This window comes from Pezoporus flaviventris, unplaced genomic scaffold (genome assembly GCF_033815535.1).
Source record: "Pezoporus flaviventris isolate CSIRO_AGI_PZ_B2104156 unplaced genomic scaffold, CSIRO_AGI_Pfla_v1 ptg000035l, whole genome shotgun sequence".
Lineage (NCBI taxonomy): Eukaryota > Metazoa > Chordata > Aves > Psittaciformes > Psittacidae > Pezoporus > Pezoporus flaviventris.
In genome coordinates this window covers 8,172,097-8,244,185 of record NW_026892583.1, presented here as the reverse complement: position 1 = coordinate 8,244,185, position 72,089 = coordinate 8,172,097, and positions in this window count along the sequence as shown.

Genomic DNA, 72,089 nt, shown 5'->3' with positions numbered 1-72,089 from the left:
CCAAGAAGGAGAAACATGACTGCTACTGCTGAACCCAGGACAGAAGAGTACAGGGATGTTGACCGAGAAGCTAGGGACCAGGTTAGGAAAGCTAAGGCCCAGTTAGAATTAAACTTATCTAGAGGTATTAAAGATAACAGGAAGGGATTCTACAGGTACATAGCAAATAAAAAACAGACTAGGGAGAATGTAGGCCCCCTCAGGAAGCTCTCAGGAGAACTGGCTACACAGGATTTGGAGAAGGCTGAGGTTCTGAATGACTTCTTTGCCTCGGTCTTCACTGGCAAAGGCTCTGACCAAACCACCCAAGTCTTGGAAGGCAGATGCAGGGACTGTGAGAATGAAACTTTGTGCCCACTGTAGGAGAGGATCTGGTTTGAGACCATCTTAAAAATCCGAACATGCACAACTCCATGGGTCCTGATGAAATCCATCCGCGGGTCCTGAAGGAGCTGGTGAATGAAGTTGCGAAGCCACTGGCCATCATATTTGAGAAATCATGGCAGTCAGGTGAAGTTCCCAATGACTGGAAAAAGGGAAATATAACCCCCATTTTCAAGAAGGGGAAAATGGATGACCCGGGGAATTACAGAGCAGTCAGTCTCACCTCTGTGCCTGGCAAAATCCTGGAGCAGATTCTCCTGGATAGCATGCTAAGGCACATGAAAATCAACAAGGTGCTTGTTGGCAGCCAGCATGGCTTCACTAAAGGGAAATCCTGCCTGACCAATTTGGTGGCCTTCTATGATGGGGCTACAGAACTGATGGACAGGGGTAGAGCAGCTGATGTCATCTACCTGGACTTGTGCAAAGCGTTTGACACTGTCCCACATGGCATCCTTGTCTCTAAATTGGAGAGACATCAATTTGATGGATGGACCACTCGGTGGATAAAGAACTGGCTGGATGGTTGCACACAAAGAGTTGTGGTCAATGGCTCAATGTCCGGCTGGAGACCAGTAACGAGTGGTGTCCCTCAGGGATCAGTGTTGGGACCGGTCTTGTTCAACATCTTTGCCCCTGACATGGACAGTGGGATTGAGGGCACCCTCAGCAAGTTTGCCGATGACACCAAGCTGTGTGGTTCGGTTGATACGCTGGAGGGAAAGAATGCCATCCAGAGGGACCTTGACACACTTGTGAGGTGGGCTGATGCCAACCTCATGAAGTTTAACCATGCCAAGTGCAAGGTCCTCCACCTGGGTGGGAGCAATCCCAGGCACAGCTACAGGTTGGGCAGAGAAGAGATTCAGAGCAGCTGTGCGGAGAAGGACTTGAGGGTGTTGGTTGATGAGAAAATGAACATGAGCCATCAGTGTGTGCTTGCAGCCCAGAAAGCCAACCATATCCTGGGCTGCATCAAAAGGAGCATGACCAGCAGGTTGAAGGAGGTGATCCTGCCCCTCTACTCTGCTCTTGTGAGACCTCACCTGGAGTATTGTGTGCAGTTCTGGTGTCCTCAACATAAAAAGGACATGGAACTGTTGGAACAAGTCCAGAGGAAGGCCACGAGGATGATCAGGGGACTGGAGCACCTCCCGTATGAAGACAAGCTGAGAAAGTTGGGGGTGTTGAGCCTGGAGAAGAGAAGGCTGCGTGGAGACCTCATAGCAGCCTTCCTGTATCTGAAGGGGGCCTATAGGGATGCTGGAGAGGGACTCTTCATTAGGGACTGTAGTGACAGGACAAGGGGTAACGGGTTAAAACTTAACCAGGGGAAGTTTAGATTGGATATAAGGAGGAAATTCTTTCCTGTTAGGGTGGTGAGGCACTGGAATAGGTTTCCCAGGGAGGTTGTGAATGCTCCATCCCTGGCAGTGTTCAAGGCCAGGTGGGACGAGGCCTTGGGTGATATGATTTAGTGTGAGGTGTCCCTGCCCACGTCAGGGGGGTTGGAACTTGATGATGTTAAGGTCCTTTCCAATCCTAACAATTCTATGATTCTATAAATTTCTGGTGGTATCAGCTGCGTTCCACCTGGCTTACTCCCCTGTGGAGTTTGGGCAGCTGCTTTTGCTGCCACTTTCCCCAGTGACATTCACAAGCTGAACCAGAGGATGCCAAGGGATGGAGATGGTGTAGGGGCCTGGACCTGGGTAAGAGGCACCAGAGCAGGGTAGTACCCAGCTCTTGAGGGAGTGGTTAGTGCCAGCCCATGTTCCTCTCAGTGCCTGGCCAACTTGTCGGAGTCTGGCCTAGTGCGTGGGAACAGTAGCAAAGCTTTCCTCCAGGGGTTAATAGTCTTCACCAATAAAAACTAAACCTGAGTTGCCTCTTGAAACTTCCCATTTCCCTGTTCTACCTTGCTCTCTTGGATTGAAGAACAGTTAATCCCCAGGGTTTTCGGTTATGCGCATTCTGCCTTCTTACATTTACAGCACTTTCTCTAGCAAAATCTTTTGCAGCTATTTTCTGTACCTTCTGCACATTGCCCTCATCCCTTTGCAATGAGGGCACTGGGGAGATAAATGCTATGTGTAGTGCCCCGTGGTGAATAAAATTGCCTTTTTCATGTTTGTTGCTTCTCCCTGCTTATTGTGCCTTTGTTTTGACAGCCCCATGGAGGTATGTTGTCTTAATTTTGGGAAAGAACTTGGTCCACAAAATGAAAGGCCTTCACAGTAGAGGCCAGCATCCCCATGTACAAGGACAGAGAGCTACTTATGGTTTCAGGCTTCAACTACAAACTCTGAGTGATTAATTCTATGGGGAAGATTAAGAAAAACCTTTATTAAATACAGTTGAAACATTGGAAATGCAAAGAGTTAAATAAAGCTTTCCTTCTAAAATCCCATATTCCATTTCTTTGTAGATGGAGAAAGTGTCAAAAAGGAATATCTCTGCCTTTTGAAGAAGAAAGCAACTGAACAGAGATGGGCTGCAGCCTGACCTCTGTGCTTGGTGTTGAAGTCTGCATCTTTTTCCTAAGGCTGAACTGAGACTGTCAAAGGTGATGGCTGGCAAAGTCAGACTCCATTTTCCCCTGAAATAGCTGTATCTTTATTTTTCAAGTGCTAGTCAGCTGCTATGGCTTCATCCTGAAGCAGGATGGTTGAAATAAGTGATCGTACTAACCATTCAGAATTAGAAGGTATATTTCACATTTGCTCTACAAACACCTGTCTGCTTTTGGTGCCACAGATTTGTGGGAATGAATAAACATTTCATTGCTTTACAGAAAAAGCTTTGCAAATATGAAAAGAAAAATAGTGCAAAAAAAAAAAGAGAGTCAGGAAAAGAAATATAAAGGGGAGTGTGAAAACAGACAGTGCAGCATATCATACTGGCAGCACTGAAGGCAGTGACACCATGGGATAGGCGATGTCCCTGGAGCATCTCCTCCTCAGTTTGATGAAGACCGAATTAATGTTGTGTTAGGTTTTGGGATTTCAAACTGTAATAAGAAAAGCATCTATGATGCTAAAACAAATTATCTTCAGCCATCTTTCTCCTGGTGTTAGTATCTGCTAATAACTGCGAGAGCTTGGATAGAGTGGTGCATCATAGAATTATAGAATCATAGAATCATAAAAATGGTTAGCCTTGGAAAGGACCTTAAGATCATCTAGTTCCGATGCCCCTGCCGTGGGCAGGGACACCTCACACTAAACCATATCACCAAAGGCCTCATCCAACCTGGTCTTGAACACAGCCAGGGATGGAGCATTCACAACCTCCCTGGGCAATGCATTCCAGTGCCTCACCACCCTAACAGGAAAGAATTTCCTCCTTATATCCAATCTAAACTTCCCCTGTTTAAGTTTGAACCCATTACCCCTTGTCCTATCACTACAGTCCCTAATGAAGAGTCCCTCCGCAGCATCCCCATAAGCCCCCTTCAGTTACTGCTGCTATGAGGTCTCCACTCAGCCTTCTCTTCTCCAGGCTCAACAGCTCCAACTTCCTCAGCCTGTCTTCATACGGGAGGTGCTCCAGTCCCCTGATCATCCTCGTGGCCCTTCTCTGGACTTGTTCCAACAGTTCCATGTCCTTTTTATGTTGAGGACACCAGAACTGCACACAATACTCCAGGTGAGGTCTCACAAGAGCAGAGTAGAGGGTCAGGATCACCTCCTTCGACCTGCTGGTCACGGTCCTTTTGATGCAGCACAGGATACGGTTGGCTTTCTGGGCTGCAAGCGCACACTGAAGCCGGCCCATGTTCATTTTCTCATCAACCAACACCCCCAAGTCCTTCTCCGCAGGGCTGATCTGAATCTCTTCTCTGCCCAACCTGTAGCTGTGCCTGGGATTGCTCCGACCCAGGTGTAGGACCTTGCACTTGGCATGGTTAAACTTCACGATGTTGGCATCAGCCCACCTCACAAGTGTGTCAAGGTCCCTCTGGATGGCATTCCTTCCCTCCAGGGTATCAACCGAACCACACAGCTTGGTGTCATCGGCAAACTTGCTGAGGGTGCCCTCAATCCCACTGTCCATGTCAGCGACGAAGATGTTGAACAAGATCGGTCCCAACACCGATCCCTGAGGGACACCACTCATCCTGTGGCTTTTTAATTTCATTTCTAGAGGAAAATTTTTTGACATCTTGGCTCTGAGGAGTTATTTGGTTGCACACTCTTTGTTTACTGCGCATCACTGCCGCACAGCTCAGGCACTGTGGTTTTTTGAAACTTTCCATTTGACATGCAATTTTACTTATATTTACAAGAGTAGATGGTGCCCAAGGATGGCACTAGTACAATTTACTCCCAGGTAGGTTCCAGTTTGACACAAGAGGAAAGTTTTTCAAAGTGAAAATAATCAGTCATTGGAATAACCTCCCTGCAGAAGTAGTGGGTTCTCCAAAGTTGAATACTTTCAATTTGAATTTTAGTTTGAATAATTTTAACTCACTCAGCTCTTTAAGGGTGCTAAGCTGTCTTGTTTAGACTGTGCCTTTTCCAAGAAAGGTTGGACCAGATGATCCTTGAGGTCCCTTCCAATCTGGTATTCTGTGATACCGCAGGTTGCAGGCCGTGTGTGCTTGCTCATTGTGTTCTTCAGGAAGGTGGCTGTCAGCAGCTCTGCCCTCATCCAGTGCTGTCAGGCACCATGCTCCTGCACAGGGAGAGGGGTGCTAGGAGAGGACAGATCCCCAGTGCTCTCTCCATGGATCAATGCTGCTGAGATAAGCAGGGGTGCTGCAGCTGCCAGCACTGAGATGACACAGAGCTGGTTTGGTGTCTTCAAAAGCTTGAACTGCTCAAAAGGAGCCTTGGTTCCTGATGCCTCACTATGAGGAGAAAGCACCTAACATTTCCTTTTACTAGGTTGGGACGGCAGATAATCTGATTTATCCAAATGTGCTCTCAAGTTTTCCAACAAAACCCTTGCTGAGCGGTAACCCTCCTTCTCTTGGAGCTGCCTCTTGGTCTCTGTTTGATTGTGTTTGTAGGCTGGAGAGCTGCCACAGCTGCTGAAATCAGAGATTTGGTAAGTGCAACAGAAAAACTGAGTTTGAATGTTTGAGAAGGAAGCAGATGTGTCTCCTTCATTATGGAAAGAAGTGATTCAAAGGTGGGTAATGCTTTTAAATAACAGTTGAGAGGAAACAACTGCTAAATCAATGAGAAATCTTTTGGTAAAATAATACATGGAAAAGTGGTATTTCCTGTCTGAAAGTACAAAGCTGGGTAAGTAGTCAGGGCTGGGTGCTGCAGAGATATTTAGAGCACTAGCTAGTTTTATTAACCCCATTCAAATAATTTTTAATATAGATTTTTTCAGTTCTGTATTGTTCCCTTGAACTTAACAATAACGTAGAACTTCTTTTTTTCCTGCATAATATGTGTTGGTCTTTCACTCATTAAACACAAGATCACAGCACATAATTTAAATTTTTATTCAGAAATTATTACCTCTCTGCTAAAGCCCTTGCTGAATGTCCACTATGTAGATCACAAATTCAATTACCTCTCCCTAGCAGCTGGGAGATGAAAGCTGGAGAGAGCCAGTGGAATCATTTTGTTCAAATTTATTGTGGAACTAAATCAATCTCCATATGAAAGGACTTATATCTTTGTTGATGTAGGTGGCTTTCAGCCAAGACATCAATAAATTGTAGGTCAGTAAATGGCAAGCACTGAGGAGTTTTTGGTGAAGCTTTAAATTCCTAGAGGTCTCCCTTTCTACTTTTCAGCTCCATCATTGTGTAGGTTCATATTTTCCTTCCTGTCTGGAAACATCTCAACTGTTCCATGGAAACTGATCATTACCCTTGTTACTGGTCTCCTCATTTGCACTGCTGGGTTGAATTTGGAATGGAAGGCTACATAAGTGAGTGATGAAGCAAGACCCAGTCAATCTGGGTAAGTTCAAAAATGGCTGGTATGCCATTTGTAAAGATTATCCAGAGCATGTTGACATACCAAGGTGCTGTCAGTGCTGAAGAACATCTGCAGTTCTCCCATCTTCCCATTGGCAGTACTGAAGTTCAAGCCCTTACCACATGAAGATACAAGGGAACTGCCTTAAATTCTTGCAAGGGCAGTGTCTACAGAAAAGACCAAGAATGAGCCATTTCCTGGACATTTTATTTTCCTCCAAAACCACAGCAATGGCATGGAGGATGGCAGGCCTTTCTCATCCATCCTCTGGATACTTCCTACACTGTGGGACCCAAAGCACCAAGGGGAACCTGACTGAGGGTTCTGGGACCAGAGAGAATATTTCAGGCTGGAAGAAGACTGCTCTTGTATCCTCCTTGCACTTACAGAAAAACTAAGGCAGGTTCAGGCATGCTGACATCCATTTCTCTAATAATCCTGTGCTATATAATGGTAACCCCACCTGGCTTCAAATCCACTAGGAGAAAAACTGCTTATTAATGCAGATAAATGAACATTCTTCCTTCTTGTTTTTCCCTGTGAAACTTTAAGTATTTGGAAACTTGATCAGTCAGCTGTCTAGGAAGAGACTGATTTGCATTCTCCATCCTAAGAAGGAGGTGGATTGGCTCTTCTACTGAACACAGCCTGAGTGTAAAACCTTGTAGAAGATGGAAGATTTTAGTCCTTTCCTGATAACTTGAATTAGAGAAGCAGTTTAATAAATTAAACAGTGATTTCATGGGAATGCATTTAATATTTGATACATGTGAAATTATGCATACAAATCAGATTAATGAAGTGAATAGTTTATAATCAAGCTTGGGGCTGGGGTATTCCTCCCCCCCCTCCCAGGATAGATGACTACCCTAGCCTTGGGTCCACCTCTGCCCATATCCTGCTGCTGATGTTGCTGAGGGAAGGGACACACTCTTTCCAAAGCTGGGTTTCTGCTTTGCGAAGTTATTGTATAAAACTTAGTGTGGAGCTCAGTGTAGGCACATCTCACCAGTGTCATTAATTTAAATAACTGCTGGTATTGCAAAAGAAGCCCTGAAAATGTGGGGTTTAAAAGAGCATCATAGATGTTTACTAGTCATTGTCAGCGTTGTGAGAGCAGACAGAAGAAGTCCAGGTAAATGGGAAGGCTGCACACATTGGGATGTGGGGTGAGAGAAAAGTCTTGAAGCCTGTAGATGAAATCAGTACCAAAAGTGGTGGGAGTGGGTTTCTGGTTCTGTTTCTTTCTGAGGCAGATGCAGAAGATGGCAGTGCTGGAAGCTGGCTGCCAGCAGCAAGATGCTTAAGAAGCTGCTGTTATTAATGATATAACCCTCTGGTAAAATAAAGATGGCTGTATCAGATACTGTAAGATCACAAGTAGAGTACAAATTCCAGCTCTTCTGTATGCAGGGGTGTTTCTCAAAATTGAGGCCCCTAGCAGGATTGTGATCTCCAGTTCTCTTTGCAGGGCTCCTGAATCACATCTCATTTAACCTGAAATCAGTCCAAAGGAATGCCCTTGTTGCCGGGTATGGGACTCCATTCATTAGGAGTCTTGGTCTGCAACTGCTTTTAGGATGTTTCCTGCTCTGCCAGGGTTTTCATTAAGCTGGCAGTGCTGCTCTGAGGGCTTCACAGCTCTCCCTATGCCTGCTGCATACCCGGAGCTGCATGTGCTGGTCCCTGACCACTAGATTTCTATACCCACACCACTAAGGCATTCACAAAGTACATCACTGGCTGGTTTCCGGGGATTAACCAAATACTTTTCTGTGGCTTAAACAAATACCTGTGATGCATGTGCTAAAATTCAAGGCCTTTAAATGTGGGCTAAGTGCTAAAGGCATGAGAAAGGAAGTGATAGAGTCGCAGGATATTAAAGAGGTTTACTTTTAGAATTGTGTTATAAATTCTACTTTTAAATGAAAACCTGTGTGTGGTGCCAAAGGGCAAAGATAGAGCAACCATGCTGTGTGCATTCAGAAAATGAAGAATGGGTTAGTCTGGAAATTACTGTCTGCATTAAGTCTCAGACAACTGCTAAATAAATTAAACAGGTTGGAGAATAACGTAAATTATGTATGGGAAAATAAATATCCCTGCATGCACACTAAGCCACAAAAGCTGCATCAGTCCTAAGTGGATTTTTAAGAACTTTATTCTAACAATACAAGTTAGAGAAAACCTGTTAGGGCCATTTGTATTATTTTTGTGCATCTGGAGAGCAGATCCAACAAGTGCTGTTGGCTGCCAGATATGTCATGTCTCTGTGACACAGCTGGCTTGTCCCACCTCAAATCATAGGCTGCTGAGGTTCTTGCTAGCTGAGGTAAGAGCCAGTTGGCTGGGATGATGGCGGGACGGAAAATGACCATGCAGAAGGAGCAATGGTGCCTTGTTGCAGGAAATCTTAAATATTTTAATGTACTAATCTTTAATGCATTTATCCATGCAGTCAGTCTCACCTCTGGTCCTGGCAAAATCTTGGAGCAGATTCTCCTAGAAGACATTCTAAGGCACATGAAAATCAACAAGGTGTATGGTGACAGCCAGCATGGCTTCACTAAGGGGAAATCCTGCCTAACCAATTTGATGGCCTTCTATGATGGGGCTACAGAACTGATGGACAGGGGTAGAGCAGCTGATGTCATCTACCTGGACTTGTGCAAAGCATTCGACACTGTCCCACACGACTTCCTTGTCCCTAAATTGGAGAGACATCAACTTGATGGATGGACCACTCGGTGGATAAAGAACTGGCTGGATGGCCACACACAAAGAGTTGTGCTCAATGGCTCAATGTCCGGCTGGAGACCAGTAACGAGTGGTGTCCCTCAGGGATCAGTGTTGGGACCGGTCTTGTTCAACATCTTTGTCGCTGACATGGACAGTGGGATTGAGTGCGCCCTCAGCAAGTTTGCTGATGATACCAAGCTGTGTGGTTTGGTTGATACGCTGGAGAGAAGGAATGCCATCCAGAGGGACCTTGACATGCTTGTGAGGTGGGCTGATGCCAACCTCATGAAGTTTAACCATGCCAAGTGCAAGGTCCTCCACCTGGGTGGGAGCAATCCCAGGCACAGCTACAGGTTGGGCAGAGAAGAGATTCAGAGCAGCCCTGCAGAGAAGGACTTGGGGGTGTTGGTTGATGAGAAAATGAACATGAGCCGGCTTCAGTGTGTGCTTGCAGCCCAGAAAGCCAACCACATCCTGTGCTGCATCAAAAGGAGCATGACCAGCAGGTCAAAGGAGGTGATCCTGCCCCTCTACTCTGCTCTTGTGAGACCTCACCTGGAGTATTGTGTGCAGTTCTGGTGTCCTCAACATAAAAGGGTCATGGAACTGTTGGAACAAGTCCAGAAGAGGGCCACGAGGATGATCAGGGGACTGGAGCACCTCCTGTATGAAGACAGGCTGAAGAAGTTGGGGGTGTTGAGCCTGGAGAAGAGAAGGCTGCATGGAGACCTCATAGCAGCCTTCCAGTATCTGAAGGGGGCCTATAGGGATGCTGGAGAGGGACTCTTCATTAGGGACTGTAGTGACAGGACAAGGGGTAACGGGTTAAAACTTAAACAGGGGAAGTTTAGATTGGAGATAAGGAGGAAGTTCTTTCCTGTAAGGGTGGTGAGGCACTGGAATGGGTTTCCCAGGGAGGTTGTGAATGCTCCATCCCTGGCCGTGTTCAAGACCAGGTTGGACGAGGCCTTTGGTGATATGGTTTAGCGTGAGGTGTCCCTGCCCACGGCAGGGGGGTTGGAACTAGATGATCTTAAGGTCCTTTCCAACCCTAACTGTTCTCTGATTCTGTGATTTCCCCTATGTGAATTTGGCACACAGTTTTCATATATCTCTTTTGCCAAATAATATTCCTTGTCCTGAAAGATCAAGCAAATGCTTAAAAATAGTAGCTGAAAAAGAGCTGAAGGAAGTAGTGGGTTTTGTTATTACAGATAAGTCTGGATAAACCTGTTCAATGAGAGGCTCAATCTCTAATTATTTGCCAGACCTTGAGGAGGTGAAACACGGAGTTGAATTTGGGTGATGGCTTTGATATGGAGACTTGGGCAACTTGTTTGAAGAGTGAGTTTCTGAAGTCCCACTTATCATGCCAACATAAATAGTTTCTTCTTTACCTGGACTTCAAGTCCTTCATTTTTCTTTGAAAATTGTAAATCATAAAATCATAGAATAGTTATGGTTGGAAAGGACCTTGTGATCAATCATGGGGACTCCTGTCTCGTCTTGCTCAGGTAATTCTGATGAGCAGGGATGTGGTACCCTGTGTCACATCACCCCTTGTGGGTGTTCTCATGTTGGCCAGTGCTGCCCTATCTGTCAGTGTGCAAGTTAGCATCCAGAATAACTATCTTGTATATGCTCTGGACATCTTCCATGTGCTGTGAGGGGCACAAGCTGCTGTGGGAAATGCTTGCTGAAGCTTAGAAGACCATGCTAGGTGCACATGACATTAAGCATTCTGCCCTGATAATTAACACGATGCCGGTAAGTTAAAAATGTAAAGGTGATATTGTGCATACGTCTCTGCTAGTACAAAAAGACAAGCAGCTTGTAATATATGAAATATATGAAATGGGTGCTATTTTATTTCAATTTAGAGAACTGAAACTTAATTCTGGATAGAAAAAAAGGGTGAATCATTCCTGATGCATTCATCATAGCCATTTTTGTTCTAAACCTTACTTTCTACCCTATAACTGCTTCAGGTCTCATGAGGAATGTAAGGGTTTTAAACACCATTTTTTTCAAAGCCATTTGTTTTGTTATTTTAAATATAGCCTTAGATGTACTTACTATTTTTATGCAGGCACCTGAAAATTGCAAATTCTGTGACTGGTTATAGAGGCTCTGATGTGATAATAAAAGGTGATTATGTGCCATTGCAGCAGCAGGGATTTCTGGAATGTGGCAATGCATGAAGAAGGGCTCTTGCTTCCTGTTACTGAGCAAACACAACAAGAGTAGGTCTGGCAGTTGCATCCCTGATTTCTGTCTATCCTCTCGAATCGATAATTTTATTGACTGAGCTTGGCAAATTTACGTTCCTTATTTTGCCTGTCCTCAGAGCAATAAACCTCAAGAAAATTATTTATGTTGGCCTTCCTGAGCCTACTACCTCCTCTCGTGTAGCACAGCCACTTCCATGTTGACAAAGGTCTCTGATGCAGCATTTCCTAAATGACAACATTTCCTAAATGACAGCATTCTTTTGCTGTTGGAGGGTAGGCCATTAGTAAAATCTTTCAAACAGAAGTTAGCTGCTAATTTTGTCACTTACAGCAATGATGATGAATCTCTGTTGCTTTAGTTTAAGGCAGATCTGCATGTCTGCTGGGGTCTCTCTCCGGACTGGCCGGAGGGCATCTGAGGACAGGTGCTGAAGATCTGAAATGGGATAAATGATACAAAGGAGTATGAGGTGTAGGAAACATCACCTGTGGATCCTGGGAGGAAAGTGAGACCCAGGAGATGTTGAGTCAAACCTCTGACTTCTGTAGTGGGTTGTGTAGAATGGAGGAGTAATTCAAGAGGCATATAAAGTAAAAGACTTGGAAAATCTGATTAACAGATGTCTTTTTATGAAATAACTTCTTTCTGGTTTCAAAAGTACAATGGATTAAATAGAGCTGTTTTTCACTGAATTGTTTCAAATGCATTAAATGTACAATTTGTGGGGAGGGTGGGAATTAATGAAAGGAAGGAAAAGCAGGTTGTACTCACAGGATGATGATGCTGGGGCATCCAGGATGCTGTGGAGAGTTGCTGTTTGGAGGCTGGCATGATGGGGTGCCTGGGCTGTCCTGGCACCTTTCCTGCAGTCCCACAAAAATCTGTTAAACAGAGATTAAATAGTTCTGTTATTAAATAGATCTGTTAAATAGGGACCCCTGCATTGTCTGCCCCGCGTTTCCCCTGCAGAGTGTTTCCCCTGCAGAGGTATAGGTGACATCTGGAAAGCTTCAGTCAAACTGACAAAAACTGAATAGAATCAGTGACTTTTAAATCTGTTTTGTTTCCTTGTGCCTGTCCCCAATACTTGCAACCTGGTTTTAAATAATGTTTCTCTTTAGTTTTGTTGTGCTGTGATGGGGTAGCATCTGGTTGCCAAAAGAACAGATATTGTAATATGAACTTGAGGTGTAGTAAGGGGCTTTTAGCTGACAAACCTTTTCACTTCAAAACCCAGAGTCAGTTGGGCTTTCTCTGACTGGCCTCACTTCACCAGGTGTTTTTTGCCATTTATTACTGTCTTTTTAAAATATATATTCTGAAATTCCAATGTGTATATAATGGGGATGATATGCAGTTGTGCTTCAGACTGAATGTGAGCCATCTGTCAAAAACAAAAGCTAAATCCTGTGTAATAAAAGCCACAAAAAGATTGATATTTCACATTAAAGGGAGAGCTGAAAAAAGCAATTTTGTTTATGGGCAAACCTGTGTTTGCCACATTTTTCATGTCATATAAAGATGGAAATCTCACCTTATGGCTATAGATTACTGTTATATTTCAGTCTTTGTAATTGTGGACAGATATACATGTGCTTCTACGTTGAGAGATAATTCCCTGTGTATTGTTGATATCAATGAGTCCATTAGAACATATGTTCCTGCTGCTTCCCAGAGGTGCAGTATTTCCCATTTGCTGCCCTTAGTCTATTTGGTGAAGCGCATTCTTCTAGTAACTTGATTGATACGTGAAACTGTTTTGGTGCTTTCAGCTTATTTCAAACCCGTTATGGAGGGTGATGGAGGTTGAGAAGAGTGGCTTGGCTGGGCAGGGACACGGAGGCAGCAGATTGTGAATCCTTACCTTATATCAGAGCAAGTGATGTACCAAAGAAACAGCTCTTAGCACAGCACCTCAGAATCGTGTAAACCCTTTAATTACTGACTGCAGTGTTCCAATAAACATTTTTTACTGGAAATCACTGTCTGAGTTGCATTGCCTTTGGAACAGGTACACACGTGTTTGGTAAGTGCAGCCTCAGGCTGACTTCTGCACTTACACCACTGCAGTCCTGGCAGTCCCGGCAGTCCCTGCTACATATAACAGAGCAAGACAGACTTTTTTGCATATTTATGGACTTCCTCTTAAAGGGTAGTTGTGTTCTGACCCTACAGGTCTTGTGTGTAAGTCACAAGTTGTTGCTTGAGTACCTCTGGGCAGGCAATAGGATGGAGTTACCAACCCAGGCTGGCAGGTTTCCTCATTTGTAGTGCAGGATTAGCATATTCACCAGAAAACTGGAAAGGCAGATATTATTCTGTCTGCCCCCAAGTAATTCGTGCAGTCCATGTAGGCTTGGGTGATGCCTCTCTGAGACGTCATGCAGTGCAGCTGCTGTACTGTGAGTCCTGTAGGAGAAGCTGCAGTTACAGCATCCTGTTCCCCTAATGGTCTTACCGGGGGTGATGAGCTCTGATTAATGCCTAATCCTGCAAAGCAGGTCCCCTCCTGCTACCAGGTGTGCAGTGAGCTCCTCTCCTTGCTTGCTGTTGCTCTGCCTGGCAAGGAACAGGCTGAGCTGCATGTTCCTGGTGGCAGCCTGGACCTGAGCCGTTCTCGGTGGTCTTCCTCTTTTGCATCCATACAAAACCTCCTGCTGAAATGATTCTGCCTGGGCGGCTGCCACAGCAATAGATTACTCATTTCTTCACAGATACTTGTGCAGTGTAATCTTGCTGCATCTGGCAGTCAGGGCATATATGTGCCATATGAATCAAATTCTTATTAAACATACTTCTTTCGATGAGTAATAATAGGTATGCTTACTACCTATTTTTTTCTCTGTTTACTATAAAGTACATTTATAAGACAATGTTCTACATTCTTTTTTTTTGCCTCTGTTTCTTGAGGTTGCACTGAAGGTTTCGTAATTGGGGACTGTCCTGCAGGTCCTGCTGTGGTTGGCTTATGTCTATGGGGTTATGCTACATGTGGATGAGGGACCCTGACATTTCTTTCTGTAATTCCCCCTTTACGCACTCGTTATTCCCAATTAATGGCAAGTATTCTGGGATATTCTTAGCACGTCTGTGATGATTTCCTCACACTTAATCCCTCTCAGAAAGCCAAGCCAGGTTTTTAAATCCTGCTGTCATGCCCTTTCCAGATGTTCAAGGGGTGTGGAGAGACAGAGCAGGTGTGTGCAATGTCCTGTCAATGCCCTGAGCTGGTGGCAGGTAGAGTGTTTTCTACCTCAATAAAAATCAGCTTCAGGAGTGACTACAAAGACAGTGAGAACCAGTACCAATAGTTTAGAGCAGGATGAGACAGTGACAGTGACTCTTATCTTGAGATATGAGGCAAATCTTTCCAGTGGTTGTAGACTTGGGAACTCCTTTCCTCCAGTGGATATGTGACACAGGCAAAACCATCTCAGCTTCACAGACTTCAGTTTCCTCATAGTTAAAAATAGGATGGATGATTCTGAGTGACCATCTTCGAGAAGAATTTTAATATTGACTACTGACTCAGAAGGTGGCTGAGCTGCGGGATGCTGTTAATAGACTGTGAGATGTCAGGGAAGCTGAGAGGAAGCAGGAGTGCTTGCTCCCGGCCCAAACTGTGCAGGGACCTTGAGCTTCACCTCTAGCTCATGAAGGAAAGAAGGAGGCCGTTAACATGGGAAGCTGGGAAATAGTGACAAAAAAACAACAAAAAAAGAAGGAAAAGGACAACCAAAAGCAAGGGGTTTCCCCCTAAATCCCCTGTCCCCACCCAGAACCGCTTTGCTGTCCTGCAGGGGGCTAATGAGGAAACGCACTCACACCAGAAACAGCCGGCTGATGCACTGCTAAAGAAGATCTCTACTGGTGCTGCTAAGAAAAAGCGGCGGGTCGTAGTAGTAGGGGACTCTACACTGAAAGGGACAGAAGCACTTGTCTGTCGGCCTGACCCCATCTCAAGGGAGATGTGTTGCCTACCGGGGGCACGGATCAGGAATGTGGCAGAGAGGCTGCCTGCTCTAGTAAGTCCCACGGACTATTACCCACTCCTGGTGATACATGTGGGTGCTAGGGATATAGATAGCAGTAGCCTGGAGAACATAAAGACGGACTACAGAGCCCTGGGGGAGGTGGTTAGGGGCTCTGGAGCTCAGATTGTCTTTTCATCAATTCTCCAGGGTACAGGGGAGGACCTAAAAAAAGCTAGGAGGATTGGCCAGGTTAATAAATGGTTAAAAGGGTGGTGTCATAGTCAGCGGTTTGGGTGTCTTGAACACAGGACCCAAGCTTGTAGGCCAGGTCTAGTGGGGGCTGGTGGAGCTGGTCTGATAAAGAAGGGAAAGAGCAGTTTTGGTAGGAGGCTTGCCAGACTGGTCAAGGATGCTTTAAACTAGGTGTGCTGGGGGAGAGGGGGCATCATTCCATCCCAACACACCCGGTCAGTTGCCAGCACCTATAATAAATGCCTGGAGCAATGTAGAGATATCCCAGCCACTCCAGCCAATGAGCCAGCTTCATTTGGAGCTCAGCTCAGATGCCTCTATACAAATGCCCATAGCATGGGGAACAAACAAGAGGAATTAGAGATGTGTGCACATCTACGGGGGTATGATATAACAGGCATCACAGAAACATGGTGGGATGGCTCTTGTGACTGGAGTGTTGGAATGGAAGGTTACAGGCTCTTTAGGAAGGACAGTCCCGGCAGGTGGGGAGAGGAAGTTGCCCTTTATGTTAGGGATAGGCTGGAGAGTATGGAACTCTGTGTGGGGACAGGTGAGCAGTCAACAGAGAGTTTGTGGGGCAGGGTTAAAGGGAATGTAGCAATGGGAGACATCACTGTGGGGTTCTGTTACAGACTGCCTGATCGAGGAGAACCTGCGGATGAAGCACTCCATAGACAGATAGGAACAGCCTCACGCTCACAGGCCCTTGTTCTCATGGGTGACTTCAACCACCCTGATATCTGTTGGAAGGACGGTACGACCCAGCCCAAGCAATCCAGGAGGTTCCTTGATTGTGTGGGAGACAACTTCCTTCTGCAAGTAATAGAGGAGCCAACAAGGAGAGGTGCCATGCTTGACCTCATGCTCACCAACAGGGAAGGGCTCGTTGGAAATGTGACTCTCCAGGGGAGCCTTGGATGCAGCGATCACGAGATGGTCGAATTTGAGATCCTCAGGACAGTGAGAAGAGCGTGCAGCAAGCTCACTGCCCTGGACTTCAAAAGAGCAGACTTTGGCCTCTTCAGGAGCCTGCTTAGTAAGGTTCCATGGGATACAGCCCTAGAGGGCAGGGGGGCCCAAGACTGTTGGTTGATATTCAAGGACCACCTGCTACAAGCTCAGGAGTGTTGCATCCCAACCAGAAGGAAGTGCAGCAGGAGGGCCAGGAGACCTCCTTGGATGGATAAGGAGCTCCTGAGTAAAATTCAATTGAAAAAAGAGGCTTATAATAAGTGGAAGCAAGGACAGGTGGCATGGGAAGAGTACAGGGTTGTTGTCCGAGAAGCTAGGGACCAGGTTGGGAAAGCTAAGGGAAGTTAGAATTAAACTTAGCTAGAGGTATTGAAGATAACAGGAAGGGATTCTACAGGTACATAGCAAATAAAAAAACAGACTAGGGAGAATGTAAGCCCCCTCAGGAAGCTCTCAGGAGAACTGGCTACACAGGATTTGAAGAAGGCTGAGGTTCTGAATGACGTCTTTGCCTCGGTCTTCACTGGCAAAGGCTCTGACCAAACCACCCAAGTTTTGGAAAGCAGATGCAGGAACTGTGAGAATGAAGACCTTGGGCCCACTGTAGGAGAGGATCTGGTTTGAGACCATCTTAAAAATCCGAACGTGCACAACTCCATGGGTCCTGATGAAATCCATCCGTGGGTCCTGAAGGAGCTGGTGAATGAAGTTGCTAAGCCACTGGCCATCATATTTGAGAAATCATGGCAGTCAGGTGAAGTTCCCAATGACTGGAAAAAGGGAAATATAATCCCCATTTTCAAGAAGGGGAAAATGGATGACCCGGGGAATTACAGACCAGTCAGTTTCACCTCTGTGCCTGGCAAAATCTTGGAGCAGATTCTCCTGGAAGGCATGCTGAGGCACATGAAAAACAACAAGGTGCTTGGTGACAGCCAGCATGGCTTCACTAAGGGGAAATCCTGCCTGACCAATTTGGTGGCCTTCTATGATGGGGCTATGGAACTGATGGACAGGGGTAGAGCAGCTGATGTCATCTACCTGGACTTGTGTAAAGCGCTCGACACTGTCCCACATGACATCCTTGTCTCTAAATTGGAGAGACATCAATTTGATGGATGGACCACTCGGTGGATAAAGAACTGGCTGGATGGCCACACACAAAGAGTTGTGCTCAATGGCTCAATGTCCGGCTAGAGACCAGTAACGAGTGGTGTCCCTCAGGGATTGGTGTTGGGACCGGTCTTGTTCAACATCTTTGTCGCTGACATGGACAGTGGGATTGAGTGAACCCTTAGCAAGTTTGGTGATAACACCAAGCTGTGTGGTTCAGTTGATATGCTGGAGAGAAGGAATGCCATCCAGAGGGACCTTGACACACTTGTGAGGTGGGCTGATGCCAACCTCATGGAGTTTAACCATGCCAAGTGCAAGGTCCTCCACCTGGGTGGGAGCAATCCCAGGCACAGCTACAGGTTGGGCAGAGAAGAGACTCAGAGCAGCCCTGCGGAGAAGGACTTGGGGGTGCTGGTTGATGAGAAAATGAGCATGAACCGGCTTCAGTGTGTGCTTGCAGCCCAGAAAGCCAACCGTATCCTGGGCTGCATCAAAAGGAGCATGACCAGCAGGTCAAAGGAGGTGATCCTGCCCCTCTACTCTGCTCTTGTGAGACCTCACCTGGAGTATTGTGTGCAGTTCTGGTGTCCTCAACATAAAAAGGACATGGAACTGTTGGAACAAGTCCAGAGAAGGGCCACGATTATGATCAGGAGACTGGAGCACCTCCTGTATGAAGACAGTTTGAGAGAGTTGGGGCTGTTCAGCGTGGAGAAGAGAAGGCTGCGTGGAGACCTCATAGCAGCCTTCCAGTATCTGAAGGGGGCCTATAGGGATGCTGGAGAGGGACTCTTCATTAGAGACTGCAGTGACAGGACAAGGGGTAACGGGTTAAAACTTAACCAGGGGAAGTTTAGATTGGATATAAGGAGGAAATTCTTTCCTGTTAGGGTGGTGAGGCCCTGGAATAGGTTGCCCAGGGAGGTTGTGAATGCTCCATCCCTGGCAGTGTTCAAGACCAGGTTGGACGAGGCCTTTGGTGATATGATTTAGCGTAAAGTGTCCCTGCCCACGACAGGGGGGTTGGAACTAGATGATCTTAAGGTCCTTTCCAACCCTAATGATTCTACGATTCTATGAAATGAAGCATGTAAAAGTTACTTATTTGTTGTGGTTCAGTTTGCTATATGTACAAGAGTAAAATCAGCATGTATGATTTGCCATGTCTGATGTGCAGCGCTGGTTTTGTGCATAGGATGCTGGGGCTTTCTCTGAGACTTGGAGCTGTGAATGGCAGTGAGGGACTCAGTTAATTTTGCTGAGTTGCTGTCTTCATTTCCAAAGCACTTTTCTCCTCTAGATGATGATACCTGCTGACAATGTCATTATTTTAAGGACATCTGCTAGGAAGCTGTTCCTAAAGCTGGCAGTTCTGCTGTCTTTGGTAAGTTGCTGTTCTCAGCCTCATCTCAAGGCACTTCTGGATGCAGGTGAGTAAGAGAAAGCTGGCTGCACTGCAAGGCCATTTTTATAACAAGCGGCCACATGATGCAGAGCTTTTACTTAATGGAAGTTGTTTTACAGGAGGCTTTATATTTTTTTTATGCAGCACACTCTCTGCCTGGCTAGGTCCTGTTTGGCTCTTCAAATGCCACATTGCTGTAGAGAGTGTGGGGCAGCACAACAGTGATGTCTCCTGGGAACATTTCATGGGCAGCACAGTAGGATGAATCCTGCTCCCCCTCAACTACCTTCCTCCTGGAGCAGTCTCTGTACTTGTGGATGAAATGCTGACCTAGTTCAGGCTGTCAATCTCTTACATAAGCAAAAAGGTAATGCAAATTGCATGGCTGTGCCTTTCTGAGTCTTTTGCTCCCGGAATGATAAATACAGATTTGATTTGGCTCACTTGATCACACAGGAAACTTCCAAGGGAGAATAAAAACCACTGGAGCAGTCAGGGGACTATGACTTGCAAAGTAAATACCCACAGTTTTAAATCTGAAAGAAAAAGCCTGATCTGCAAGAAGGACGGTTTCAAAATAGTGGTTTTGTGAGCTCTCACTGGATCTGGGGAGAGGCGGCGAGAAGTCTGCAGGCTGCCACATGCTTTGCATTTTAATCACAATTGGTCCTTAGTCCTCAAAGCATCCCAGCTGTGGACACGTCTGCCTGCTGAGCTTGGTGCAAGCAGCCTCTCTGTCCAACTGCTGTATATAACTGGTCACAACATCTGCTGCATTCATAGAAAATAATCTCTTTCAGGAAAGCAAAGTTCTCTGCTCCCTGAAGATGTAAAGCCCAAACCCATGAAGCAGTCTCTGGAGTCCTGTAGACACCTTTCTGTCTTCCCTGTTTTTCTCTCTTGTAATGGGGACATATATGTGCTCAATCAATCAAACCAGGACCTGCAAAGACATCATGTTTCTGTTGTAGGAAGTCCCCACAGCTGCTGGTGTCCCTGTAGCTCTGGTACTGGCAAACCATGATGCTGCATGTGCAAGGGGCTGCTCCCGCAAAAAAAAAACAAACCCAATTTTTCACCATTGTACCCAAGTTTGCTGAGCAGAATGGTGAACTGCTGCTGCTGCTTTGTTCATGCACTAGTGACAATATCTTCCAGTGCATATGTGCCTTCAACCTGATATGGCCATACTTTGTGGTTGCATTTAAGATGGGCCTTCTTCCCTTTCAGGTGACTTGCCACCACATGAATTTTCAGCCTTAGTTCACCAATTTACTGGTTTTCTTGAAGTATTTCAGTTTTGAGCTGAAGAAATGGAAATTTAATAGTTTTCATTCAATTAAAAAATGGAAAATAGACTCAGTGAGGAGAGATACTGTAGGCAAAATAGTCTAATGTTAATATTTCAGTAACAGCTGCTCATTGTTAGTGAAATGTGTGGAAATAAGTCAAGATGAGATGATTTTTTTTGTAGCTTGAAAATAGATGACTATGGGCAATAGGTTGTGCAGTGCTAAATGCTACCATGGCAAAATTGCGTGTGATTAAATACTCATCAAACACAACCGTGGAGGATAATTAACTGTACATGCTGCTAATAACTCCTTGTGGGAAGTGAGTGAATTAAGTACTTAAAAATGATCAGTTCTAAGGGGCAATCTGACTGAGTTAGCAATGGGTAGTCCATACAGGTGCCAGTCCCCTTCTTGAAGGTATGGGTGAGTTACTGCCCAACCCCTGGAGCAGGGTCCTTCCTCAATGCCAAGCACAGGAGAGCAATTAGCTCAGATGGTCTGAGGAGCTCATACCATAGAATCACAGAATGGTTTGGGTTGGAAGGTACTTTTAAAGGCTGTCTAGTCCACTTCTGTTGCAACCAGCAGGGACACTTTCCACTAGACCAGGTTGCTCAGAGCCCTGTCCAACCTGACCTTGAGGGTTTCCAGGGATGGGGCAGCTACTTTAATAGGAGATGGACCTGAGGTGGGCACAGGGTGCTGCTAGGGTCCCTGGAGGGGTGCCTCATGATGACAAATGTTATGTGCCTTCATGTGTCTGTACCCTTATTCAAAGAAAAATAACAGCCTGGGAACCAAGACCTTATTTTGGGCCACGGGAAACCTGAGGCCATTTCTTATGGCAGTCCTGTGTATCCCTGGGTGAGAGTCTCACTCTCTGCCTCCTTTCTCCATCTGTAAAGTTGGCCCTGCTCAGCCTCCCATAAGCATACTGTCACGAGGAACCCAACTGTGGTGTGGAAATGGAGATTAACATTTCAGTTATGAACAAATGCTGTTCTTCCAGTGGGCTACAATGTGTTTCTCATGCTTTTCTGGCTTGTATCAGATACAGCTGAGGTTGGACCATATTTTCTCTTATGCTTGTGAGAGCTTCCTGTCACATGTAGGAAGGTCTGCCAAATATTTCTATTTTCCTTGCCCAGGAAAACCAGGCCTTGGATGCATGGGATGATTTCTATAATAAAAGATGCAGCTTTAACACTGGGAATATTTGTTGTGGAGTAATGAAGCAAGAGAAAAATGGCTTTTGGGCTTGCTGAGGACAGCATGATCCTGCTGGGCATGGCAATGGAGCATGCTCCAGCTGAGGACTGTCCCCAGCCACTGCTCCTACCAGCAGCTTGTTGCTGCCATTTTGGAGTAATACTCGTTATCTGCATGGGTTAACTTAATGGCTTAATTGTCTGGTATGTAGCAGCGAGCACTGCTTCTAATCAAAACAGAGTCTGGCCCATAAATATTTTAACAGAAAATTGTCGGACCAAGCTTAGCAAATGATGCTGGAAATCTGTGAACTTTAAATAAGTTCCAGATGTGACTACAGGCCCTGTTTATTAACAGAAAAAAAGCAATTAATATTTTTGGTCAACACATCTAATTGAGTCTCATACATCCCATCTGTCACCGAGTCACTCTGAGACAGTTAAATGCACAAACAGTGACATTTCATACATTTTAAATGTAATTTGTGGAAAATATTTGCAAATTGGAACTGCAGACATAATAAAAGGAGGTAAGACAATGCCCTCTGGGCCCTGCTCATTTACCTTGCAGGTACAAAGGACGGTGGCATGATGCCTGGGCAGACAAAGGAGGTGGGGGAGGTGGAGGACCCTCAGCCTCTGCTCCCCTGGGCTAGCCCAAAGCTCAGAATTGCCCATCATTGGATGGTCTCCTGACCATAGGAAGAAAACCCTGACACTGATGCACAATTTGCAAGTGCCCATAGGCTCCCAAAACTCTAACACATTAAATGCCAATAGAGGTCCGGTTAGAGTAGCTCTGCATTCTGAAGAGGACAGTGCTCAAGAGACTCATGCTTCTAGGCACGCAGGTCTGGGGTGGGTTTTGATTTGCTTTGCTTTGGTTTACTTTGTTTTGGTTTTTAACTTTTTGCCATGCATTTGCATTATCTGTCTGACCCTTTTCCTGTGTCTTTTCTCTGTAGTTTCCAATCTGCTGGTCAACAGAAGCAAGGAGAAACAGCTCATGGTGTCCTACCTTTTAAGCATTCCCAAAATGCTATGCCAGGCTGGAAAGCGCTGTTGTTGGTACCTTTCTTGGGGGAGGCCTGTGATGCCCATGTACTCTTCTGCTGTCCATCACCCCCAGGAGCCATGGATCTGTACCTGGTGTTCCCTGCCCACAGCTCAAAGGGAGACAGATGGGAACTGTGGTATCCAAACGGTTTCAAAACCAGTAGTGCTGCCCATGGAGGAGCATCACAGCAGAAGGTGGGAGTCTGGATCTGGTGGGGCTGGTTGGGGATGGAGAAGCCCAATGGCATGGGGAACTGTTGATGCATACAGCAACTCAGCACTCTCCCTGTAGTTATCTGGTAACAACCACCTGGTTTAACACCATCTGACAGTAATGTTTAGAAAATTTGGTACCTACAGCTCAGAAGTTGGCATTAGTTATGAATATTGTGTCAGCTGCTCAAATAGTAGAGGAATTACCTCAGAAAGCCCCTACTGAATAAGTTGCATTTCACAAAGATTTGGGTAGAAGTGTGGAGGTGATAGCTCAGGTTATTTTTGTTGCTCAATAAAGAGTATCAGCTTGCCTGTTTGAGTTTGCCATAAGACTAGTTTTCCACTCCTGGTACCCTTGCTGACAGTAACAGCAGCAGCAGGTCTTGGTCAAAAGAGTAGAAGGAGAAGTTTTATCACAGCAGAAGGATGGGAATGATGCAAATGACACTGGAGCTGTGCAGAAATGAAACCTCTGGAGTTGAAGCTTTGCTGGAGTGTGGGGATGTGGGGGAACCTGCTGTGCCCCCCTCAGCACACAGAGAGGTGCCCAGGAGCCCCTCATCCCAGCAGATACAAGGGAGAGTGCTTATACTTGGAGAGGCTTAGAGATACTAGGTTCCCAATCCCTCATGCCGGGGGCAGCTTTGCAGGATTAGCTGTGGGGAAAGCATCAGGGATGTCATAAGCAAGGGAGGAAACAGAAGGGAAATCTAGAAGTTGGCTGGTTGAGGGTGACTTGGAATTGAAGGCAAACAGGTGGGTTTTTTTTTTCCCTTTGATTTTTGTTCTTTGGTGGAATCTGGTTTGTTTGGGGATGTCTTTAAAGATACATTTGATCCCTTCAAGTTTTCTCCTAATAGAAACAATCTGGAACACTTCAGATTTGGAAAACTACTCACTATAATAATGTCCTGCAGTGCTCTTTTAATTAGTAGCCAATGCTAGTTCAGGACCGTAACTACCCAGCAAGACCAAATCTCATTTTCACTATAGCTAAACATGTATTTAGCAAGAAAATTTTAAATCTTTATCTGCAGTGCCTTCTCTGTCATAATCTTTATACATCCAGTTTTGTAATAAATTAGAACTGGGAGAGCTGTGGAGTGAAATCCAGTGGCAGCTGTATCTCAGTTCAGATTTGCATGCCCCTTGGGTGTTTTGCTTCACTAGCAATTCTTTTTCAAAGCCTTTTCTGAATTGAAAATTTAAAAAAAAAATAAGAATAGATGAGACAAGAGCACATCTCCTTTGTGCAGTGTGTGCTTTCATACCCTAATCGTTCCACAGATAAAACATTATGCTGGCTCCCTGATGCCATAGTCTATGCTCAGTCCAAAATATTAAAAAATACCATATATCTAAACCACAGAATGTTTCCTTTAACTTAAAATGTAGAAACTCTGGCAAGGTAAAACACATCTGTGTCCTGGGTTCAGCAGTAGCAGTCATTTTTCTCCTTCTTGGTAGCTGGTGCAGTGCTGTGTTTTGACTTTCGGCCTGGGAACAGAGCTGAGAACACTGATGTTTTAGTCTGACCAAGGACTTTGTGAGCCTCATGCTCTGCCAGGGAGGAGGGGAAGACAGGAGGAAGCAGAGACAGGACACCTGACCCAAGCTAGCCAAAGAGGTATTCCATACCACAGCACGTCATGCCCAGGATGTAACTGGGAGTTAGCCGGAAGGGCTGGGAGACTGCAGGGTTGGAGGAGGTATTGGTCGGTGCTTGGTCGGGCTGTGGGGGGGGGGGGGGGGGCAAGTTATCAGTTGTCTGGTGCTGAGGTGTTGTATTCTCTTCCCTTGTTATTTCCTTTATCATTTTTATCATTGGTGGTAGCAGCAGTGATTTGTGTTATACCTTAGTTACTAAACTGTTCTTATCTCAACCTGTGGGAGTTGCATTCTGTTGATTCTCCTCTCCGTCCCTCCGGGAATAGGGAGAGGGAAAGAAGGGGGGAGTGAGTGAATGAGCTGCCTGACTGCATTTAAACCACTACAGTCTGGCATCCAAATCCTCAGGGAATGATCCAAGGGCATGTTATGGCAGAGAGACAGCTCTGGATGGAAGAAGGTGCAGCTTTACTGTGAGTGGCGGAATCTCAGGGCTGTTTTACCACAATTAAATCTCAGAGGTGGGAGCTGTCCTTTCCCTTTAAAAGTAGTTATCGGAGCCAGCCCAGCCAAGGTTCATCTGACCCTGGGTTTCCATCCCACAGAAGAAGGGATGAGGTTCACAGTGCAGAGGAGCAGGGTTTCCATTCAGCTCTGTGGGGTTGCAGCATTTGCAGATATGACAGGCACAGAGCTTAACTTTCTGCACCTTGTAAGGGCACTTTTTGCTTGTGTTAGCTGCTGGAGTGTCACAATCACAGATAATTTCACTGTATATTAGGTAAAACCTAGCAATCTGATAACTCAAGGGTCTCTTGAAAGATCTTGAGGTCTTCTTTGTTTTCACAATTTGTCCTTTTGTTCTTGTAGTAGAGGTTGCCAAAGTGTGATGAGAAAAATGGTTCAGTTGCTGGCTTGAACAGTTGTGCACTATTCATGATCAGTGTCTATTCAATCACATTAGTACAATAACAATCTGCAGGGATGTCACCAACATTTAAAAACTGGAATTCTGTCGCACATAGAACTACTTGAAATGTTGCGGGTTTCTAAGGATCTCAGATCTAAGGATTAGATCTAAGCATTTTCTTGTTTATGATTTTGGGGTAGGAACTTAGAAAGGCTGAAATCAAACCTTTCCCATGAGCTAGGAGCTTGAAGGCTTTTGAATCACAGAAGATTCCCCAGACAGCAGGGGAAACAGTGATTCCCATCCCCCTGTTCAGGCCGTAGACCCTGATGGACTCTGACACCCAACGTCCATTCTTGGGTCTGGTCTGGGAAGGAATGATTAAAGCAGGGAGGAGCTTTAACCTGTACTAATGGTACTAACTTCTGTTCTTCTGTATATAAATGTTCAGACACCATCAGGTAGACTTATGTGCAGGTAAGTCCTTCTTATTTGTGAAGTCCTTGAGATGTGTTCAAAAAACACCTTATGAAAGTTATAATCTGGAAATAACAATAAAAAGCTAGTATTTAATCATTATTTACCATAAGTATCTCCACTATAAATTAATTTAGAATCAAAATTATAGAACATAATTAAAATTAAATGTATGATTACTATGAAAACCCTCCTGCTAGATCTAATAATCCAGTTCTGTATTTGGGATGTGCAGGTGGCCAGCCCCTAAAATAAATCAGACGGAAATGAGCTGATTCAGGTAATATTAAGTGGAAAAATCTCCTCTGAATCTGAGTGACTTTGAACCTTTGAGAGGTTAGAAAAACATCCGGTATGTATCCCATTTCCTGCTTCTCTTGCTTTCCTTTCCAGCCTGTCTTTGAAAGAGTTTGCTGCGAAATGGCCACAGCAAATGCATGATTCTGGTAACAAGGTCTATCATAAACACTGAGGCAAGGAAGTGTCTTCCACAATAAGTTTTCCAGATTTTGCTCCTCTCTGAAGTTGCTGAAGGGATTTAATTTTGCGCGTTAGTGTCAACAAGAAACTGGCAACTCCTTTGGAAGACAAACCTGTGTTTTTATTTCCATTCACATACATAAGGAAGTCTTGGTTTTAGGCAGAAGGAATGCACACCTATAGAGGAAAACCAAGAATGTGATGCTAGTGTAACAAAACTCTTAGAAGTCTAATAATTATCAATTAAGATCTAATTGTTACAGAAAAAACAAAGTAGTGCTGTATTACGCTTTCTTTCTTTCTTTTCCCAACGGCTCCAGGTGCTGATGTTGGGGTCTTAGTCTGGGGCTAGCCCTGAGTGTCATGGCAAATGTCAGCATCAGGGGTCCCTTGCTGGGATGAAAGTGAAGTCCACAGATTTTAAACACATTTTACATGGATGCACATCTGTTCCTCCATGCAGGGGACATGGCTGCACCTCTGGAGCCATTAATCTTTGGTGAATCATAAAATTAATCAGTTATGTTTTTTCTAAATAGACCTTTAGCAAGGTCAGCTATGGTCTCTAAGAAAGGCAGTTGATCAACATGTGGGATCCCCCTGTGAAAAGCAAAGAAGCAACATCCTGACATCCACAAAACCAATCTCAGTCCCTGGTGTGGTGTAGGTTTTGTGAATCTAATCTGAATGCTTCCTGGTGGCCCTAGGGAAGTGGTGTGAGGTCAGTAATATACCTTGTATTGCCAAAACTGTTATACATCTATGCACTCTTTCTCTTTAAAAAAAAAATCAAACCCAAACCCCTCCAGTTTTTATAAAGTGAATAAAGAACAAAATTAAATGTTAAATTAAAGATTCTTCTCAAGCTGTTCTTCAACTACACTTCATAACTGTTTCTGATGTTAAATCATTGTGCTGCTAGCATACAATATGTTTTTATTGTTTACAGTAGGGAAAAATAAAGAAGTAATATAACCTTGTGGTCTCTTTCTAAATGAAATGAATGTCTGATAGATTCATGGAGCTTTTAGAAAGGATAGAGGAAGCAGTGCTCTGGAAATCACACTAATATTGCAGCTTGCTGAACATCTACAGGTATTTTATAATGATGTGAGGAGGAGAGGTTGGGGCAGGAGCTGAGGACTTAAGGAGCTGGGGACTTAACTGTGCAGCTGATCTAACCAGAATGTGATACCTTTCACAAGGAAAAAGCATTCGTTTTTGTTAATTGGGTAGAGGCAGTAGAAGTATGTGATATAGTAAGGCAGTAAAAGTATGCGTTCATTGTTGGACTTGGAAGCGTACAGATTGAATGTTGAAGATTTTTTACATCAGTCAGAGGAATGACAGTTGTAATAACACCCATCACTTTTCTATGATATGTGTAAAATCCCTGAGAGCCTTCTGGCAATACCTTCTTCTTAATAGGGGAGAGATGAAAAGTGGATAAATGAAATTAAGTATCCTACGTGAGTATGTGACCACATATAGATTTAAATGAATGAAAGATATTTGCGATATAAAAAGGTAATTCAGAGCTTCCTCCGAAGCAACACTTGTACCTGGGGTTCATCCTGCTGTTTTGGAAGATCAAAGGATTATCAATGTACCAAACTGGTAGGAGGTTTTTAAATTGAAAACAAAATACTTCTTTGATTTCAATATCAGAAGTAAACTTTGCTTCTTGGTATTCCTCACAAAAACTTTGTAACTTCTTTAAAATAATTTCAGTATTCAAGTCAGATGTGAACCTGAAAAAAGGAAAGAGGAATCATTTGGACTACTTCTGATCTTAGGGTAATCTGATGGTCAACAATTCTTCTGTAAAAAAAAAACAAAACCTATATTAAATTTTAAAAGTATTTCTAAAAATATGGAAATGTGCCAAACTAAGTAGATTTCATTTTGAAAGGAAACAAGTAGACAAATTGAGTTAGGATCAGTTCTCTGTTTTGACATCTTTGGAACATGTTTTTTTATAAAATATTTTGTGCTTTTTATAATATATATATTTTATAAAAACAAGTCTCTCCCTAGCCCCAAATTCACAATCTGAATATTACTCTTTGAGGAATCTATATATTTTCATATACAAATTTTCATGTACCTGACTGAGTCACAGTCAAGTATTAAACCCCAGACACCTTTAGCAAATGGTGACCATATGCATCGTAAAATCAAAGAATACTTTAGGTTGGAAAGTACCCTAAAGTTCATCTAGTTCCAACCCCAGGCATAGGCAGGAACACCTTCCACTAGACCAGTTTGCTCCAAGCCCTGCCCAACCTGGTCTTGAACACTGCCAGGGATGGGGCAGCCACAGCTTCTCTGGGCAACCTGTGCCAGTGCCAAGGCACCCTCACAGTGAAGAACTTCTTCCTAATATCTGATCTAAATCTCCTCTCTGTCAATTTAAAGCCATTTCCCTCTTGTCCTACCCCTACATGCCCTTGTCAAAAGTCCCTCTCCAACCTTTTATCCCCCTTTTCTGTGTGTAGTGCAGATGCCAAACCTCCTTTTTCAGTTTCTCCTCATCTAGCTGACAGGAGCTTTCACTCAGCTTGAAACCCTTCTGAAGTCTTTCTTCTAGCCCTGAGTTGCTTTGAAATCCTTTTAGATGTTTCAGTTCCTCTTTTTATTTGTATTTAGTTTTTCCTGCTAGATTTCTCTTTTAATGAATTCCTCAAAGCAGATGGTCTTCAAACTCTGTTTCTTTCAAGAGGCATATTCTCTCATCTAAAAGAGACATATTTCTCTCATCTGAAGATCAGACAAGAAGACTTCATTGCCTTAGTGGGGAACAATATACCCAGAAAATGCACACTTTGCAGGGGCTTTAATCCTCAGGCCTACAGCAAGGAGAGTCTGTGTTTACTATGGTTTGCAAGGGTGTTCCATCTTTCTGCCTTAGATCTGGGAAATCTTGAATTCTGTGGATTCACCTATGTGTTCAATCCATACTCTTTCTGGAAGAAGGTAAGAGTCTCTTGGTCACGAATACAATACCAGAAGAGGACTTCTCTTTTGGGGCAGCAGGAGAAAATAGCTTCTGCATCACTGTTTCTTCCTGCTCTGTGCTCCCCCGGCCCAAAGCAGTCTGGAACATCCTGTCATGAGAGGATCCAGTGACGAGAGCAAAATCGATGTGTCGCCTTCCTCCATGTCTTGTTGACTGAAGAGAATTGGACTTCTTTCTCAAGGTCTGTCTCAGCTTAAGACTGGTCTTCTCACACCTCTTAGCCCGCCTGCTCTACAAAGTAGAACACACACTGGTACAAGTCGCAGGAAGGATGTCCTGTTTTCTCCCATTTTGATTTTGTCCTTTTGGCAATGGGATCAGCTCATTCTCTGACAGGAAGATGTCCTCCCCTTCGGTGTTCTTAGACTCATTGCAGGCAGAGATCGAAACCCTGAAACCTGACTTGAGTCCCTTTTTTCACCTTCACGTCTTCCTGCCTCAAGGGGCTGTCAGAGATTTTTCTTCTTTGTCCAAAGATTAAAACTGTCTGGGAAGTCTCACTGTCAGACAATGTTTGGGCTTCCACCAACTTCTGCAAGAAAGCAGCAAGTGAGTTCTAAGTATCACTGCAGTCTGCATGAAGTCTCCCTCTTGGTGGCAGACTGTGCATCTCCATCTTGACTTGACTCTCTCCCAAGCAGCTGTAAGCAGGTGGGTTTCCCTGGTGCATCCCTGCTGGACTCCTGCTCAGCAAGTGACTCTACCATATCCTAGTGTCAAGGACAAGGGTTAGTTAATACTATGAGCATCTTCAGATAGCTCACTTGTGTAGTACTCAGAGTAGCAAGGAATACAGAAGGGAGGATGCTTAGAGAAATAAACAATTATACTATTTCATTATATCTTTATATCTTTTCAGTTTTTATGTATGCATCTCTGATTTGACCTGTAAAACTGCAAAAGCACCCTCAGATAACTTGGCAGTAGGAAACACTGATGGCATGGCCTGTTGATGCACAGTTTCCAGATGCATGGCTTGTTGCCTGCAATGGTGTCGACTGCTTCTTATAATCCAGTCTGTCATTTGGATGAGCTCCAAACAACACTGGAGGATGTCAGTCTGCTCTCCCATACTTTAATTCCTCCCTCAGAAACCATTTTGGCAGGTTTTTTGTTGCACAGACATGCCAAGCTGTAACTTGTACTTTACAGTCCTGATACTACAACTACCCCAGCCTCTCTGTCTGCTGCCTTTGCAGCCCTTTCCTACACACTGTCTCAGGAGAGTCCACTACAGCTCTCACTGCTCTGCATGCAGAAAATTTGTCTTCTAGTAGTGGAAAACTCTGAAAACTTCGTTGTGAATTGGTAAGTAAATACTGCACCTGAATTCCTCACTCCTTTCTGAGAAGTGCAGACAACTTATGCTTGTTTTAGGATAGACCAGGGTCTTATTTTCCCCTGGTGGTGTTTCAGATCCAGCAAACATCTGCAGCAAAACTCCCTTCCAAGTTGTGCCTCCCATCAGGACAGCAGCAATGGCAGGTGCCAGCGCAGTGAGATGGGCACACGCTCAGGTCTTTGTGCCTCTGGGTGTTTTGTCTGATAAGAAAGCTTGTTAACATGCAAACATCTTGGAACTGTAAGCCAGTTGGGAAGTGAGCTTTGTATTAGCGGCTTTATATTCATGTGGAGAATAACACTTCCAATATGGTCCTCTACATAAACAAAGCCCACAACTGGTGTAACTGACAGCAGATCCATTTGCTGCCTGGTTGCATTTCAAAAGTATTACATGCCTTCGCAAATGAGCTGAACTATTTTGGGTAGACAAATTGCATGTGGGGGAGAACTAGGATGACTCTTGCAATTTAATTTAATTTAATATTGATTTCTTTAATGCCCAGAGGACCAAGGAGGTCACACTGACTTCATGATGGAGGAGCTAGTAACCTATCCAGATGTGTCTAGGAAGATGCATAGATCTTTTTGCCTTGTCCCTTTCATAGCAAAAGTGTTGCAGAAAGTCAGAATTCACTCAAGGAAATTCCCCAGGTTTAATTGCCTAAAAGGATCAAGGGCAGGGTGGTTCCAGGACAAGCACCTTGTCTCAGGTCTGACATCTTTTGGTTTTAGTACTAGATTTTTGCTCAACGTTCCTCACATCATGATGCTTGCGCTGTCCTCAGGGTTAAAGTGGGTTGCTCTTTGCTACCAGGAGATATTCTTATCCACTTGTTAATGTCTTGCTCATCTGCACCATTTATCTGTGGAGAGAAATGCCCCAATGCAAAACATTCTGAGCGGTGGGTGTTTTGAAGAGGAAGGCTATCCTGGTGCAAAGCACCTAATACAAAGGAAATGTTAATATTTACTTACATAGCCTGCAGTCTGGCAGCTGGGTGGGAGCTGAATAGTGCCTTTCACCTGAAATCATGTACCCCCTGTACCTGATATATCTGCTCAGGGAGCTCTGAGCTGTGAGTGTCCCACTTCTTTGAATTCTTGTAATGTTTCTTCTACATAGACAAACATTAATCTCTCTGACACTACAGCTATGGAAATTCCTGGCATTTTTGGTGAACCTCATTGCATGTGAAAGTCATCTGCTGTTTCACTTAACCAGTTTGATAAGGAAGCATTGTGTTTATGTCTGTCAGTGAGCAGAAACTGTTATTAATGTCTACTAAATGAATGCCAAGATGTAACCACATTAGAGTATTTTAATCAATTTTCCTGGATAATATAATCTGTGATCACTCTGTGTTTGACAGTTTTTGTGAATGCGAAAGTTTATCTACTAACTCTGATATTTAAATCCACCCCAAGCCAAAAAAATAGGTTTTGCATGCAATAATACATTCCACTTAGAAAACAAATGACACTATATGAAAAAATTGTGAAAATAGCTCTGTAAATGCATATGCACAACTAATTATGTCAAAAGAGTTTATTTATCTTTTTTTCCAATCATTCCAGCAAGTACCACATAACTTATCTCCAGGTAGATAGCAAAACATGCATTTTAAATACTCATCTACAGCATAAAAAAAATGCTAAATTCTTGTTAAAACAATGTTTTCCCATGATCATGATATTCAGCAAGCAGGCAGACGAGAGTCACTGAGTTGCATGATATAAACTTATTGCTCTAATAGGTATCATTACATAGAATCATAGAATCATAGAATCATTAAGGTTGGAAAGGACCTTAAGATCATCTAGTTCCAACCCCCCTGCTGTGGGCAGGGACACCCTATGCTAAATCATATCACCCAAGGCCTCATCCAACCTGGTCTTGAACACTGCCAGGGATGGAGCATTCACAACCTCCCTGGGAAACCTATTCCAGTGCCTCACCACCCTAACAGGAAAGAATTTCCTTCTTATATCCAACCTAAACTTCCCCTGTTTAAGTTTTAACCTAAATGTACACAATTTGATAATAGGAATGAAGAAAGACCCAGGTAACTAAAGGGTGGTCAGTCTAACCTTGGTGTTGCAAGATCAGGGAGCAGATCCTCCTGGAAACTATGGCAGGGTACACGGACAATAAGAGGGGGATTGGTGCAGCCAGCATGGTGGCTTTATATAGCAGGGCTACAGCATTGGTGGTTAAGAAAAGAGCATCTGATGTCATCTATCTGGACTTGTGCAAGACATTTAAAACTGTTCGACACAACATCCTTGTCCCTAAATTGGAGATGCATGGACCACTCGGTGGATAAGAATTGTCTGGATCATCACACTCAAAGAGTCAATGACTTGATGTCCAAGTGGAGACTAGTGACAAATTCCTCAGGGATCGATACTGGGACTGGTGCTGTTTAACACTTGCTGGTGACGTGGACAGTGGAATTGAGTGCACCCTTAAAGAGTTCAGAGGAGTCCACAAAGATGCTCTGAGGGCTGGAGCGCCTCTGCTATGGAAACAGGCTGAGAAAGTTGGGCTTGTTCAGCCTGAAGAAGAGAAGGCTTCAGGGAGACCTTAGAGCAGCTCCAGTGCCTGAAGGGGCTGACAAGAAATCTGGAGAGGGACTTTTTACAAGAGACTGTAGGGACAGGACAAGGGGGAACAGCTTTAAATTTGAGGAAGGGAGATTTAGATTAGACATTAGGAAGAAGTCCTTCCCTATGAGGGTGGTGAGGCAGTGGCAGAAGTTGCCCAGAGAAGCAGCGGCTGCCCCATCCCTGGCAGTGTTCAAGGCCAGGTTGGATGGGGCTTGGAGCAACCCAGTCTAGGGGAAGGTGTCCCTGCCTGTGGCAGGGGGTTGGAACTGGGTGAGCTTTATAAGGTCCCTTTCAACACAAACCGTTTTGTGATTCACGTTTGTGCCATCACTGAATGGCTGTTTTCTGTGTAAATATTGTCAGAGGGTTTCTTCAAGTCAGAGAGCTGTACCTTTTGAATGTTAAAATGAAATTTTATTTTTCTTAAAAAGGAAGAAATTTAACTTTCAGATGAAACACTGTATGGCTGTGGAAGGTCTGGTATGCTCCAGGTCTGGAAGAGAAACTGAACTTGGAAAGGACTTTTAGGAATATAGGGTATTGAAAATTTAAGTGGGATTATCAGCTTTTCAGCTGTTCCTATGAATAAAACCCTGTACATTTTCTGTGTTTCTACAAGCCTGAAGCCTTATTTTACATTTCTTACTGTTAAGCAAAAACTACAGAAGACTATAAATGCAGAAATCTTAATTATGAAAAAGAGAGCCCTGTTTGCTTACTGATGCATAAAAAGTTCATACTGGGGACTTAGACCTTAGTCACGTCAGTTTAGTTTTATTTTATGTTTTCCTACAAAAATCGCTTTCAGCTTTGCTGTGTGGCTTTGGGTCCCCTATTTTCACATATCGCTGCTTGAAAGACAATGTTAATCTAAAAAAGGTTTTCTGTTTGTAATTTAACTTCATATAATTGTTTAAGAATGCTGATGTGTATATCCATGGAACATTTCTGGACGACCCTAGTCCAGTATCACAAATGAGGAGTAATGGTGTTCTCTGGGTTATACCAATGTCCCTCTTGCAGATTTAGCTAGAATTCGTATTCTTCTGACCCACGTTTTAGTCTCCAGCTGAGGTCTTGTGGTTAATCCTTGTTTCCAGCCATGTCATACTGACCAAATGCAGAGCTTTCTGAGCCACCCTGGCACGTTCCCAAGTGCTGGGGCAGGACCATCATGTCTCCCTGGAAACGTGCCAACGGAGAGGGCACTTTCTGCAGTGCGCTCCACGTTGGAGGAGCCCCTGTGAGAGAACCAGGAGCATGTTCTGCTCTGTGTAATTACACCTGCAAAATGTTGAGCGATTTGGTCTGATTGAAAGCCTGGAGGGTCAGAACCTGGGGTTTTTTTATAAAATCGGTACCTACTCCTCATGTGGGGACAATACCCTGCCACTTAGTGTCAGCGGCACTGACTGATCGCTATGCGATTCCCTCCAATTATCAGATTCCTAAATCCCCAAAGTGCTTTCCAAGGTAGTGTTTAGAAATGCATTTAAATGCATTTACTGTCATCAATTCTGCTAAGTGCTCTTCTGGCTGCCTTCTATGAAAGCAAGAACAGCGCTTCTCATTTTGTTGTGTTTTGCTTGTGGTAAAGGCCCCTACTTTTAGCAGGTGAAGCTCTTGATTAGGCTGTTGGAGAAATAATGTGAAAAAGATGTTATTTGCCAGCTGACCTGGCTTGTTGAGAGGAGATAGGAGGTAAAGGTGAAATTAAAGGAAACAAACTTCAGTGTGATTCTGTCTGGCTGCATCTTCCACACACCAACTGCTCAGTGACAGCCAGAGTCTGGAAAAGGAATTTGTTTCCTAGCTGTTGCTGTACTGCAGATATGTAATTCAAATACAGGGGAGGTTGCTGTAGGTCTCCATCAGCATTGTGAGAGCAGGGTTCGTACTAGATCTGACCAAAAACCCACTGGGGCTGAACTGCAATTTGGCAGTAGCCCACAGCAGATGCTGAAAGAAGAGTATGAAAACCAGGATGGATGACAAGTTGTGCTTTGCTAGTAGTCACTCCCAGCATCCATAGACTTATAGTTCAGGGATTTCTGGAGTTAGGTGATATTTTTGTCTTTAAAAGTTCTTGATGGTTTACTTTCCATGAATTTTACCTACTTGCATTTCAAACCTAATTTTATTTCTAACAAAAATAGGTGTTCATTGTCCAGCTTCTCTCTGACCTCATTTGGCTGTGACATACACCTCCTACATGGATGCAGACAAACATAGGTACAAATGATTAATTCCTCTGGTGAAATGTGTTTCTTGGCATCCAAGGGGCTCTCCAGCATCGAGGCAAACCAGATCAGCTGAAAACCCTGTCCCTTTATGTAGGTCACATACACTTTTGAGCAAGTCATCTTTAGGAGCTGACCCTTGTACTAGGGAGAGGAGAACTTTTGGATGAGCGGATGTGGTTCCCAAAGCTGAGGACAAGCAGAAAGGTCACTGCACTTATCTGGGTATGGGTAGAGACAGAGCAAGTATTGACTTGCTGGGGATCCTCACCGAGAGACAGGTGCACATCAGCACAGCTTGCACCAAGGTGCAAAACACATCGAGTCCTGGATGCTGCTGTTTGCTTCCCCTGTGAAGGCTTTCAGGCAGGATTCCAACCTCCTCTTCTAAGGAATGGAGGTGCTGCATTGCTGCCTCTGCAGGCTTCTCTGCACTGCTCACTCACATCCCCAGGGGAAGGATGGCTGAAATAGGTGTTTCACATAGAATCATAGGATGGTTTGGGTTGGAAGGGACCTTAAAGCTCATCCAGTTCCAACCCCCTGCCATGGGCAGGCACACCTTCCACTAGACCAGGTTGCTCCAAGCCCTTTAGTGTATGGTTCATTTGGTCCCCTCCAGTCAAGGTGTTTTCCTGCTAGCACTGAAGAACGAAGCAGGTTTTGCTCAAGCCCAAAACTAGTAGAGATGGAATGCCTCACTGGGTGGTGACCCCCAGGGGATCTTGTCTGGGTGACAGAGCTGCCACTCGTCCTGTCACTTCAGTCTGCATTGTTTAGTGTTTTCCTCTAAAGTCTGTGACAAATTCCTGAGCCATCCATTCTGAGAAGGCCACTGAGCATAAGCCTCTTGGGGCTCAAAGCCCAAGTACTTAGGAGCTGGGCAGGTGAGAAGCCTCTGCATGGTTGGTGATGCTCAGAGTCAGCTGAGACTCTCCTTGCTTCCATGCAGTTTCGATTGCTAATTGTTTCCTAAATATTCTAATTAATTTGTAAATCATGTTGCCATGGCAACAATAATTTCTATGCATTACAAATATCAGACACCTCTTGAATCAGTTTGTTTTCCCTTGTTGCCATAGTGACAGACATTTTGTCAGAATTATTTAGGTAGAAAGAAATTCGGAGAGCTTTGAGGAGAAGGAGCTGCAGAAGGAGGGAGCTCCTTGGGGAGCCCAGCCTCCCTCCCAGCCTCTCTTATCCTTCACCTCCTCCTGCCCCATTGCAGACAGGACCCCAGGTCTGAGTGAGAGTTAGTGGGTTTGGATGCAAACAGCCCACTCAGCTACAGCCCTATCTCCATCTTCTTCACATCCAAACTCTATCATGTTGTTTGATAACTGACAATGTCCACCTGTCCTCTGGTTCAGCTTTGGATCTTTTCCAGCCTGGCAACCTTCAGTGCCTTCCTTCTCTGCAGTCTCTTTTAGGTCTGGGTCTTTGGTTGCATCTCAGCCTTTCTAGCCACTGTTTTTTAGAGCAATGTCTAATGAAACAGGTTGGAAAACTGCCTAAAAGTGTTTATCTGGTACATTCATTAGTGATGCAGAATAGGTGTGTTTTGAAAAATCTCAACAGCTCATTTATTTACCTAAGTGGCAGATGAGGTCTTTGAAAACTCTGGCTTGCAATGTCTATCATTGCAACTGCTTTTCTGCTCAGAACCAGTGTTGCTTTACAGTGGCAGTTCGGTGATGAATTTATGGTCAATTTATTGAATCATTTTGGGGCACTCTGCCTCTCTGCCCCTCTAGCTCAGCTGTTGGGCTGTCAGGATCCACTGCCCTGGGTGAGGTAGGCTCTCCAGCATTGCCTCTGCAGGCAATATTACTTTTAGCTCTTAGGACTGCATAAAATGCTTGGAGTGGAAGAAAAGTCACAAGGAAAAAAAAAATAATCTGAGCACTGCTGGTTTGATAACACACTCCAGGTTCCTATAATCTCTTTTTAGAGGAATAATGCCATTTTTAGATCGCATCATATTGACTCCAGTTGTATTTGGCAATCCAGAAAATAAAAAATATTCAAAATAGTCTGTTAAACATGTGTGTGCTCAATGGTGAAAATTAATCTTCTTCTCAAATTAATCTTCTGAGTGTGAGTTAGGAATCTCCACTGTAGGATTGGACACTCCAGCAGGACTGCAGATCTGTGCCCTTTGTGTTGCATTTCTACTGCCACAGGATGTTTATGCTACTTACCCAGTCTGCAGTGGGAAAGCCTGCTATCTCCTTCCACAGTAATATCATATTGGAAATGTCTGGGCAAAGGAGCCAGAACACTGAAGCAGCAAGTTGACATCTGGCAAACTAACTGAGGAAAATACTTCGTGGCAAACTAATGCTTTTCCATACCAACTCTTTTGCAAATGCATCCATTCTCTGTGCATGTGCATGCAAGCATAGTGCCTCTGTATGTATAATCCTGAGCTCCAGTATAGTGCTGCTGAATGTATGAATATCAGCAAGTCAAATGGGAAAATACCCTGGAGAGAACCTTTTTCGTCTATGTTGAAGATAACCAGAAAATATAATGTAGAGTTCTTCCTCCTGAATAAATCACTGGAAGCAGTTATAGGGATTTACAATAACTGTTTGTGTTGCTCTTCCTTCCCTGCTGTCATATCTTCACCTGCATGCTTACCTCCACTTGGTGGTAGCATTTTCTCTGTCTTCCCTCTCTTCCAGCCTTTTAAGTAGCTGTGGGTGCATGCAAGGAGACGGTTCCCTTCTAAATATGTCACTGAAGTTGCATTATGTACTATTCCTCTGTGATGCAGTGAAGTTTGATACCCAGATCCTTCCTGGTCTGCATTTTCTGGAATTCAAAACATTTTCTTCTAATGTAAAAAGGAGAAGAAAAAAAAAATCTTAAAAACTTCAAAGTGCCACCTTATGATCTAAGGTGTGCTTGATGCCTTTCATAGACCTGAGTCTGGAATGAGGTGGCAGTGGAGCACTGTCTGCCCCCAGACTAGTCTAAAATCTGATTCAGGAGCCTGGTGACAGGACTTGCCGGTGGTCCTCTTCAGTCAGGTGTAGTTTCAGTAGGTGAAAGAATCCCCAGCTCCTTCTCTTCGTTTTCTCATGGGGAAAGGTGTGAAGGACTTGCAGCTAGGAGTGATGGTGGAACGGTTTTGGTGAGCCATGTGCCTATGAGGTGGGAAGGACAAGCATCCATGCTTCAGTATGACGTTACTGTAGCAGGAGCACTGCAGCTGCTTGGAGACTCATGCCTGCAGACATGCTCCTGCCCCATCCTGGGCATGGCTGTGGTGGCTTCTGCATCTGCTTGCTGGAGGTGAGCTGTGCAGGGGTCTGCCTCGTCACTGCAGAGAGGGACTGATCGGAAATCTGAGCTGAGCAGCATGGGAGGGGGATTTTTCCCATTAAGAGAAGTGAAAGCAATGTTGCAGGAGAGAAGCCATGGCCAGCCAAGGCAATGCTGTGTACAGGCAAGGTTCTCTGTGCACAGAGGATGCAGCTTGCTCAGATCAAGAAAGCAAGAGATGATGCTGCTGCTGGCTTTATTTTTCATTCTAGCTATTAAAATCTACATAAATGCTCCACCTTGATAATGGGCTGTACTTACTTTGCTTTTACTGCTTTTGGCTGACATTAACCTTTGATGGTCTGAGAAAAACTGCAATTAAACATGGTGAGGTCTGCTGTGCCAAGGCATTCGCTTCTGTTTCTGTGATGCACAGGTGCATCTCATCTGCAGAGAAAAAATGCAGAACCACCTGCTGCAAATGAAATTATTGTAATATTGATTTTATTTTTTAAAATTGAATTCTACCATTTATGAGTAGCTTATCCGAACAGCATTTACTGCTGTTCTCTTTCCTAACAGCAGCAGGCTTCCAATCACTGGAAACACATGGTTATTAAAACAGAGTAAATCCATTTGCAAGTTTAAAATTCATTCTTTTCTGAAGAATTGATTGCCATAGGGGCTGGCCGAATTGTGAAATGGAAAGGGAAAGAAAACTTTTTCATCTCCTAATATCTCAAGGACATTGGCAACATGGATTGTGGTGGGAGCATTTGTTGCGGATTGTGCCGCACTTTAAAAACACCTTCTGTGACCGTTACATCTGCTTTTTACCCAGAGATAGAATGGGAAAGGAAGACTGGAGAACTTAACATGGATCCTGGTCAAACTCAGCCCTGAAGGTTTTCTGCAGAGAGGTGCAGCTGCTGGGCACTGCTAACAGGTTCTTTGCTCCAAAATAGTTTTGCTTAGAAACATGCAGGCAGGCTGTGTCACTGCCTGCCTCAGTAACAACGGACCGTGGAGCTGGGCATCCTGGTTCTCCTCCCTCCTGGGAAGGAATCTCTCATTTAAGAAAATCATTATTCTGCTTAAAAATGAATGGAGAAAGCTCTTTGAGAATGCCTTTGAGAACTGGACCTGCTGTCTTGCTTGGAAGGCTGTAGGCAATAGAGATATGGCATGAGGCTAAAACTGAGTCTCTTCCCACACATCTTTTAGGACTGCCCTCCTGCCCATTACCTGTCATATGCTGAATGTCACCCTGAGGTCCAAGCGATGAGGCTTGCCTCACGGATACTCTCACAAGAGAATCACAGAACGGTTTGGGTTGGAAGGGACCCCAAAGATCACCCAGTTCCAGCCCTCTGCCATGGGCAGGGACACCTTCCCCTAGACTAGGTTGCTCAAAGCCCTGTCCAATCTAACCTTGAGCACTACCAGGGATGGGGCAGCCACAGCCTCTCTGGGCAACCTCTGCCAGTGTCTCAGCACCCTCACAGGGAAGAACTTCTTCCTGATACCCTATTTAAATCTCCCCTCTGTCAGTTTAAAGCCATTCGCTTTTGTTCTATCCCTACAGGCCCTTGTAAAAATCCCCTCTCCAGATTTCTTGTCAGTCCCTTCAGGCACTGGAGCTGCTCTAAGGTCTGCCCTTAAGAAGCTTTCTGTTCTCCAGGCTGAACGAGCCCAACTCTCTCAGCCTGTTTCCATAGCAGAGGTGCTTCAGGCCTTGGAACATCCTAATGGCCTCCTCTGGACTCGCTCCAACAGGTCCACATCCTTCTTATCCTGAGGTCCCCAGAGCTGATAGCAGTGCTTCAGATGGAGTTATCAGTCAGCTGGAGCAGATATTCTAATTTCTATTCTAAGGTTTGTGGGGTTTTCCCCTTCAGGTGCTGTGTACGATTATTGAGGTCTTGCACAGCCTCCTAAAGGTTGTGGCAAGGGAACAAAAGGCCACGTCTCCTTATGCTGATCTGTATTGCAAGGGAAGGGTGCCTGGAGTGGAGAAAATCTGGGATGTACGTGCTTAGTTCTGTCAGTGTACAGAGCTCACTAAGGAGATATGGTGCAAGGAATCCAAAAGCTATGGTAGCTTGGTATCAGTGCATATCAGTGTGCAGCCAGGGTAAGCTGGGTATTGCAGACTTTATGATGGCTTTGTAATTACAAGGGCTACTGGTTCTAATGCTGTGCATTAGAAATCATTATCTAGGATGAGAAATAAACCTCTTAACAGATTACTGTTTCAAAACGTATGATGCTTGGCTTTCTTGGAAGCAGCCGGCTTCAGTCTCTGTCAAGAGTAGTATAATTACTGTAATGAGCTTTTGGCAGGCTTTTTTGGAAGTGCAGTTCTTTTTATTCTTCTTTTGAGAAAGCAAAACGAATATGTGAGTCTAGGATACGAAGGTGTCCTCCAAACCTCTTCCCCCACACTTTCCTCAATGCCTACATGCACAAAATGAAAGAGGAGAGGGCTTTTCGAGTCTCTTGCTAATGACAGCTTTTCTTCCAAAGTGATGTCTCAGACTGTAAACAGCTGCTTTTGGAGATTTCAACCTTGACAAGGCATCTGCTCCAACTGCTTTGGATGTGCAGACTGGGGGGGGGGGGGGGGGGGGGGCGCTTTCATAGTGGTTGACTAAACTCCTGGAATTTTACAGTGAAAATAAAGGAAGAGGCAGGTGGCACATATCTTCTGAAGCAGCAAGGCTAGAGCTAGTGGTGGTATTGCAAAGAAGCACAGTGAATCTTAAATCACATAAATAGTGACTGAGAGCTAGAAATAGTCCTGGATTCTCATAGATGCTTTTACTGTCTTCCCATTTAAACAAGTAGCACTCATGGAAATGCAATCAGCATGTGTAGTATTCATTTAAAACATTATTCAAACCTGTGATTTCCCCTTTTCAAAACCCATGAGCCTGGTTCTCCATTCCGTTGACATTTGGCCTTTTCTAACAGCTAAGCCTGTGTAATGTTTAGGAGGAGCCTGTGCTTTGCTGGAGTGAAGTGCTGTGTGCCATACTGCCTGTTGATGGTCCCCAGCAGGGACCATCCTCCTCCCTCATCCTATTTCCTACAGTATCCACCCTTGGTTATTTTGGTGCCAGACGAAGTTATTCCTAGTGGAGATGGGAGCAGTGCCTGCACTCAACTGCCCATGGTCCCAGTTGGTCCTAAGGTTTCAGTGGGTGGGACTGGCTGCTGCAAGTCAGGTGTAGCTTGTGCGTGTCTCTGCTGCTGGGGCAGAAGTGATGCTCCCAGACAGCTGAAGGGATGATGGGTCCTGGAAAGGCTGTGGACTGAAAATTAGCATGTGGGAAACAAAGGGATGAATGCCCCTTTTTGCATAGGGGATGGTGTCTGAGCAGCTTTGCTCGCTCGTTTAATTTGTCCTGATCCCTGGGCTTCAAAACAGAAGTGGATGTTGGTAGCACATCGGCAGGTTTTTTTCCAGCCTGGAATACTCTGGGACATCAAACTGACCTGCTTTAATGTGGCTTTCTGTAGCCAAGGGGGCTGTTGAATTTGCAAATATCTTCTCCCCAAGGAAGAAGTAGAGTGAGGGAACACCACATATACCACACATGCCCCCAGGCTCTGCCCTAGATGAGCATGCTGTTCCCACTGCTGCTAGGTCTCACTCCTCCATGTGCTCACTGTATCAGCATATTTTGCTGCCAATAAATTCCTTGCTCAGCTGGGAGGACCAAAAGCACAGCAGGGCACAGGGCTCTGCACTGAGGCTGGAAGGGATGGCACAGGCAGGTGATGCTTCAGCCTTCGTCTGCAGCACTGTCTCTTTGAGCAGAAGTGTTCAATTGCAGGGATTGCACTCAGTTTGGAGCCTCTTCCTGGGGTCACATGCTCTCTCAGCCATCCTGAAGCCCTGACCTGCAGCAGTCTGTTACCAGTTTAGGGCAAGGAAGGCAGGGGCAAAACTGGGAATTAATAGAATAGCAGACTGAGAAGGTTGTGCGTGACCACACTAAACCTCAGCACAAGACAAAGTGCTTGTTTTGCTTTTTGTTTTCACCAGTGCAGACCCTGTGGTACTGAGGCTCTGCTGCAGAAGGAAAAGGGAGATGGGGAGCACAGTATAGTTTGAATGCCAGCATGGCTGCTGACAGCTGTTCTGCAGCGGTGACATCCTGAGGCTCTGCTGAAGCTCGTTTGAATAATGTTCACAAATACATAGACTTTTTATCCTTCCTTGTCAGTTGATGAATTGATGATTTATGAATTTATTTCTGTTATATGACTGGCTCTGTGGTCCTCTAAGGATTATCCATAATAAAAGAGATTGACAGCAAATAACGAATGCAAAAGTCTGTCTAGCAGCTAATATGTTTTGGGGTTTTTCCCATGCTACCAGCTCAATTTTTATGGCAGTGAAAAACAGTGCTTCTGCAGTACAAAACTGAACCTGATAGCAAATTTACTTCCATCTGGAGGAGAGTGTGGCCTTGTGTGCAGTGCAAGAGTGTCGCAGGAACTCCTATCTGGAGCAGGTCACATGTGTGAGGCAGCACAACCTACTCTTAACAAAGTTCTGCCACATTCATATGCCCTTTGAAGCAATTACCATGAGGACTGGTTGCTAAAATTGCACCTCCTGGGACCCATGAACTGGAAAATGGACCCAGCTTCCACCCCTTGCAGCAGTGATGCTGCATGTGCCTGTCCCCTATCTTGCTCAGCTTCACTCAGGGGAGCTTGTGGAAGCTCTTGCAGACTGATGCTGGCATTGCCTCATGTTGAGTGCTTCTGTCTGAAACCTTAATGCCCTGTAAAGTAGCTTATAGTGCTCGTGCCTCAACAGGAGATTAATTTCAAGGGAAAGCTTCAGATTCACGTAGCTGGATAACCCTTTAGCACAAAACTTTTGGAGAAGGAAAAAGTAGTGTTGAGGGAATGATTTCGTTCAAGTATTGTATACTTTTGATACTCTGAGAACTTGAATTTTTGTACTTCTTAGTTTAGCCCTGCGCTTTTATTCATCTGATGAAGGATAGCTCCAGCAACTACATTTTTGGAACATTTTACAAGAAGAAAAAAAAACAAGCTGCTTGTTTGTATAGCAGGCTTGAAAACAAAGCAATTGCAGGCTACTCAGGGTGTAACAAAGGCCTGCACAAAATGTATTTTGCTCACTATTGTCAGCTTTATTTAGATCTTCAAAGTGAATATTTGCATTTAAGTATATTCTAATAGCTGTCTGTATTGCTGCATGTGAAAATCTAATCTCTGTGACAAATTATGTTCCTATTCAGTGAGTTAGGTGAAAAGACTCCACATTTCTAAAGCTAAACTGTCTCCATGTTAACAAAACTTCTTACAAAGATGCTGCAATTGTTACTAGCATTCGAGTTTGCATATGGACTGTTTTTCCTGTGCTGCCTCAGAATTATTTCCTTTTGCAGCTCAGGGCCCTTTCTGCTGAGCACTATGTGCTTTGCAGCTGCTCTTTTACCAGTGTCTGTACCTGTTCTGAATGCACCTCTGACATACTGGGGACAGGTTAGCAGTGCTGGTTTTCTGCAGAGACTTGGGTCTTTTCTGCTGGTGCCTAGACCTTTGAACTTTGTACCACTGCAAACAGCATCCCCCTTGCTGCTGGTCATGCTGATGTTGTGGGGATCCTATTTCCACCCCTACCCTTCAGACTGGGTTTCACGTAATTTCAGTGGTACTCAAGTTTTCTATACTCTGGTACAAGTGCAGTGCAATTTATTTGCATGGTCCTTGTGGTGGCTTGTTCTGTGGGCAGCAAATGGAGCAGACCCCTAGGAACAAAGGCAGGAGGCAGCCCATGGCCCAAGTACAGGCAGTGCCAAGTGTCCCTCCAACAGGAGGTAGCAAGTTCAGGGACATCACAAAGTAGGGTGCAGCAGGCTTGGCACATCCTCCCCATGGGCTGGGTATCACTGTGCTCCACTGTGCCAGAAATGTGTAAGTGGGGTGCTCAAGGATGTGTGTCTCAGGGCTGGTGCCTGTCTCCTGCATTGTCTTTTGTACCATGTACTCGGCTGCTATGCTTCGTGGGCTTTCTCTGTTCCCCTTTGTATACTGTGGCTTTACAAGAAAGACTGTGGTCTGAGTTGATGGGGATGGGGGAAAATTCATACTTTTAAGAAAATAGACCTGGGCTTTGTCTTTAAATTACAAATAAGAGGTGAACCCACTTAGGAAAAATCCAAGATGTGTAAATCATGTGCAGTGAAAGGAACAGATATGATCGTGCTGCTGGGTGTAGGCTGCTGCTATTTAGACTTTGCTTTGAAGCTCTAGGGGTTGAAACAGCTGCTGAAAACTCACCTGGCAAAACCCCAGCATTCAGCTGCTGGGTTGGTGAGTTAAATGGCTCCTGTTGTGTTTGGAGCTGGAGCAGGGCAGAGAGAAGGTCATACAAGGAGTCGAATGGGAAGAAACAAAACAGGGAAAATGAAAGGAAAATAGGTTTGAGGAAAGTAGGGGAGAGTGGAGGGAGGCAAAAGTATGTTCCTTCCCAGAAATGTGACCAGCTTCAGTCCTAACAGCGTGGTTTGCAGCTAGTGCTGGGGGTGCAACTGAAGCAGTGAGCGCATGGAAGCCAGAGAGTGCAGGAGTGGCTGTCAAGGCTGGGAGGTAATCCCACATCTCTCTGGCTTGTTTGGTTTATTAGTCCCTAAGGGGTTTTCCAGAGTGAGACAGGTAGAAGGGATGTTTTCCCAGGCTGTGGGGAGGTCAGCTGTTGCAGCTGGACTGCTCCTGAGTCTTTAAGCTGCTTTCTGTCTTGGTAAACATCTCATTTACTGGAGTTTGCATCAAAATGAGGGATATCAGGTCAGATGCACCACTTGCCTGGAAGCAGCACCGCAGAAGAGGGAAGGAGACAACATTAAATTGGGCATCCCTGGCTCTGCAAGATCATCGAGCCACACTGGCCATGGGGACCAGCACCATGAGAGGTCTGGCGGGTTTGTGCACTGCTCATGGAGGTAGCATTGACTCAGGCACTGGTGAATAGTGCTGGCACTGGTTTGAACTGCATTATGTACACGATGCACTTTTCTTATTTTTGCTGACATGATTTAGCTGGTGTTAAATGCCAGGTAGTTATATGACAGACCCATGTAGTAATGCCACCCTAGGCACTAGCAGGAGCAGGGTGCTGAGGGTGAGGGCATGACACGGTCAAGTTGATGTTCACTGAATGAAGTCTCTGATGGTGAGAGGTGACAGAACAGTTCTGTGTCTGAATGTCTTCAGGAATGCATATGGATGTTGCTTTCTTGAGGGATGGATATGTAAATTTAAGCCATAATCTAGACCTTCAATGACCTCTGTTCTTCTTCCTTTTGTGCCCTCAGGAGCTCGAGGTGCATTTTCTCCAGCATCTTTCTCCTCCCAATCATTTCATTTCCCAGCAGACTGATGCCAGGAATATTTCTTCTCTGTGGTCCTCTCTACTCCCACTGACATTTTGTCTCCTCTCATCTATGCTCCAGAAACAGATCTACAAGCACAGGCATTTCATGGCTCACAATTGCAGCTGGTAGAGCTGGTGTCACTGGGCTGGGTGCCTGGTTTGTGGTAGGGGCCTGAGCAGTAATTTTCTGATGCTGATGGATGCTCAGAGGAAATTACTAAGATCCGTGTTTCCAAAATGCCACTGGATTTGTGTCTTTGTACTTGAAAAATCCCAGAAGAGCTATCTTGGCTCCACCTTCATCTCTTTTCTCATGTCACTACCTGCTGTCGATGCTTATGGGGATACATGGGTACCTGGGTGCACCAGGGTCATACTCTGAACTTTTGACTCCTGCACTGTGGATAGCTTTGAAAATTTGGACTTTCATGTGGGTGTGAAGCTCAGTTTTCTATAATGTAACAATAATGGTTTCCATTTCTTTGCTTATTCTAATACAAACTCTTGTCTAATTCTCCAAGCATCAGTAATATTGAAATGCTTTTTCATGATACAGCTACCTTAACCACTGTGCTTAGATCATCTTCAATAACCTAAAGGAGGAAAATGGGCTCTCTAATACATGGGAAGGTTAAGAAATAATACTTGGTCACCTTTGGAAAGCAATTTGAGCTCTATATATGAAATAATAAGTACCAGCTGAGAGTTATGCATTATTAGACATCTCTTTTTTTCCATTGACCTTTCCTGGTCAGTTTAACACACAGTCAAAAGAAATGCGGACTTGCATCTTATGCTAACTTGGCAATGAGCCTGTAGCATCTATTAGGATGTCCCAAAAGTGCCGATTACCTCATCACACAGACTCCACTCTGGAAAGCAGGAATGAAACCAAGGTAAACACATGTTGGAATGGCTATAGATGTGTCGTGGTTTAAGCTCAGCCGTAAATCATGCAGTCACTCTCTCACTCCACCCTCCCCCCCCCCCTTTTCCTTCCCCTGTTCCTGGACAGATGGGGAGGAGAATCGAAAAGAATGTAACTCCCACAGGTTGAGATAAGAGCAGTCCAGTAACTAAGGTATAACACAAATCACTGCTGCTACCACCAATGATAATAATGATAAGGAAAATAACAAGGGAAGAGAACACAAGCACTCACCACCTGCCAACCGATAATACCCAGCCCGACCATGGCAGTGATCTAGCCCTTCCGGGTAACTCTCCGTTACCTCCTGGGCATGACGTGCTGTGGTATGGAATACCTCTTTGGTCAGTTTGGGTCAGGTGTCCTGTCTCTGCTTCCTCCCAGCTTCCCCTCCTCCCTGGCAGAGCATGAGGCTCAGAAAGTCTTTGGTCAGACTAAACATTTGAGCAGTAACTAAAAACATCAGTGCTATCAATGCTGCTCCCAGGCCAAAAATCAAACCACAGCACTGCATCGGCTACCAAGAAGGAGAAAAAAATGACTGCTACTGCTGAACCCAGGACAAGATATTTGATGGTGTCAGTTCAGAGACACCAAAGAGCAAAAACCCAACATATGGTCGTGGACCTTGGCAAAGTGCTGGGGAGTTTGAAGGGAGGCATTTTATTTCCTTGGTTGTATTGACTGAGTGGCTGCTGTCTTGTGAGCAGATCTGATCTGTTTTGATGTGGCATTATGCTGACAGCACACCTCTGCACAGCATCATCCTCCTGTGCACGACTTCTGGCATGTCAAGTTTTGTGACTCTCCTGGCACTATAGCACCATCTTTGGTTTCTTTGGAAAGGACTAGTCTCTGAAGTTACAAGCAGTGGGGCAATGGCTGCAAGTTGGCCTGGTCAGGGCAGTGTCCTGCTGCAGGGTCTGACCCATCACCCTGATGAGCGTTTCCTTCCTCTTCACCCAGCCTGCTGTCCCTCTGTTGCACAGGGGACAGAGCTTGCTGCAGGAAAAAGTCCTTTATTTAGGTCGATTTATTTTCCATCAGGGCCGGTTCTCTGATGTGTGATGCTGAGGGAAGCGAAGGGCCATAAATCATTCTGCTACTAGACACAGCCTTCAGAAGCTGCCTGCCTGCTTGCATGAAGTACTTTGAATAGCTCCTGGGCCCGTGCTGACCTTTCCCAAAGGCCAGCTCACTCTGACCTTTCTAGATGGAAACAAGTCACTGAAATTTCCTTTCTTTCCGGTCTTCTTATCACCACAGTTTGAGTAATTGTTATTGAATAATGAGTCCTTCAAGTTTAAATCACTACAGTCTATTTTATGTTCATCTTGGTTCTCATTTTGATTAGCATTCAATGCATGCTTGAAAGAAGGAATCTGCAGCGAGATTAGTTCCATTAAACTGTGTTAAACATGTCACTGAAAGAAGGTTTTGGGCAGAAGGAGGGTATAGATTCAGTGAGGGGGGGTGTTTGCATGACACAATATTATGTATAGCACACGGTACTAGGCAGTGAATGAGGAGCTATATGGGTATTTCCAGTATTGAACTGAAATCATGATAGCCAGAAACCACAGGATAATCTTGCTTGTGTTTCCTCTTCTGCCATGCCCAGTGTGCCACCCCTTCTTGTTTATTTGTTGGCCTTTCAGTTAAATTGAGCTAAAGGTGTTGAAAATAGTGTGTGAGACTGACTCCTAAAAACAAAACCAGTATGCAGGACAGGGGTAAGGCCCTAGCTGATATGACCCTATTGCCCTGACTCCCAGACCAGGGTTTAATGAGCAAATCTTGGCATCTCTGCAGAGCAGGGCATGGCAGAAGCAATCTGTTGGGTGGGCTTGTTTTCAGGATAGTCTGAAACATGACTGCTAGGAGACCCATAGTGGGCATATGAGCACTTGGGTCCTCTTTTTTTACTGTAAGTTTAAGTGTTTCTTCTAATTTCCATCAGTTTTCTGTCTTCTTTGAATAGGACTTGTTCTAAAGAGCTTTCATCCTACATGCTTTCTGGGAAAGTTTCCCTTATGTCTCATTCTGGAGAAAAATCACTGCAAAACATTAAATGGAGAGCAGAGAGAGAGGCAGAGGCACTGGGCTGTGCTGTGAAAGCCTCTGGGAAGATGTCTGGAGAAGCACCGGAGAAAAGCTCGGGTCACTGGAGTCAGCTGATCCTGATGTGCCTTTCCCAACGGTTCAGAAAGGGTCAAACTTTCTCAGAACAGATGGAGATACATGTAGGTGAGACCCTCTTTAGGTTCCTGACAGAGGTGTCTAGCCCTCCCCTCTTGTCTTCTGGGAGCTTCTAGTTAATCTTTCACCTTTAAAGTCCTACTCTGTCTGCATGTAGAAGAGACATCTTGGTTATCATCCACAACTGTATATGGATATATTTACACATTTCTGGTATAAAAGGATTCATTTCAAACTTTGAGTTGAAGCAAAGAAGTATTTCCTGTCCATGAGATTTTCAACCATCACCCTCCTTTTGGTGGCCAGAAGGCATTCTCCAGCAAGAATGCATCTTCCTCTGGACCTCATGTTTTCTGCCAGTCCATGTGTAAGAGTCATGATCAGTTCAGTTATATACAACTTGTAGCTGTCTCTTGAGTAAACCGAGACATGGCAGGAGTCAACCGCTTTGAGTGCCCAGCCATCCAACTCTTCCTTCTGGATAAACCATAACAGCTGCATTTGCACATCTGTGCAGTGACATGTCCAAAAGATGCATGTAACTTGCCGGGTTATTTTGGTGTTTTGGGCATCTATTGGCTGAGCTCTGTCTTGTATGTGCTCTGTTTGAACGCTTGCAAGAAAGGAAAAGAGCTGTGGTGCTCTGAGACAAATAAATGGATTACCCAAATTAAGATGAATGCAAATGAGATAAATGCAGTTACAGAATGACGTCTCCAAACATCTGGAGAGTCAATAATAACACACCTTGGTGGCTTTGTCTGTGTCCCTTCAGAAGATAGCGAAGATCGGCTGCATACCTTGATAAAAGTGTCTCACAGTGCTTGATGTGAGGGGGCATCAGAGCAGTGTTTCTGCATCTCCCTTCTGCAGCTTGCTGAGAGGTAGGGGCCTCCTACAGCTGCAGATGAAGGCATCTCCCCAGGAATGACATCACTTCTAATTGACAGCTCCAAGAATGGGGCTGATGTACGGGAGAAGCAATGGTGCTTTGCTCTCTGCATGGCTGCTACCAAGAAATCTGCAGAGGATGACGTATTGATGGTTCAAAAGAGCTTCAATCTGCCATGTTGAGAGCTTGACACATTGTAAGCCTCTTTCATCCTTCGAAAAGGCAGAGTAAAAGCTATGCTTCTTGCCTGTCTCTTTTGCTTTGCCTTTCACTCAGTATCCTTTCATGACATAAGGACTCCACAACTCTTTCCCAAATTCTATGTTTTCTTTTAATTTATGAAGATTTTTTGTGAAATAAATAGTATTTATTTGAAAAAGGAATGGCTCAGAAAAGAATTAATTGTTCTTCTGCTTCCATTAATCCCATTTCTCTTGGTAGGCATTCCATAAATAAATGGGAGTTAAAATCTCATCACAATCTGGCTGTGCTGGGAACTGGGCTTCTGACTGTTATACTCGAGGTGGAATTGCTATAAGAAGCTGGTAATTTACCATTAATACCCTAATGAAATATTTAATCAGATTAATCAATGTAACTGCATTAGTCAGTGTGCTTCTCCGACTGAGATATGGTGCCATGGCTTCCTTGTCCCTTTCTAATGTGCTCTGGAGAACTTGATTTATTTATCTCCGACATCTCCTCTCTTATATCTCAGTTGCTACAGCTGGACTGCAAAATCTGTTGCGCATTGATCAGCTCCAGGGGAAAGCATTTTCAAGAGCTGGCTGGAGAGGAACTAGTGTGTGATTAGACTGTAATCAAGGGTCCTTCATTTTCACTTCAGAAAGTCCTAGATTGGTTGTTGTAACAAGCCCTGGCCATGAGAGCTCTCCCCTCGGTACTTTCAGTTGCAGTGCAGGGCAATTCTGAGTAGGGCCAGCAAGGACCAGGGAGAGCTGCAGGAGGACACCCTTATTTCTACATGAATGTTTGTCTATTTTCAGACCTTTCTTACAGCAGAATATGCTCTGAGAGCTGCTGGGTGACCTGCCACAGCCTCCCTGGGGCCTGTGGTCTCTGGTGTTGTGCTTGGCCATGTTCCCTGGGCTCACTGCTGATACCTTGGGCTTTGCAGAAGTGTAGGTAAGATTAAAATAGAACTGGAGAGGCTTTTTTGATGATTTCTTTTTCAAAAGCAAACCTCAAATCAACAGAAAAACATAATTTCTTTATATTTTTCCCTGTTTTTCTCCCAACCTGTGTCTCTGAATGATGGTGATAGTGTGGCACAGTTAGTATGGTAGTGCACAATGCTTTAAAATGCAAATACTCACTCTGATAAGGTGTACTACTTTGCACTTTGCAGTGCAAAAACAAATAATAGATTAACCATATGAAATGAAAGGGTGACTCATAGGGACACCCCTTCTAGTACTGACCTGTGAACTATATTATTGTCCCTGGTTTCCCATTATCTGTCAACAGTTTTCTCTCTGCCAAGGATTTGGGGATCTAGCATTGTACAAAATCCATTTCACTAGGATTAACTCCTTCTGGAAATAGTTGTATGCAGCACAAAAATACTTGCTTTTTGCTAGAAATCCCCTGAAGTGTGTTGCCCCCAGGGAGCAGTTATCCAGGTCTCCAAAGCTAACAAAGTGGCCCCGGTTTTCTTTGCTCCTTCTTCCTTCTTCCAGCTAGCCATCCCCTTGGGCTCTCCCTTGCTGAGGCTGTTGTTGGAAACTGTCTGGTTCCTTCAGCTCTGCTGGCCTCTTTTTGCAGGCTGTTGCTTTTATAAGTTTGTAAGGTCTGTATTAACCTGCTTCCATTAGTACTGTAGCTAAACCAAGCCTTGGAGCACTGAGGCAAGGCAGCCAACGTACTCAAACCATAGTTTCTCAGTAGTTGGGCTGCTAGTCTCAGCCTTTAGCATTTTTTACTTATTTATTTATTTATTTTTATGCCTCTGGGGCTGCAGTCCCTTGTGGTGGGACAGGGCTTGTGCCTCTTGGCTCAATTTGCCGTGCAGCAGCCCAGCATGGGCAGGGCTCTTGTTTCTGCCTGCCTCCTGCTCTCTCTCCAGCTGCTTCCCATGTGCCTTGTAGGTGCTTGCTGTTAGCAATGTCATGTCCTTTATCTGCAGAATTGATTTCCTTGCGTCCTGAGTTCAGCAGTAGCAGTCATTTTTTCTCCTTCTTAGTAGCTGGTGCAGCACTGTGGTTTTGACTTTCGGCCTGGGAACAGCTCTGATAACACCGATGTTTTTAGTTACTGCTCAAATGTTTGGTCTGGCCAAGGACTTTGTGAGCCTCATGCTCTGCCAGGGAGGAGGGGAAGACGGGAGGAAGCAGAGACAGGACACCTGACCCAAACTGACCAAAGAGGTATTCCATACCACAGCACGTCATGCCTAGGAGGTAACTGAGAGTTACCAGGAAGGGCTAGATCACTGCGGGGTTGGATGAGGTATCAGTCAGTGCTTGGTCGGGCTGGTGGGGTGAGTTATTGGTCGTCTGGTGGTGAGGTGTTGTATTCTCTTCCCTTGTTATTTCCTTTATCATTGTTATTGGTGGTAGCAGTAGTGATTTGTGTTATACCTTAGTTACTGAACTGTTCTTATCTCAACTCATGGGAGTTGCATTCTTTTCGATTCTCCTCTCCATCCCCCTGGGAGTATGGGGAGGGCAAGAGGGGCGGGGAGTGAATGAATGAGCTGTCTGACTGGTTTTAAATCATGACACCTTGATTAAATTTACTGCTGTGTATAAGCATATGCAATATACAACTTCAGCTACTGCTTTCTTGGCAACTAGTATTTCCAAGTTTTACTATACATTATATTACAGACTACAGGGTAGTTGACTTCCTCTGGCTGATCTCAAATGCACTTAAATCATGGATGAATGAACATATTTTTCAAAGATAAGCCCTGAGCAAATGAATTGGATTTATTTTTAATGCTGACTTGTTTCTAACACCCAGTGACACACAAACAAACTATTGCCATCAGTTGTCCTCTTTCTGTGTAGGATATTTCTTTGGGCAGGATAATATCAGTGCATTTAGTATTATAAATCATCCTTCTGCTTGATATTTCTTCTTTAAGGAAAAGGCTTAAACTCAGCCTTCAGAAAATAGATCAAACCTTCCTTATTGTCATGGTGGCACTAAAGTCAACAGCAAAACTCATGCAATTTGACTGATTCAAGGACTTCAAGGCATGGATGCATCTCCATCAAATGACCTTGTTGAATGTTGGGTGAAGAGAGGGAGAGGATGCTGATGAATTCAAGTGATCTCCATGCTCTTCTGTGTCACAGGGCACTCAGCCCACAGCAGCACATCTGGAACCAGAGCTCTGGCTTTAGGCACAGTTTATTTACTGCTGTATATAGGTGTCCTGTGCTTCTAGTCATCCCTGCTGGCTTTTCAGGTCTACTGCATGCTTTTGAAGTTGAGGGATAGTGATATGGCTCTAACGCCATATTCAATGTATAGGGGCACCTAATAATATTTTCTGGCTTTCTTTTCCATTCTTTTCCTCATTTTTTACAATACTACTTTGGCTTTTGTGATTTCTGCTAATCACAGAGCTGGTATTTTCAGAGAGCTCTCTTGTAACACATATCTTCCAGGGAAAACTATTGTTTCTTTGTAAATGAAAGCATTTTGCTAGACTCACACTTGTAAGCCATGATTAAAAACATTCCCTTGTGCTATTGGGAATTGTGAACAAACTAGATTAAAATATACCAAAAGCAGAAAAAGATTCTGAACAGTGCATCTCCAGGTGCAACTGAAAAAACAGCCTGCCTAAGGACTATGATTTGTCACTCATTTGGCTACATTTTCCAAGCAAAAATCAGGAAACCTCTCGAGAGGCAGGCCTATGTAGTCTCCCTGTGATGCACTAGCAGTACTTCCCCTGCGAGCTCACTGTTTCAGGTAACATTGTCTTTGGAAAGAGGTAAAAGGCTGGAATGTGATACCAGAATAGAGATGAGGTGGGATATCAGAGCATTACAGTGCACTCGCAGCTCAGAGACTCTGGCAATGAAAGGGGATGATGCACTTCCATGAGCCTTGATGGAAGGAGAGGGGTTCAGTGCTTTCTGGTGGGGTATGTCCAGATTCTGTCTTGCTCCCCAGTAAGCCAGTGGACATCACCCTCCCGTGGGGTCTAGTCACAGGTTGTCCTGAGTCTGCAGTTTTGGCACAGGAATGACAAAATTCAGCACAGGGAGTAGTTCCTGGAGGCTTTTGCAGCCACAGCTGGGACATTGTACACATCCTTTACAGCAGTCTGTCTTCCTTTTTTTTTTTCTTTCAGTAGATCGCTGTTTTTCAACATTTAGGCACATTGTGCCATATGTTGTTTTTCACAATGTAATGATGTGAGGCACCTTAATGATGAAAAGCTGGCATCCTTCCCAAAAGGTAAAACAATAGAAACAACTTCTTGCTCGTGATAGTCTTTGCAAACTTGGTGATGGGCTGAAACAGGGAGCTCTGTGTTAACAATCTATTTCAGCTCACAAGGAACAGTGCTGCCACACAAAATGCTGCTCATGGAGCCAGGACATGCAGTTTTGCCACATAATTGAAGAAGATGACTCTGTAGGGAGCAGCACACGGTCCGAGCGGAGTGAGGGCATCCCACTCAGATTCTGGCCACATTTCCCTCTCCATCAAGGAAGGGGGCTGAGCCAAATGACCCTCATGCCAGGCACTTGGGTAGACCTGACTCCCTCCCTTCATACCCTCCCAGATGGTGCCAGAATCTGTTTGCTTTTCTATATATCATGGTAGGATTATTATAATGGCTTTTTAAACACCCTTCAGAATATATGCTAGAGATCTAAGGAGCTATTAATAGAGAGCATTTTAAATCTCTCTAGTATTGTTTATGGCAGCCTCTTGTGAATTTGCAATGAAATGATAACTCTGCTGGGGAAATCAATTATGCCAAGCAATTTGTTGTATCATTTTTCAATGTATTAATTTTAATTTCAACAGAGAAAGAGACATGGTGAATGCATCTATCATTTTTGAACGAGCTGGTGTGCAATGGCCTCTTGGGACTCCTCCAGTTCTGCAGTCACTGCTATCAATAAAAGGGAAGGAGAAGTTCTGGGTAATTTCCAAATATGAGAAATTATTATAAATTGGAGTGAACCAGTGAATGCAATTATCACAGTCAAGGTTTATTCTCTGTGCTGGGGTGCAGCATCCATCTGGCTTTAACTGAATGAATTAGTGCGGATAACTATTGTGGTGGACCTGTGCACACACATATTTTAACAGCAGGGCCAGAGGCCTTGTAGTTCACTGCTGCTTCATTTGTTGTAACCAGGTTTGGAAAACTCTGCCCTTGTTTAGCTGCAATATATCATCGAACCAAGGCTTCGAGTCTGCGGTGTTATGAACTCCTTTTAAAAGAAAAGTCACTTAAAATGTGCAGTTTACTTCCTAACCATGTCTCTTCTGTCTCACTTAGGATAACTACTGTGCTTGTCCCTCATTCTGGATTTGGTACATTGAAAAAAGAAAAACTCCAACCAGCTTAAAATTGCAAAAAGAGACTCTCTGTGCCCCACTGATATACATACATGTTATTTTTAGACGCTCTATCCCCTGCCTTCTGGCCACACAGACTAATGTCAAGACAAGTAGGATAAAAGCATTTTGTTGGGCTACTGCAAATTTAAAGACTAGTGTAGGCCTTAAACTAATCCCATGGTACTCTCAGGTTCTTCCTTACCTTGAGAAAGATACCCATTTATTGTACCTTTTAATATGAAAGCAAGGATTTTCTTGTGCTCCATTTTTCATCACTGCGATCATCACTTTTTTATCTTTTGTTCCCCTTCTTTATCCCACACATCTCTGCTAGTACTAGAAATGGAAGGAAGGGAGAAAATAAAAGTTAAAACTTTATCTTATTATTAAAGTCTACTATTTTATTATGTGGAAAAGGAAGAATGAATGGTGATATTAATCTGAAAACCAGGAAAATGAAAACTAATTTGAAATGTATTTATTAGCTATTCTGCCTCTTACCAGCTCTGCTTCTGGTTTTTCTGCAATTCCCCCATCCTGCATCACTGCATAAAATCACCACGGGCAAAAGCTGCTATAGGACCATGAGTCAGGCTGGTTAAAATGAAAAGCCTTTCATCACTGGCTGATGAAAGCTAATTTCATCTGTCTTCCACGTTACTCACTAAACATGAGCTATAATAAGCATAAATAATATTACTGAGTCTCCTGAGCATCTGAACTGAACCTCTGAGCTGGAATACCCTCTGCAGTCTCTACTCAATTCCCCAGTAAAATTGTAAGGTATTGCAGTTACAATTCTAATTGTAATTCCTATTTCTAATAGGAAGGAAAACCAGGCACATATCTTCTGTGTGCACACATCATGTTTGTTTTCATGTTTCTCTATTTACCTGGGGTGGGCAGAGGGATGAACTAATCCAGCCTGCCTGTGCTTTGATTCCTGTACTGCAGCAGGAAGGAAGGGGTAGGTGGCAGAGGTCAGGATGCTCATGCCCCGGACCACTGACTCTCAGCTACTCCTTGCTAATGACCAGTTCTCTTCCCTAACATGCTTTGTGGTCTGACATCAAGTCCCATACCCTGAGCTCACAAGCCAGCCTTTCACGCAGCTGCTTTGTAGCAGAATACTCTAAAAGCCTGAGCAAGCCTCATACAGGTATGACCTTCTCTGCTGACATGCAATATTTGGGATGTGCTCCCAAGGACGTGCATCAATACTGCTGTGGGTGCTCACCCTCTGGGTATGCTAGGAAAGGTATGCTAGCTCGTGCATATGGTGCGGCCAGATACTGCTGTGCCATCAGTGGTGGCCATGCAAGGCTCCTTCGTAGCCACCAAATCTTATACTTCTTTTTCCTGCTCCCTGGCTAGGGCTCATCAAAAAAGCAAGTTTTTTTAACCTCTGCTGACAATGGTTTCTCCCCACACGTTTCTCTTTGGACTTCCCCCCATGGCTATGGCATGTCTAATTTATGAGACTGCTCAGTGATTTTCCTTACACCTTCCTTTTCTCCTGCATTGTTAATTCATTTGCTCTCCCCTCTGCAGCTGTGGAAACTGCTCCTCTTCCCCTGGCGGAGCCTTGTCTGCTTTTCTGGGATACCAAACAGCCTGGTGGTTGTATTGGTCCATGGGGAGCCAAAGAGCGCTGGAATATCCAGCTCACAGCATGTGCATGGGGCTGGAGGGGTTTGTGCCAGGCAGCACATTGCTTGGCATGGCTGGCAGCAGCTCAGGCCAAGCCCTGTGTCAGACATCTAACCTCTCACTCAGCCAGAGCTTAAACTTGCAGGTACAGGTCCAGCTTGCAAATTACAAGCAGGGGGAGATGCAGCCAGCTGAGGTAGGTTGTTTCCATGATTTATTATTCTTAATTATTGGAGAATAGGTGCATTAATCATGCTTTGTGCTGTCTCCTTTACTGCTCTGTATGCCACTATCTGCAGCAAACCACTCAGGGAGTGGGACATTGCTGTGGCATGTGAGAGCAATGTGAGATGTCGTGTGTCCTCTTCTCCATGCTCCTTCTGCCCAAAATACCTCCTGTTCTGCCTTAGAAAAGGGAAAGAAGGGAGACCCAGGTTCAGCAGGAGACAACAACATTGCCATGAGGTAATGGGGGAAACCAGCACTTCTCACTGGCTGCAGCCCCTGAGAGCAGGGACCATGGTAAGAGCACATAGGGCACGCACATAGAGCATGCAACCCATTACATGTGAAAGCTCAAATGATTACATTTTTTCAAGATATTTGTTTAATACACAGATAAAACCTGCATATTTAGTTCATATAAACCATGCATATTTCTGTAATATATAATAAACATGCCTGTGCATACATATATACATATACAGACTATACATATTTATAAAATCTTCAGCCTGATGGTCAATAATCTATTGATTTTAATTTTTTTTTATCGCAATGAAAACATAACTGCTTTTGTGATGCTCGCACAGATCAAATGCAAAATTATTCAGGTTAATCAAAATTACAGCTGAATGTTAAGTGTTGCAGAAGGCTCTCATGATACTGAAAAACTGAAATAAAATAGCTGATGAAATTTCATTTAACAATAAATATGGTGCCCAGGAGAAAAAAATAACCTTCATTGTACATCTGCAAGGATGGGCTCCAGCTAATATTATGCAGAAAAGTGATCTTTCCTGCATAACAAAACAAAACATTTCCCTGTGAGGCAGCAGTGCCAGCACATCTATAACACTGGCAGTGATTCTGGACACCATGTCTCCGGGTGAAGTAAAACCTGGGGAGTGACAGCAGAGGCAACCTTGGCTGTGAGCTGACCTTTGAATAGGGGCAGAGTACTGCAAAGCTTCTCCATAAAGGAGAAGAGGGAGAAGAAAGACAGGACTGGTCTGAAATCCCTCCAGAATAGCTCAGCGGGCAAGAGCTCAACCCCTGCTCACTGCTGGAGGCTGCAGAAGTGCCCAAGATGGAAACCAAGAACCTGCCTCAAAGGAAACAGCAGGAAGCAATTATCCCCCTATGTGCTATTTCTCTGCAGTGCTAAGCTATAATGGAAGCTCAGCTGCAGGGGATGTTGTGTAAACCAATGCTTTCAAGGCACTGGGGGAGTAGACAAATTCCTGGGCAACAGGAATTTCCCTTGGTGGTCATCAGACCTGGAGATCTGTGTACAGCCTCTGCCCCTGAAATCTCTGCAGGCCCCTGCCTGCTGAGGGTACACATGTCAGCCTGCTTTGAGGACCTACCAAACCTCAGTTCTTATCCTCTTTATTCATCATCTCCTTTGATTCCTTTCAATAAAGGGATTTGTTAAAGGTTTGGAGCCGTGGGGATGTTTCTGGAGAAGTTCTTGTTTGCTTATGTTCTGTTTTATTCAGATACACAGAGGCCTCAAAAACTGGATTTGAGGCAGTTCAGATAAGGAAGCTCATTGATTACAAAGTATGGGAGAAGCTTGATAAAGGTTTGGCTGAGCTATGGGATGTGGGACACTCACTTAAACGTGTGTGCCTTGCTCCAGTGGTTATGGTGAGTGGCTGTGGCTCATCTGTCCCCGTTCCTGCACTGCCACAAAGGAAACAGCAGCTTTCTGCAGGTGCTAGTGAATAGTTTGTTATCTGGGCTGACTTTTAAAGCTTTATATATTTTAAAAAGGGATCTGTTTAGTAAACAAGTACATAAAGAATGAGTGCTGGGAGTGTTGCACAAAGTACAGTTGCAAACAGGCTTTATTGCAGCAACTGGTCATAGCCCTTTGTTTCTTCCTAATTAACTACTCCTGTTTGCAGATATGTAAAGCAATGATGACCAGACTTACCAGCTTGCCTCAAATACCCGTCTCCCAAGAAACTTCCAGTGTGCTTGAATACCAAAAGGTATTTAGCTCCAGGTATTACCTGTGGAGCCAGGGGCAGATTCATTATTACCTTGTGCTAGTGTTGCTGTGGGCTCAGCAAGATGGTAAAGGCATTTTCAGCTCACCTGGTGCATGGCTCTGCTCCTCTGCTCAGCACAGCACAGCTCCTCCCTGGATTAGGGACTCTCCTTACCGCAGAGAAATGTTTCACCTATCCATTTATTCAAACACAATGTGCTTTTATGGCCTTTTATTTCTTAAGTGTTGTAAACTCGCAGCAGATTTTTATGGTTTCAAATTTATATTGCACCAGTTGAATAGTTTAATCCCAGGGGGAAATACTTCAGTTGGGAATTCAGGCTTTTTATGCCATCATAAAATCCATCGTGGCAGATGTAACTGGCGAAGGTAGGTATGGATGAGGAGCATGTTGATCTTGGTGCCGACTGTGCCTGTGCACTGCATAATGGCTAATGACATGATCGCTCATCTCTGGTGCTGTAAGACTTGTGGGTGTTAGTAATTTTATTCTTGAAGTGATTATTCAATTCAATCAGCACAATGAGAGGCCACAGGTCACTATTCCCCATGTCTCAGGTTCACCTGTGGGTCCCTCTGGAGGTGATGGATGTCCATCCTTCCCAACCTCCTCTCTGAGCTGTGGTTTTGCTGCTGGGGCTGAGCTGCAGAAGAGAGACAACAGGAGGCAGGAACGCCTCTGCTTTTGTCCTGTGAAACAAAATACTGCCATCCCCTGCCGTGGTCCCCGCTCCTGACACAGGGCTGGCTTGAGGACCCCAGATCCCTGGACAGGCTTGATGAACTGTGTGTCACTTCACTTTTCACAACACCCCTCTAGGGGAAGACTGTGCTTCCAGAAGAGTTTCCTTGTATATACACCAGCTTCAAGTGAAATAGATAGTAAGGGGAAAGAAGCTGGAGCAAAACAAATGACAGTGAAGCAATAAAAGAAATATAGAAGATTTTTGCCCCCTACGTGATTTCTGGCAAACTAAGCTCCTACACACTGGAGGAACCACCTTTCCTGAGAGGTGGTAGACCTATTCATGCAAGAAAAGGGGCTTGGTGAAGCTTTTCTGCACCAGTTCCCAGCATTGCCTTCCTGCAGCACGGGTGGAGCTTGGGAACAACACACTCCACAAAGCAAAGGGCTTCCATGTTGGGTACTATGAGACCAAGCACAGTGAAGGCACTGAGACTTCTTCACCTGAAGCCTGCCTGAGTGCAGGGACAGGGTGGGATGGGACACAGCAGCAGGAAGCACGTGCACTGCTTGAATGCCAGCTGGAGTCATGGACATTTTCTTTCCAACAGGCACTTTCAGATGCTGGAATTTTTTTCATGCCTGAGCACACCAAAAGGGACACTGCATGTGACCGCACACAAGCTGCACTCTCCTTTGGCACCCAGGCCTGATCCTCTGGGAACTCTCAGAGCATCTCTTGACCTTGGGGGGAAAAAGATTATCAGCTATAGACCAGGGTCTTGATTTATTTTCTGTCACTTAAGATTGACTTGGTGCATACAAGCTTCACTTTCAGGACCCGGGCCTGTTCCTTTGGGAATTCTCAGAACATCACTTGACCTTGAAACAGAAAAAGATTATCACCCATAGATCAGGGCCTTGATTTCTTTTCTGTCAGTTAGGATTGACATTGCATACAAGTACCCTGCTGGTTTGAGGATCAAATATTGTCTCTCTTTGCTCTTTCTTTAAAGCTTTTAAACATCCCAATGAGACCGATCAATTACTGTGGCTTTATGGGGGTTTCAAACCACTGAAGGCTATGAGAGGCTGTATGTGCCCTGGGAACATTACTTTGACTCCTACTGATACTGCCCCCCTCCAGCCTGAAACCTATGGGCCACAGGCAGAGCACAGGGACGTTTTTTCTCCATGTCTCCCATGTGTCTTTAGTTCATCTTTGCTGAACAGCTGGAAACATAGTGTTTTATGAGCCCTGCCTTTCAATGAATAACAGCCACTGAAAAAATCATTCAGTAGTATATACTTTAAAGCTTTTTCTGTATGAAGATGTTTTGAACAGTAAGAGCACTGAGGAGATACAGCATTTTTGGTGAAAGCTGCTGTCATTACTTGAAAGAGCAGTGGGTTAACCCCAGCAGGCTCAGAAGGGGAATTAGCTTTGGGGTCAATAATGGGATGTGTCATGGTGCCTGCTTGGGGGACCCAGCTCTTCCTTCTCATGCCATAGCAATAGGTCCTCTCCTGTCCTGCTCTACTCTACTCTGCTCTACTCTACTCTAACCAGTAGGTTTACCAACTAGAAAATGCAGAAATGTGGGCTAATTACAAGAGACTTTTTATAAGAAGGTTCTAAAGCCTGAAACTTTGGGATTAGTCTGTATTTTCATCCTCACCAGAAACACCTTCTTTGAACTCCCTCAGAAATTATTTCCTTACTGATGAAAGCGTTATCTTGTTTTCTAATCATGCATCTCTACTGGGGAACATGTTGCTAAAGAAGCAGTAATTATGCTGGAAAACCTGTTTGGTAATGGGAGGCTGCTACATTAATAGTTTTGAGGTTCAGCCCTGGGAATAATCTGGTGACTGTTGAAAGTGTGATCCACTCCTTGTCACATTTAAGATTAAACCTGCCCCACTAAACACATCTCAGCAGGGCTGGGGTAAGCAGGGCTGGCCCGCGCTCTTTGCTGTGTGCAATGCAGGTTGAAACCAAAGCGGTTGTGGCAGAGCTCTGCTGGTGCAACAGTAAACTCCCTAAACACATTTTGGTGCAGGTGGGTGGAGAAATTGCTTTGGTACAGCTTTTTGCTTCATACAACAATGCCCAAAATCACACCAGCAGCAAGGGGAAGATGTACCCACAGCACTCAACTTGGGGTGCTTCCCTATCCCATGGCCAAGCAGCTCTCAGGATGGGGGAAGATGCTGAATGTGGCTTGACATGACAGCACCAGTCTCAGGTTCACAAAAAAAAAACAACATAATCTCAGGATGCAAAAACCAGTATTATTTTCTTCTAAAAGCAAAGATATCATAGACTCATAGAATGGTTTGAGTTGGAAGGGACCTTAAAGATCATCCAGTTCCAACCCTCCTGCCACAGGGAGGGTCACCTTCCATAAGATGAGGCTGTTTAGCCTAGCTTTGAACATAATATGGGCGACACAGTAATGATATTCCCCCTGAACTCTAGCTAGGGCAGTTCAGATTTGTTGCTAAATTCTTATTAAGCTACACACTCTTTGGTGGTATTTGTTTTTCTTAGCATTTGTCTGAAAAAAGTATCCCTTGTGAAAGTTTCTTTTAAAATATATTTTGCTCCATCCAGGTGTCTGGAGCAGCAGCTCTTCCAAGTACATATTTAGACAGCCTTACCAATGATATTATTTGTCTGAAAATAATACACAGCACTGGATAAATAACTCTTGTGTATTTAAAACATATATTGTATTTTTCCACAAACAGACAGCTGCTCTTCTCAAGCAAATAAATAAATGCTTTTGACAGCATTAGAGAAGGATGTTGACTGCATGGAGGTACAAGCTGAATGCTCATACTTTCTGATACATTTCTATCATTACTGATTAAATGCATCTTGCTCAGGTCTTTGGGAGTTTGTTTTTCAGTGTTTGACCTTTTAATAGGACTGGTCATTGCACTGCCTGCTGCTGAGCTGACACTTGGGAGCTTATTTTAACTCTCACAGCAAAATACATGAATGTTGAAGTAAATAAAAAAAAAAAAAAAGAGATAAAAGAAAAGCCAATAGCAGGGAGCAAGACGTCCAGCTCCTGTAGCCCACAGAAGACCTGGTCAATTCGTTCAGGTGAGGTATCACCAGGTGACATGGTGTCATGGATGCCGGGGAGGGACTCTTCATTAGAGACTGTAGCGACAGGACAAGGGGTAATGGGTTAAACTTAAACAGGGGAAGTTTAGATTGGATATAAGGAGGAAATTCTTTCCTGTTAGGGTGGTGAGGCACTGGAATGGGTTGCCCAGGGAGGTTGTGAATGCTCCATCCCTGGCAGTGTTCAAGACCAGGTTGGACGAGGCCTTGGGTGAGATGATTTAGTGTGAGGTGTCCCTGCCCATGGCAGGGGGGTTGGAACTGGATGATCTTAAGGTCCTTTCCAACCCTAACTATTCTCTGATTCTATGGTTTAAGCCCAGTCAGCCACGCAGCTCGCTCTCCCACTCCCCCCCTCTTCCTCTCTGCCCCAGGCTCCCAGAAGGATGGGGAGGAGAATCAAAAGAATGTAACTCCCACGGGTTGAGATAAGAACAGTCCAGTAACTAAGGTATAACACAGATCACTACTGCTACCACCAAAAATAATAATGATAAAGGAAATAACAAGGGAAGAGAATACAACCCCTCACCACCCGCTGACCGATACCCAGGTCACACCGAGCAGTGATCTAACCCTTCCAGGTAACTGCCTCAGGTTATATAGTGGGCATGACGTGCTGTGGTATGGAATACCTTTTTGGGTAGTTTGGGTCAGGTGTCCTGTCTCTGCTTCCTCCTGGCTTCCCCTCTTCCTTGGCAGAGCATGAGACTCACAAAGTCCTCGGTCAGAGTAAACATGACTTAGCAACAACTAAAAACATTGGTGTTATCAGTGTTGTTCCCAGGCCGAAAGTCAAAACCACAGCACTGCACCAGCTACTGAGAAGGAGAAAAATGACTTCTACTGCTGAACCCAGGATACATGGCTTTGACATCAGGGCAGAGATGGTGAGGAAAAACTTTGTATGTTGCTCCGTGTGTTAGTAATGCTGGGCTACAGGTGAAATACACTGTGGTCTTTCACCATATGCCCTGAGATGCACAAGTTGTTCTCCTAAAGCGTAATTCAAACATTTTTCTTTCTCGTGCATGTTTTTTTTTCTCTGGAAAACAAAGGGGAAAATAAGCAAAGCAAAATTACTTATTTGGAGAAAGTAGGGAAGGAGCCACAGGCAAGGCAGGAGGAGCATTTGCCAGGCTTAAAGGCTTGCTAAAGATTGTACCTGCCATTATGTGTTTTAAAATAATGTTTCTTTTGACACTGCATTTTTTTGTTTTCTCATTGTGCTCCTTCATGTATCATTAATCCCAGTTGTGTCCAGACAGCCCTGGGTTTCCCAGGCTCAGAAAGCTATGACAAAGGCATTGTCTGCAATCAAATGCAAAAGGACAAAAAGCAGTTGTGCAATGAAATGTGTAAAAATAGACGAAAGGAAGGGTGCGTTGTGCAGTGCACCGTTATCATCTGTGGTTTTATTGATGGTGCTCATTGCAATGAGGCACTGTTGAAGCTGAGAGTTTATTAGGATTTAAAATGGTTTGAAGTCTCTGTGGGTGAGGAGACCATCCCCAGTAATATTACATAGAATAAAAAGTGATGCAGCTACTCCTACTTCAAAGTATATGTTGTCCACAATTCAATGAGCAGCTGGGAGAAAAAAAAAAACAACAAACATTTGTAGGCAATTCCTTTAATATTTCCCATCCATTTTTTTTTCTTCCTTTTTTTTTTGGTGGCTCAGCAGTTCAGCCTATGGCAAAAACAAAGGAAAAACTCATTGTGCTTTATAAGACAGTTTGCACCTGAGCTGATGTGGGTCTCATTTCCTTATCATTTCCTCATTTTGGGGTAGCACTACAACATATCCCCAGCTCCATCATTGTGTCAGCAATCGCTGCTCCAGCAAGGCAAGCCAGAACCTTGCTCATCAGTCCTTCCTCCAGGAGCCAGATGGTGGTGCAGGCAGTTTTGCAATTCTATTTATTGTCCTTTTTTTCCCCTGCACTCATGATTCTGACTGATTCCCTTAGTTTGCCAATGTGTCTTTTGTAATTGCAGGTTTTCCATGATAAAGTGATTCTCTGAGGTGTTTGTTGCTCTAACAGCACTGTACATATTCCTTCAGGTATCCAGCCCTGACCTTGGATTCTGGGGGCAGTCTTCAGAAGTAACAGACTCCTCATTAAAATGCGTTTATATCTCTTGCACAGCAGGAACCATAGCCAGGTTGATGCTGCTTTAACCATGCTACTCTTTGCAATTTCCACATTGACATTCTTGCTTATTCCCAATTTTGTCCCTACACCTTTCCTTCTGCTTGGCCATTGTGAGCAGACTGTCACCAGACCACCAGCATCCACAGTTTATAATGCTCCTCAGCCTCCAGCAGCCCATCTTCACTAGTGTTTTGCTAGAGCTTTTCGCAAGTGATTGGCAAATACTCTCTAATACTGACTTGATGTACTCTATTAAAAGACTCCTATGTCCCAGGAATGACTTGTCCTAATTATGGTGTCTATAACGCTGGCAGAGTAATACAATTTTTTCCTTCTGCCGTTTGATTTGGGTTGCAAAGATTCAAAGCCAGCAATAGCACCTTGTCTCTCTGGTTTTACTTCAATCCATGGTTGTAATAGTCACCCAACACCTTCATTATGAATCCAGTAGCTTTGCTTGTTTTTTGTACTTTAGACCCAAAGAACTAGGAAAGACACACTAATTACTTTCATTTGCTCGTATTAATGAGTTCTTCATGCTCCCTCTGGAGCAGGCCAAGCCCCTGCGCTCTGGTCCTCCTCTGCCCCATTCATCATCCCTTGCCACCCTCTTTGCCTTTTCCTAAGGTGACAGCAGGGTGTTTTAGCAGGGAAAGGCCTAATGACAGCAAAATACCATTAAGAAGTGTACACTCTTGCAGAAACACAGTCAAAACCCATTAAGCTGTAGCAGGAGTAGCTTATGCTCACACAGACCTTCTGATGATTAAATTGACAAATTACAGCATCGCCTTGCTGCTTGCCTACTCCAGTGTCCCCTGCAAGCAGCCTCAGTGCACACTGTTCCTACTGCAGCACAGATTGGGTGCCCTTGGGGACCCAGCCCAATTAGGCAACAAATGCAGGATGCTTTAAGGAGCCCATAAAAATCTAGCTGCCAACAAAGGGCAGAAACAGTACAAGTTGACTAATGGATTATTTAAATTGGGAGAAGTCAAAAACAGCTCTGTGAGCTGAGGGGAGAGCTGGCATCACACTGCAGTTATTGCTGTGAAAAATAAAGGCTATTTTTTTGGGGTGGTGTGAATTGCAAAAAGCAATAAATGCAATGTGCTGCATAATCATTTATTTGTGTTAGCAGATACTTAGATATCTATTTATATAATATAACATAACGCTTTATGTGGTGTGAGTTTTAACTCAGCTTGGAAGTAATTCATGTTCTCAGCACAGCAATGAAAATAACTTGTTCAATTGCTTCTGTGGGTTTTTTTTCAAATAAGAGGAGAACCTTTATCAGGAACACCATGGAGAAGGCTCATTGGGAAACCTGAGCACAACTGGGGCCAAGTGCACAAAACCTGTGGACGTGGGGTACAATAAATCAAAACCGAATTGACTAGAGGTGAAGCTATGACCTCTGGCAGTTAGCTCAAAAATGCCAATCCACATCACTGCTGGTTCAGGATTACCACATGTTTGGAGGAACAAGGATGAGATGGTTCCTGTGCAGTCCATGTGAAGCGTATGTGGTTTAATGTTGCCAAGTGATGCAGAGGCTTGGCAAATCACCAGGCAGCAGTGGCTCCAGGTCATGCTGTTGGGCCATCGGCTGTGCTGCATTCTGGGATGCTTCCCATGCATCCTTGGATTCGGTACCTCAGTCAAGAATGTGTATCCCAGGTGATGTTCTAAGGTGTATATGTATATGTATATATATGTGTGTGTGTGTGTATATCTATCTATATCTATATATCTACTTATATCTATATATAGAATCATAGAATAGTTAGGGTTGGAAATGACATTAAGATCATCTAGTTCCAACTCCCCTGCTATAGGCAGGGACGCCTCCCACCACACCATATCACCCAAGGCTCTGTCCAACCTGGCCTTCAACACTGCCAGGGATGGAGCAGCCACAGCTTCTCTGGGCAGCCCATTCCAGTGCCTCACCACCCTAACAGTAAAGAATTTCTTCTTTATATCCAATCTAAACTTCCCCTGTTTAAGTTTTAACCCGTTACCCCTTATCCTATGACTACAGTCCCTAATGAATAGTCCATCCCCAGCATCCCTATAGCCCCCCCAGCATCCCTATAGCCCCCAAATAGATATGTATAGATACATATATCTATAGCTATATCTATTTTATCTATAGCTATATCTAAGCTAGATCTAAGACATCTATGTAGATTATACATATATAGATTATACATATATAGATATTTAAGGATATGTTTCTTATCTATATCTAATCTATATGTACAGATTAGATATAGATATCTCTCTGTATATATAGATTAGCTATAGATGTAGGTATCTAACTAAGATTAGATCTAGAAAGACAATGGAAGGTGTCCCTGCCCATGGCAGGGCTGGTTAGAACTACATGATCTTTAAGGTCTCTCCCATCCCAAAACATTCTATTATTCTGTGATACATTTTCCCTGTTGAACTGTCTGTAAAGTTGAAATTTCTGAAATTTCCAAGAATGCCAAAATTGTAAAAAAATACATTGGCAATCTCAGAATGTTTTCCTTTGACCACATTTTTTATTTTTTTTTTTAACAGCAGAGTTTTTGAAATGTTTCAAGCTACTGAATAAATCCAATAAAATGCCAGTTCAATGGTCATCTGAGTGCACCAGTAATGGTGCACTGAGCAGCCACATTTATAGTGAAACCCTGTTTAATGTTTCAAAGTGAAAATATTTCATATATGTCAAGTCTTTAAAAATTAATTTTTCTGAGGGGAATGAATGCAAGTCATTATTTTTCAGTACAAACCAAAATACTTTCAGGCAACATAAGTATGTATATTTAATATATTTAACCCAAGCCTCAGTCTGCATTAACTTTGGTATTTATTAGTTTTATATAGCATATATAACATAAAACACCATACATTATATAAATATATAATAATATATGAATAACAGTTTTGCATTATTATATTATGCATTATATATTTTTATATTAATATATAATACATATCATAGAATCATAGAATGGTTTGGGCTGGAAGGAACCATAAAAATCATCTATTTCCAACCCCCCTTCCACAGCAGGGACACCTTCCACTAGGCCAGGTTGCTCAAAGCCCCAGAACCATATAAATATATCTCTGTTTCTTGGTAGAAAGAAATAAATATGTATAAAGAAAAAGAAACTTATTTTAAAAATATATATCACCAAGAAAAAGGAGTATATACATATTACAGATATTTGATACAAAGTATATCATATAGTATTCATAGACAACATTTTTGTGTATTATTTGTATACATCAGTTATATGTACATTATATAGCATCATTATATATTATAGCCACTATTTTATAACATTTGATACCTATTAGTTACATATAGGATTTTATTCTCATTCAGTGTTAAAAAACAGATGAGTGTCGAGGCACTGGTGTTCTGGTGGTGCCCTGGGCCCCAGCCCTGGCGGTGCCATGCACATAGCATGGCTCAGGCAGGCAGGAAGGAGGAGACAGTGGTGCTGGGACCCAATGGAGCCACCCCTTACGTGTACAGCATGACTGTCCACAGGCTTTAAGCCCTGAGACAGCCGCTCCACTAAGCCTTTCAAATCCCTCACAAGTTCCAAAATAGGTTTCTGAAATTCATCTTTCCCCCACTACTTCCATAACATGAGAAGATTTGGGAGCTTTAATGGTGAGTAAGAGTTAATACGTTACAGTAAGCCTGACTGGCATTGTGGGGTGGAGTGCCAGGTTCCAGCAGCAAAAACTGGAAATGGAACTAAAAGAAAACCGAGGATGCATTTAATTTTCTTCTTGTCCCTTTTCGTCATTTCCTCATAAGCTGCTGACCATTTCTCTTGGACAGAGTTAAACTGCATGAATAAAATTAAATGGGTATTAAAATAAGGAATGATAATAGCAAAGACCAGAAGGAGGCAAAGAAAAAGGGGTCAGATGCTCTGCAAAAACCAGATATTAAGAACATAACAAACAGCATATCAGACCATTAGATTTTTAACATAAAAGCTGCATAATGCCCCATCACTGGAAGTGCTCAAGGGCAGGCTGGATGGGCTTTGAGCAACTTGGTCTAGTGGAAGGTGTCCCTGCCAATGGCAGGGGAGTTGGAATCAGATGATCTTCTAGGTCCCTTCCAACCCAAATGGTTCTGTGATAATTCTGTGATAATGTTGGAAAACCATGTAAACAGCAGTAAAGAAGATAACCGGTTTTAAATATCTGCAGCAAAGAAAAGGCAGGGCAGCAGAATGTGGTTGTTAATACTTATTTGAAAAATAACTGATTCTGGTAAATGTTATTGGAAACTGGATGAATTTGGGATTAAAATTCCTGCCATGCAGACAGGGATTGATCAGTACAGTATGGCCAGTCAGAGATATATGGCACTGGGTCAGACTATCACTGTGCCCATGGGATCCGGAGCCCCCACATCCCACTGGGCTGGCACAGGAATTACCTCTCAGAGCTGCCCAATCCTCCTGTGGATGAGATGCACTGCTTTGATACCAGGAATTAAAGCCCAGAGGCAGGCTAGTGAGCCTCTTCTTTATCCCTGTACACAAGAGAGCCGTGCTATTTACATGAACACCCAACACTGGAACATGAATATTGATGTGAACCCATCAAAGACAAAAAGGGCCAGTGAACTGAAACTGAGACAAACAGCTATTTCTCTTGCTGAATGGTACTGAAGTACCAAGCCCCAAAGCTTCAAAATATTAATGGCATTATCAAAATGGGACCTTTAATTTTGCATTAAGATGATTTTAACTTTGGAATTCAGGAATTTAATTATGCATGAGCCCCAGCCTCAGTGCTTTCCTGAGATTAGTTTGCAGTTTTTCATTTATACTTCTACACTTAATGTGTAATTTAGCCTCCTGTATAGAAGGGCTAAGTGCTGCTAAATGTCTATTTGTGGATAGCTGCAGCAATCCCTTTAAAATAAGCATAAAGATACCGTACTCATGAATAAGTGGGGAAGGTTATGAAGAAAACTAGGAAGCAAATTTGGGAAGTTGATCCCAAAGAGGGATGCAGTGAAGGTCACAGTTTGAACACTTTCTAATACAAACCCTAAATTTTCCTATTCCTGGGCATAGGCAAATGCCCACTAGTTTTGCTGCTACCACGAGATGTTGTTACAGCAGCCATGTGATGCTGAGCCACCTTTCAGGTGCTCATGGTCCTTGCTTTCCACAGCGTGGTCCCACAAGGGGAGCTCTGGCTTTGGAGCAGAGCTTTCCCAGTAGGGTGCAGCTACACCAGTAACTCAGCACTGAAAACCTCCAACTCCCAAACCAGGACTGACACATAGATGGGATCAATGAGCCCTCACGGAAGCTGCCCATGTGCTGTGGCTCTTAGTGGCACAAGGCAGTCATGAAAGGGGGTGACTCAATGCACTGGCCTTGGTTTGTCTAAGAGAGCATTCTGGGATGCTCCCCATGTCCTCTGCTTCCAAGGGCCAGCTCATGCTGTACCTCCCCTGCCTTCCAGCTCCCTGGGAGCAGGAAGCTGAACTTCCCTTTCTGCTTCAGGTTCTTCCTCTAATCCATATTACATTTTTGACAGATGACTAAGGGTACCTGTTATGCCTTCTTCCTACATGTCTGGATAGGGAACTTCAAGTATGGATTAAAAAAGGTATATTTCTTACGGTTTCTGAAGTCTTTTCCCCAGCAGAAGTGCCTGGGGAATGAAATTTCTGTTCATAAAAATATGTATGCAGAAAGCCTGATCTCAATCCAGCTGCTTTAGACAGGAGAAGAGATATCAGCTTAGCGCAGAGAAAAAGGAAAGCAAACTGAACAAAACAGAAAAATCAACATCAAAATCAATCTGCATTCCGTACGATGTTTTCTCATAATGCCAGAAGTATATCTGTGAAAATAACATCTGCATCAATGTGAATCAAGAGCCCCTCGAGAAACACGCAGAGCTTGGGATTAAAGGAAGGAGCGGAGGCACAGATGAGTCGTACTGCTCTCGACTGATGCAAAACGATAAAATTTAGTGATAAGGATTTTCCCTTTGTACTGGTGCCTGTGTTTAACTCCTTTTTAGCTTTCTGGGTTAGTACAATCTTCATGGTCACTGTTTTTCAAATGCCTGGCTACCACAGGCATGAGCGTGGAAACATGGAACAACAGGGTCATCAGAGTTTGAGATATATGAGTGTTTATGGAAGGGGTGAGAGGGAGAGGAGAAGAGCCCCAGAGCTCCCTGCAGCCTGGTACCATACTTGTGCCTGTTACTGATGCATCATTGCCTGCTCCTTTTCATACACAGCAAGATGTAGATGTTTGTTTACAACACCTGTATGATCAGAAATATTAAAGGAGATAATAATGAACCATCAGTCCTTTGGCCACGAAACTTTAAAGTTCTCCAAGGGATAACGCACAATTTTAATGAACTTTTTTGGTTTTCATTGTGCTTTAGCATTT